Source organism: Bombus vosnesenskii, unplaced genomic scaffold (genome assembly GCF_011952255.1).
Source record: "Bombus vosnesenskii isolate JDL3184/JDL3185 unplaced genomic scaffold, Bvos_JDL3184-5_v1.1 scf7180000013265, whole genome shotgun sequence".
Taxonomy (NCBI): domain Eukaryota; kingdom Metazoa; phylum Arthropoda; class Insecta; order Hymenoptera; family Apidae; genus Bombus; species Bombus vosnesenskii.
The window spans coordinates 564,552-636,640 of record NW_022882925.1 but is presented as its reverse complement, the minus strand read 5'-3'; the positions used below and the strand labels follow the sequence as shown (position 1 = coordinate 636,640).

The 72,089-nt window shown below is 37.0% G+C and overlaps 9 protein-coding genes across 9 annotated transcripts; all 9 read left to right on the top strand.

Moving 5' to 3' along the window:
- Window positions 1-4,695: 4,695 nt before the first annotated feature.
- Window positions 4,696-7,328, top strand: LOC117243142 (facilitated trehalose transporter Tret1-like). The gene is made up of 2 exons (XM_033510381.1): window positions 4,696-4,718; window positions 6,412-7,328. Exons 1-2 carry the CDS (start codon window positions 4,696-4,698, stop codon window positions 6,890-6,892), a joined length of 504 nt encoding a protein of 167 aa, XP_033366272.1. The 3' UTR covers window positions 6,893-7,328.
- Window positions 7,329-13,692: 6,364 nt separating this feature from the next.
- On the top strand, window positions 13,693-15,740 carry LOC117243138 (sugar transporter ERD6-like 5). Its single transcript, XM_033510376.1, has 2 exons — window positions 13,693-14,473; window positions 14,636-15,740. The coding sequence occupies exons 1-2, from the start codon at window positions 13,704-13,706 to the stop codon at window positions 15,666-15,668; spliced, it is 1,803 nt and encodes a 600-aa protein (XP_033366267.1). The 5' UTR covers window positions 13,693-13,703; the 3' UTR covers window positions 15,669-15,740.
- A 3,556-nt stretch (window positions 15,741-19,296) lies between these two features.
- Window positions 19,297-23,218, top strand: LOC117243137. The gene is made up of 4 exons (XM_033510375.1): window positions 19,297-19,314; window positions 20,285-20,399; window positions 21,026-22,025; window positions 22,284-23,218. Exons 1-4 carry the CDS (start codon window positions 19,297-19,299, stop codon window positions 23,083-23,085), a joined length of 1,935 nt encoding a protein of 644 aa, XP_033366266.1. The 3' UTR covers window positions 23,086-23,218.
- Window positions 23,219-30,585: 7,367 nt separating this feature from the next.
- LOC117243141 (facilitated trehalose transporter Tret1-like) lies at window positions 30,586-31,233 on the top strand. The gene has a single exon (XM_033510380.1). The coding sequence runs from the start codon at window positions 30,586-30,588 to the stop codon at window positions 31,192-31,194; it is 609 nt and encodes a 202-aa protein (XP_033366271.1). The 3' UTR covers window positions 31,195-31,233.
- Window positions 31,234-35,341: 4,108 nt separating this feature from the next.
- LOC117242158 lies at window positions 35,342-43,391 on the top strand. Its single transcript, XM_033508608.1, has 4 exons — window positions 35,342-35,359; window positions 36,271-36,397; window positions 41,724-42,903; window positions 43,049-43,391. The coding sequence occupies exons 1-4, from the start codon at window positions 35,342-35,344 to the stop codon at window positions 43,290-43,292; spliced, it is 1,569 nt and encodes a 522-aa protein (XP_033364499.1). The 3' UTR covers window positions 43,293-43,391.
- Window positions 43,392-46,710: 3,319 nt separating this feature from the next.
- On the top strand, window positions 46,711-51,435 carry LOC117242117. The gene is made up of 3 exons (XM_033508532.1): window positions 46,711-46,728; window positions 47,631-47,757; window positions 48,370-51,435. Exons 1-3 carry the CDS (start codon window positions 46,711-46,713, stop codon window positions 50,955-50,957), a joined length of 2,733 nt encoding a protein of 910 aa, XP_033364423.1. The 3' UTR covers window positions 50,958-51,435.
- A 2,218-nt stretch (window positions 51,436-53,653) lies between these two features.
- Window positions 53,654-58,718, top strand: LOC117242109. Its single transcript, XM_033508519.1, has 3 exons — window positions 53,654-53,671; window positions 54,559-54,685; window positions 55,550-58,718. Exons 1-3 carry the CDS (start codon window positions 53,654-53,656, stop codon window positions 57,847-57,849), a joined length of 2,445 nt encoding a protein of 814 aa, XP_033364410.1. The 3' UTR covers window positions 57,850-58,718.
- Window positions 58,719-60,557: 1,839 nt separating this feature from the next.
- Window positions 60,558-64,243, top strand: LOC117242102. The gene is made up of 2 exons (XM_033508506.1): window positions 60,558-60,575; window positions 62,185-64,243. Exons 1-2 carry the CDS (start codon window positions 60,558-60,560, stop codon window positions 64,216-64,218), a joined length of 2,052 nt encoding a protein of 683 aa, XP_033364397.1. The 3' UTR covers window positions 64,219-64,243.
- A 2,640-nt stretch (window positions 64,244-66,883) lies between these two features.
- On the top strand, window positions 66,884-71,168 carry LOC117242098. Its single transcript, XM_033508493.1, has 4 exons — window positions 66,884-66,901; window positions 67,794-67,920; window positions 68,533-69,187; window positions 69,284-71,168. The coding sequence occupies exons 1-4, from the start codon at window positions 66,884-66,886 to the stop codon at window positions 71,166-71,168; spliced, it is 2,685 nt and encodes an 894-aa protein (XP_033364384.1).
- The last annotated feature ends 921 nt before the right edge of the window (window positions 71,169-72,089 follow it).

Genomic DNA, 72,089 nt, shown 5'->3' with positions numbered 1-72,089 from the left:
ATTGCTAGATCGGTAACGTTGAGAACGATTTTAACATGATAAGAAAACCTCCGAGTTCACTGGGTAAAGTACTCTGAATAGCAACTTTCTCTTCTACGGTAACATTACCCCTTCTTTTTCCCAAAATATTAATCATTTTGTATAAAAGAATTCGGAGAAATTCTTTATTCTCATTCATTTGAAAAATACTAGCTCTTCGATCGTTATGGAAAACAAATAACAAAAACATCTTTAAAAACGACAGAAGCGGAAATTTAAACCTGAAAGTAAAGATTTAGTTAAACCAAAAACTAAATTTCATTTATATTATAATTCCCTGTGAGATGCTAATTCGTATATGTATTCGTATATGATATTTCGCACATTCACTATTACAAATAATTGGTCTAGACGTGATATTATATGAGACTCTGTGTCGCGTGTTATAAAATACCGATGTAGAAAAATATCAGTGTTTTTCACGCTCTTTACAATTCATAACGTTGCGTCGCGACGATTGTAATTATCTGACAAGGGTACTCGCTACACTTCCGTTATGCGATCGTTTGAATATGCTCCGTTTTATATACTTGGAATTAAGCTATGAAAATTTACAAATGGTTGTATAATATTCTGATGCATAGCAAAATTTAAAAATCTAAAAAATTAAAATAATAAATTAATTATTCTGATAATTATTCTAAAACAATACCATCAATTCCTAACTTTTAAATCAATGATTTAAATATCTGATCACATGGCAGGGTTGCTCGCGCCTATTCCAGGTGCATGCAGGTCAACGTACGCGACATAGCTCTTTCAATTTGTAAGTCACCCCAAAGACTCCTCTGTTCTGGTGACTGCTCGATGTTTGCGCGGGATCGCGGGAGTTGTCGTCGCGCCGGTGATGCTTTCGAATCTGTTGGGGATTCAATCGTGGATATGCAGTACTGTTCGGATAGGGACCTGCAATTTCACATTCGCCGTAATTCTGTTCGACTGGCGCGGAAGTGGACGTTACTCGTTCGGTTGGGGCAGTGCATTCATAATTCTGTTCGGTGGTCCCGGCCCGGCAGGCCCATGGTTAAGTAGAGTTAGAACTCGACACTCTTGTCAATATGTTGAATGTCGAGATCGAGGTGCAGTGATAAAGAACTCATGGGTGGGTCTCGTGCGTAGTCACCTCCTCGTGGTGAGATCTGGTAATTGGTACCGTTTTTCAAAAATTTATCGGGGGATTAATCTTTGGAAATGTTGCCAAGCCAAGAACTACGCTATATACAGTCCAGTTTGGATAATCAAAAGTCACGAAGAGAATTTTGGATGATCTAGACTGGACTGCAACGTAGACCACCGTGGCTCACCGTGGCTCACCGTGGTAAACCGTGGGATACCATGGAAAATCGTGGGATACAATAGCAAACCCTGCGGTACCGTGGGGCACCATGGAAATTCCTGGGTCACCATCGGAAACCTTTGGACACCGTGGGACACTGTCTGTTCGTTATCAATAAATTATCGATACGGTTTCAACGACGTATTGTATTACGAGTTTGTGATAGTAAATCAGATTACCTAAACTTGATAATGTATAATTAATAATTCATTTGAGAATACAAGGATGGAAATAGGAAAGATTTAAAAATTCACATTTTTGTTTCAGATATATGAAATTGCAATTTCATATAGAACTGATTAAACGACTCATTTAATTCTTATTACAGTACTTTATAGTACAGTAATTTATTATTTTGATAGTGTGTGATGTTTACTGAAATATTGTAGCAAGATAGAATTATTTTTCGCTGCGAGTATTGGATATCCTGTTTTATATTTTATTTATAATTTCGTACAAGATTGTAGTCTTAATTCAAACAAGTATTAAACTGAAATATTAACTTCGCATGCGACACGAAAATGGTATGGAGAGGTCATCCGACCCGCAAAATGTGAGAGTCGGACAAGCATTGAATGTCACGTCGATTCCTCTTCCTCGTCTGTGGTAAAATTATTTTAAAAATAGGAAAGACGCGCCTCATAAAGAATTATACTGCTTATCTACTTACACTACATTATCTACTTAAACATTACTGTTAATTACGCATTTATAAATTAATTAAATATTGAAGTACTTATTAGGAACGGATTAATGCTTCTAGGAAGCATTGGTTTTTAGCAGTAAAGCTACTCTACATAACCACGCACCTGAATCACGAACGTTTCATCTAGATCCTGTCCCATCAAATTTGGAAAACTCTACCTGATAGAACATCTAATTTAATTTCAATACTATAATTAGAAACCTAAAGGTGTTTTCTAAGCCCTGCCTAATACATACAAATCCGAACATAGCAAAAGCACAGAGTGGCTTCATAATTCTTACCGATCAAGAATATAAAGAGTACCCTTCAACCTAGCTATAAAAAATGTAAAGGTTTCCTTAAAAAACCAAATGCTATAATATTATAGTATTATAATGTTATAAATTCAAATGCTGCATTGTGATCGCAACGTAGCCGATGTTGTAACATAGAACAAAAATAACTAATAGACGAAGGTGTGCAATTATTTTTGCTCATTTTAACTTTTATATTATAGGAAATATGTATCATATAATAGTTGGCATTCGACTGTTACAACATTACAATTAGGATATTTCCTAGATATAATAAGTACAAAAATATTATTGTTCCTATGTCGGAATATTTAAAATTAATTCGTTACATTTAAACACATAACAAGGAGAATTAGAAGTGTTTATGTGTTGAAATAATGTCGACTGTATGTAAAGGGGAATTAGCCCCAGAAGTACCCAGTATAGCTGTGGCAGTCGTGTAAATCGAACAAGTCAATACGAAATCCGCAAATTGTGAGATTCAGTGTAAAGATTTCTTACAGTTGTTCTTTTTTTGCGATAGATAACTACCCCAGGACATTCGTGCATTTTTAAATAATTATGAGTGAACTGAATCCTACAAATTGAATTATTGAAAATCTATCGCGATTATATAATTGCGTGAAAGTACTTATTTTTGGCAACATGTCCGAGAGTACAACGGTAAGCATTTAGTATGATTATATGATAAATATTTTTGAAATAAACGGCTAGAAATTTAATATCGCAGAGTAACAAATCCTAAATTCTAATTCAACGAGAATATAAAAAAAGCGTCTGTTTGATATACCTATTTTCAGCGAATTTAACTATTATTCTTTTATTTCCAAATAACAGAGACGACCCACCAACACATAAAGTTCACAGCTTAAAACCGTTACGTCCTATAAATATCGAATCACATTCGAAGGTTCAAACTGTTCTTCGGTATTATCTGTACGACATGTTAATATATTTCATTATTTAGAAAAGATATTTAAGATTCATATAAAAACATTACAAATTATCATTGATTTGGAGGACACTCAAAGGAAAAGATTGTAGAAGAAAGTTTTCAAAAGCACAAATAACCATTAGCAAACGTCAGTGAAAAACTCAAGTACGTCTTCTATCTAGAATAACATCAAATAACATCAAGAATATTTTAATGCTGTTGATAGAAATATCATAAATTGTACTTCCATTAGGATAGGGGAAAGAAAATTTTTTTAATTACCTTGAAATAATGTTAATATTTAAATACTTCTTGATATCTTTTCCGTGGTTTGGAATTCGCTCAAAAGATTGATTACACTATCTAATTAGAAAAGAATTATGATTTCTATTCTTAACAAAGGTATCTGTTTTCCAGGTTTCCAAGGACTCTCCTGGGCACTTGCCTGAGGGCGGAAGTTCAGATCTTGTTGGTTTATTTTCGCTATGGAAATGGCGTAGTCTCTGGAACGCACAATGCCGGCAATGGCTGGCATGCTTTTCCGGTTAGTTTTCACTCTTGATATTACGTCAGGTACTTATCTGTAATTTTAATACGCAGAATGCAATTCCCTTTCCCCCCTCGAATTGATGTTTCATAGTGATGTTCTTAAATTATTTCTTACTTGTATCGACTTGCGTACCATCGTTTAAGGTTGCACTTCTATTCCATCCTACATTACGATAAATTTGACATTTCGATTGAGATATTCATCGCACTGATGCTTTATTATATCATAAACCGAATGCGGACTTTTATATATTTATGAGAAATCTGAAAGCGAAATAATGTTCATTATTACACATTAATACACCTAGGCTTATCGCAAGTCTTATACAAGTTTTACTTCGTGTGGTGTTATACTTCATGCAGTAGTACTTTACTCAATGCACAAATAATGCGAATGGATTAACAGATTAATAATACAATAATTAGGAAATAAAACTAGTGAAAAGCATTTGAGTTAACATCGCGAGGAGTGCAATTACTTATAGCCTGCGGCATGTATTAATTGTAAATATATTAAGAGTATATATTAAAAATATAAATTTGCGTAAATATACGCAGTGTTCATATAATACAATCGCACTACAAATAACATATGCTATATATAGCATTACTTGTTTCTCATTGCAGCAAACCTAACCATGGCCATGGTCGGTACAGTCTACGGATGGACAACGACTTCTCTTGTCCATCTAACAACCGGGACCGCTGACGTGCCGCTAAGGTTACGACGCGTGGGATATTCATGGGTGATTTCTATCACAATAATTGGTTCAATCTTCGGTTCATTTCTGGCTGCCCAGTTGGCCGATCGCAGTGGTCGTAGATACTGCCTCCTTCTATGCAGCACGATATTCACCGTAGGTTGGTTCATCATCTATAGAGCAATTTACGTGCAATCGCTATACTTTGGTCGGCTGTTTCTCGGTATAGGCGTTGGTTTTGCCCGCACGATAACTCCCATGTACGTGTCAGAAATCGCCGACATCAACATCAGAGGACCCCTAGGTACTCTAATCGCAGTGGACGTATATATCGGAACACTGGTAACCTGCGCCCTAGGAACCTGGCTGACGTACAAGTCACTCCTGCTGGCTCTTGTAATACTATCCTTTATATCCTTCTTCCCGAACCTCTGTTTCCCCGAAACACCGTATTTCTTGGTAGCAAAAAGAAAAATGAGGGAAGCATGCAAGTCGATAGCATATTACAAAAATATCGCAGATCCTCAGAGAGTGGAAATCGAACTACGTGCTCTACGCACAGAAACCAGATACGAATTACACCCACAATCCAGATGTGAATTAAACCAACAATCCAGAAGCGATTTACACTCACAATCCACAAATGATATACACCGGCCATCCACACGCGAAATGCACCAACCATCCACAAGCGAAATACACTCAGATCCCACAAGCGAAATACACGTATCATCCGCAAGCGAAATATACCGACCATCCACAAGCGAAATACGTCCACCATCCACAAGCGAAATACACCGACCATCTACAAGCGAAATACACCGACCATCCACAAGCGAAATACACCGAACATCCACAAGCGAAATACGCCGACCACCCACAAGCGAATTACACCGACCATCCACAAGCGAAATACACCGAACATCCACAAGCGAAATACGCCGACCATCCACAAGCGAATTACACCGACCATCCACAAGCGAAATATACCGACCATCCACAAGCGAAATACATCGACTACCCACAAGCGATATACACCGACCATCCACAAGCGAAATATACCGACCATCCACAAGCGAAATACATCGACTACCCACAAGCGATATACACCGACCATCCACAAGAAAAATACACCGACCATCTACAAGCGAATTACACCGACCATCCACAAGCGAAATACACCGACCATCCACGAGCGAAATATACCGACCATCCACAAGCGAAATACATCGACTACCCACAAGCGAAATACACCGACCATCCACAAGAAAAATACACCGACCATCCACAAGCGGAAAACACTCACAATCCACAAGCGAATTACACCGACCATCCACGAGCGAAATACACCGACCATCCACAAGCGAAATATACCGACCATCCACAAGCGAAATACACCGACCATCCACAAGCGAAATACACCGACCATCCACAAGCGAAATATACCGACCATCCACAAGCGAAATACATCGACTACCCACGAGCGAAATACACCCAGGAACGAGAAGCGAATTACAATCGCGATCCAGATGCGATGTACGCACACAATTCAATGTGGATTCAGAAGGGTCGACAGACTCAGATGAGACATACATGGATGGAACTGAATATACCTGCATGACCAAGCTGCAAGTAATACTACATCGAAACTACAGGAAAGCTCTGTATATTATGCTTGGCTTGATCACGGCACAACAACTTAGCGGAAACTTCATCACTACGCAGTGTCTGGAAGTGTTGTTTAGGAAAATAACGATCGTTATCGATCCACACGAAGCGACGATTTTGGTCCTGTTTGTCAGCTTTGTATCTGGCAGTTTAACCTTCTTCGCAGTACAATTCGTAGGAAGAAGAACACTTTTGCTTCTCTCTACGGGTGGGACGTGTATTACATTGACTATTTTAGCAATTTATCTAGTGTTATTTGGAAATCTGCTTCAGGCTTCCAACGTCTCTATTATTCCAGTTATCGACTTAATTATATATCAAGTAGTGTTTGAAATTGGTTTAGGTACGTTACCCAATGTCCTCCTATGCGAGTTATTTCCTACGGAACTAAAAGGCTTTGTTGGTGTCATCAATGTCACTTTCGATGGTACTATTGGTCTTACCGTGTCGGTACTGTATAAAGTATTTGTAGATAATTTAGGGTCGTATACGATTTACTTTATCTTCGCGACATCATGCTTCTTGGCATTCCTGATGGTGTTCATATGGGTACCGGAAACAAAAGGAAAAACATATAACGAGATTGAAGCGCTTCTAATTGGTAAAAATTTGAATTCTTTGAATGAAGAAGTTAGCACCGATGAAATGGATAGTCGTGAAATATGACAGGAGAAATTGCACTGTACATCCGTGGGACGGTATCTACTTACTCGGCATATTTTATTTCCCATTTTTATTAGTATAACGATAAAGATCTACAATTTTATCTCGATATGCAATTTCTGTAGTAACGGAGTTTTATACGTTTCTAAGTGTAATTTTAGAAATGTGTCTAACAAAGCTGATGGTCATTTAGAAACATATGCATCGTTTAAATTGACTTGCATTGAACTTAGAGGAACATATGTTCTCAAACTAAACTTTTTATCCATTTCATAACACGAACAATGTAACAATATCATTTAACTCGAGATAACTGAACAACAGCTTGCAAAAGTTAGAAAAGTAATATATTAAAGAATGACAGGATGACATAATACTGACAGGAATAAATATTCTATATCTCAGCTGTTATCTATGCTGTTATTTTTTGTTTGCAATATATAACATATGTATATCACATATATGTATATCACATATATGTATATCACATATACATATGTTAATATTGTTATAATAAACAGCAAGTATGCTCAAAATGTCAGTATTTATGCTAAAAATAATGTAATATAATTAACATAACACATTGCTAATAAGTACTTATATTACAATGTGTTCTGTCGCTGATAAGCATATGTGTGTACATATACAATTATAGATGTGTAAGACATGGTCTTCTCGGCGTTATATTATAGTTATTACTGAAAAATATTTGAATATGCTTCATCGAATATTATAGTAATTACTGTATCATAACACAGTGATAAATACCTAGCCTCGTCTAGCAGCAATTTTATCGAACTGTCGAACGTTATTTTCGGTAAATTATGGCTATAATAATAGTGTTTAGTTTAGAAATTTATATTTCCTACTTTTAATATACGGTAATTATTAAGTTCCGAAAAATTAAATATCGATAATTTTATAAATTTTTGTCTATCAACAATTATGTATTTATTGTATATCTTTTAAACAAATATCTTCCTTATTAAAAAGATACAAGAAACATGGAGTTCCTATCTATATATAAAATCACAAACAAGATTTTGAATGTTCTATTTTATTTCAGTTTTATTATAGACGAATTTATTACAGACACCCCTAGTGGAAATTAATTAAAGGAGTCCGAATGAAGACGAGTCAACTGTAATACCAAATACAGCTAAGATCCTAAACATACGTATTGCTAGATCGGTAACGTTGAGAACGATTTTAACATGATAAGAAAACCTCCGAGTTCACTGGGTAAAGTACTCTGAATAGCAACTTTCTCTTCTACGGTAACATTACCCCTTCTTTTTCCCAAAATATTAATCATTTTGTATAAAAGAATTCGGAGAAATTCTTTATTCTCATTCATTTGAAAAATATTAGCTCTTCGATCGTTATGGAAAACAAATAACAAAAACATCTTTAAAAACGACAGAAGCGGAAATTTAAACCTGAAAGTAAAGATTTAGTTAAACCAAAAACTAAATTTCATTTATATTATACTTCCCTGTGAGATGCAAATTCGTATATGTATTCGTATATGATATTTCGCACATTCACTATTACAAATAATTGGTCTAGACGTGATATTATATGAGACTCTGTGTCGCGTGTTATAAAATACCGATGTAGAAAAATATCAGTGTTTTTCACGCTCTTTACAATTCATAACGTTGCGTCGCGACGATTGTAATTATCTGACAAGGGTACTCGCTACACTTCCGTTATGCGATCGTTTGAATATGCTCCGTTTTATATACTTGGAATTAAGCTATGAAAATTTACAAATGGTTGTATAATATTCTGATGCATAGCAAAATTTAAAAATCTAAAAAATTAAAATAATAAATTAATTATTCTGATAATTATTCTAAAACAATACCATCAATTCCTAACTTTTAAATCAATGATTTAAATATCTGATCACATGGCAGGGTTGCTCGCGCCTATTCCAGGTGCATGCAGGTCAACGTACGCGACATAGCTCTTTCAATTTGTAAGTCACCCCAAAGACTCCTCTGTTCTGGTGACTGCTCGATGTTTGCGCGGGATCGCGGGAGTTGTCGTCGCGCCGGTGATGCTTTCGAATCTGTTGGGGATTCAATCGTGGATATGCAGTACTGTTCGGATAGGGACCTGCAATTTCACATTCGCCGTAATTCTGTTCGACTGGCGCGGAAGTGGACGTTACTCGTTCGGTTGGGGCAGTGCATTCATAATTCTGTTCGGTGGTCCCGGCCCGGCAGGCCCATGGTTAAGTAGAGTTAGAACTCGACACTCTTGTCAATATGTTGAATGTCGAGATCGAGGTGCAGTGATAAAGAACTCATGGGTGGGTCTCGTGCGTAGTCACCTCCTCGTGGTGAGATCTGGTAATTGGTACCGTTTTTCAAAAATTTATCGGGGGATTAATCTTTGGAAATGTTGCCAAGCCAAGAACTACGCTATATACAGTCCAGTTTGGATAATCAAAAGTCACGAAGAGAATTTTGGATGATCTAGACTGGACTGCAACGTAGACCACCGTGGCTCACCGTGGCTCACCGTGGTAAACCGTGGGATACCATGGAAAATCGTGGGATACAATAGCAAACCCTGCGGTACCGTGGGGCACCATGGAAATTCCTGGGTCACCATCGGAAACCTTTGGACACCGTGGGACACTGTCTGTTCGTTATCGATAAATTATCGATACGGTTTCAACGACGTATTGTATTACGAGTTTGTGATAGTAAATCAGATTACCTAAACTTGATAATGTATAATTAATAATTCATTTGAGAATACAAGGATGGAAATAGAAAAGATTTAAAAATTCACATTTTTGTTTCAGATATATGAAATTGCAATTTCATATAGAACTGATTAAACGACTCATTTAATTCTTATTACAGTACTTTACTATACAGTAATTTATTATTTTGATAGTGTGTTATGTTTACTGAAGTATTGTAGCATGATACAATTATATTTCGTTGCTAGTATTGGATATCCTGTTTTATATTTTATTTATAATTTCGTACAAGATTATAGTTTTAATTCAAACCAGTATTTAACTGAAATAGTAACTTCGCATGCGACACGAAAATGGAATGGAGAGGTCATGCGACCCACAAAATGTGAACAAGCACTGAATATCACGTCTATTCCTGTTCCTCGTCTGTGGTAATATTGTTTTAAAAAAGAGAATGATGCGTTTCATAAGGAATTATACTATTTATCTACTTACACTACCTTATCTACTTAAACAGTACTGTTAATTATGCATGTATAATTAAATGCATGTATAAATTAATTAAATATTAAAGTACTTATTAGGGACGGATTAATGCTTCTAGGAAGCATTGCTTTTTAGCAGTAAAGCTACTCTACATAACCACTCACAAGACTCACAAACGTTCCATCTAGATCCTGTCCCATCAAATTTGAAAAACTCTACCTGATAGAACATCTAATTTAATTTCAATACTTTAATCAGGAACCTAAAGGCGTTTTCGTAAGCCCTGCATAATACATACATATCCGAAAATAATAAAGGCACAGAGTGGCTTTATAAATGTTACCGATCAAGAATATAAAGATTCCCTTAAACCTAACTATAAAAAATCTAAAGGCTTCCTTATAAACCCTACCTATTAGTAATCAAGATGTTTCACTGTGTAACCCCGAAAAGAAGAATAAATCAGTAGCCATTACGGCCAGCAAAATACGGCCATTATCCACTCGATATAATGCCGAGCAATAAATCGTGAGTGGACTACCTTTTCTTTTTTGCAATATTAATTAACTAAATTCATGTATAGAATAGAAAATTCTTAAGATAAATACACGAACAGTGCTTCATGCAATAGTTGTAATACAAATTAATTCACTAATGAAAATAAAAAAATAAAGATAAATACGAAACTTCCACAAGTAAAAGTTGGATATTTTAATAATAAATAGTAATATATGCACTCATATTTGAGTATTCGCAACACTAATATCGAGACGTCCTATGCAGCCATTTGGGTGGCTGCTAGTATAATTGCGTCAGATGATCTAGGAGCAGGAACGTGCTTCCAGAATCCAGTGGAATACGATTCGGCATTGAGCATAATATAAGCTCAACAGTACTATAAAAAACGCGATCATTCATTATCTCAACGCTAAATGGAAAAATACTTCGAAATCGTGATGGAATAATAACGCAACACTAACTCTCAAACTGAATGCAATGAAAATTACTATTTACCGCTCTGATTTCCGAGAAAAGCAAGAGGCAAACGAACGACTGTTATCGCAGCAGGATAATATTGCTCGCAATCACTTAGTTGCCAACCCAATAGTTCTAGCCCACGTACATGATAGTAAGATGATTCTTTGCGTCGTGAGCCTGAACGCAATCGTAGTCGATATAATTGGGACAAGTGCACACATGTAAGTGTACTCAGTGTACGAAGATGCAGATGCGAGGACGGAATGATTTCTGCGGAGCGTTTCCCTACTGAGGAAATTTCAAACGAAAAAGTGTTTCGACGCGTGAGAGATCGTAGAAAATACGACAGTTTCAGTAGGAAACGTCGAAATAGAGGAACAGCAAAGAGAAAAAGAATTGCCGCGATAAAGGAAGCTATGCCCCAAGAAATTAAAGATGATTCAAATGCTGGATTATGATCGCGACGTAGCCTATGTAGCAACATGGAACAATAATAACTAACAGTAGAAGCTCTGCAATTCTTTTTGCTCGCTTTAATCTTTATATTTAAGAAATATATATCATATACTAATTGGCATTCGACTGTTCTAACACTATAATTAGGATATTTCCTAGATATAATAAGTACAAAAATATTATTGTTCCTATGTCGGAATATTTAAAATTAATTCGTTACATTTAAACAAATAACAAGGAGAATTAGAAGTGTTTATGTACAGAAATAATGTCGACTGTATGTAAAGGGGAAGTAGCCCCAGAAGTACCCAGTATGGTTGTGACAGTCGTGTAAATCGAACAAATCAATACGAAATCTGTAAATCACGAGATTCAGTGTAAAGATTTCTTACAGTTCTTCTTTTTTTGCGATAGATAACTACCAAAGATCATTCGTGCATTTTTTAAGTAATTATGAGTGAATTAGGACTCTACGAATTGAATTATTGAAAATCTATCGTGATTATATAATTGCGTAAAAGTACTTATTTTTGGCAACATGTCCCAGCGTAGGACGGTAAGCAGTTAATGTGATTATACAATATATATTTTTGAAATAAACAGTTAGAAATTAAATATCGCAGAGTAACAAATTCTGATTGAATGAGAATATAAAAAAAGCGTCCGTTTGAGATACCTATTTTCAGCGAATTTAACTATTATTCTTTTATTTCCAAATAGAGATACGAATCCATAGCAATTAAAGTTTTAATTCCTACGACTCGATTAAAAGTTTTGGCAAATAACCAAATGTATTAACATATCGTGTCGATATTTAAAAGTCACAATAATCTTAAATCTTTGACCTTGTGTCTTGATCGACCGTGACCATTTAAAATTTTGAATCTTTCAGCCTGATTTAAACTGTCACGACCCACCAAAATATAAAGTTCAAAGCTTAAAACTGTTACCTCTTATAAATATCGAATCATATTCCAAGGTTCAAACGGTTCTTCGGTATTATCTATACGACATGTTAATATATTTCATTATTTAGAAAAGATATTTACGTAACATATAAAAACCTCTGAAATTATCATTGATTTGGAGGATACTCAAAGGAAAAGATTGTAGAAGAAAGTTTTCAAAAGCACAAATAACCATTAGCAAACGCCACTGAAAAACTCAAGTACGTCTTCTATCTATAATAATATCAAATAACATCAAGCATATTTTAATGCTGTTGATAGAAATATCATAAATTGTATTTCTATTAAGATGGAAGATAGAAAATAATTCCCTTAATTCTCTTGAAAAAATTTTAATATTTAAATACTTCTCAATATCTATTCCGTGGTTTGGAATTCGCTCATAAGTTTGATTACACTATCTAATTAGAATAGAATTATGATTTCTATTCTTAACAAAGGTATCTGTTTTCCAGATTTCCAGGGACTCTCCTGGGCACTTGCCTGAGGGCGGAAGTTCAGATCTTGTCGGTTTATTTTCGCTATGGAAATGGCATGGTCTCTGGAACGCACAATGCCGGCAATGGCTGGCATGCTTTTCCGGTTAGTTTTCACTCTTGATATTACGTCAGGTACTTATCTGTAATTTTAATACGCAGAATGCAATTCCCTTTCCCCCCTCGAATTGATGTTTCATAGTGATGTTCTTAAATTATTTCTTACTTGTATCGACTTGCGTATCATCGTTTAAAGTTGCACTTCTATTCCATCCTACATTACGATAAATTTGACATTTCGATTCAGATATTCATCGCACTGATTCCTTATTATATCAAAAATCGAGTGCGGACCTTTATATGTTTATGAGAAACCTGAAAGCGCAACATGTTCATTATTACACATTAATACACCTAGACTTATCGCAAGTATCTAGCAAATTTTACTTCGCGTAGTATTTTACTTAATGCACATATAATGCGAATGGATTAACAGAATAATAATGAAATAGTTAAGAAATGAAACTAGTGGAAAGCATTCGGGCTAACATCGCGAAGAGTCCAATTGCTTATAGCCTGCGGTATGTATTGATTATAAATATATTAATAGTATATATTAAAAATATAAATTTTCGTAAATATACGCAGTGTTTTCATAAAAAAACCGCACTACAATTAACATATGCTATATATAGCATCGCTTGTTTCTTATTCCAGCAACGCTAACTATGGTCATAGTCGGTACAGTCTATGGATGGACAACGATTTCTCTTCCTTATCTAATATCCGGAACCGGCGACGTGCCGATAACGATAACGCTCGATGAATCTTCGTGGATGGTTTCTTTGACGATACTAGGTTCAATGATCGGTTCACTTGTGGCTGCCCAGTTGGCCGATCGCGGCGGTCGTAAAGACTGCCTCCTTCTAAGCAGCACAATATGCACCATTGGCTGGTTCACCATGTACGAATCAACGTCCGTGCCAATGCTATACATTGCTCGAGTGTTTCTCGGTATAGGCGTTGGTATTGCCCGCACGATAAATCCCATGTTCGTGTCAGAAGTCGCCGACATAAACATCAGAGCAACCCTAGGTACTATAATCGCAGTAAACGTGTATGCCGGGGCACTGGTAACCTGCGCCCTAGGAATCTGGCTAACGTACAAGTACCTCCTGCTGTTTCTTATATTAATATCGTTTGCATCCATCTTGTCGAACATGGGCTCCCCCGAAACTCCGTATTTCTTGGTCGCAAAAGGTCAAAACAAGCAAGCATGCAAGTCGATTGCCTATTACAAAGGCATTGTAGATCCTGAAAGAGTGAAAATCGAACTACGTGATCTACGCGCACAAACCAGATACGAATTACACCCAAAATCCAGATACGAAGTACACCAACAATCCAGTAGCGTTTTACCTTCACAACCCGGAAGCAATTTACCCTCACAATCAAGACGCGATTTAACCCCACAGTCCAGTAGCGATTTACCTTCACAACCCAGAAGCGACTTACCCTCACAATCAAGACGCGACTTAACCCCACAGTCCAGTAGCGATTTACCTTCACAACCCAGAAGCGACTTACCCTCACAATCAAAACGCGAAGCACACTCAGGCTCTTTTTGGGAAGTAGTAGACACAGAACCCATGTCCTCACCATCCAGTACCGATTCACCCTCACAGCCTACATGCGTAATACACACAGAAGTTATATGCGACGTACACCAGCAACCCACGGGCGAATTACACCGACCATCCGCAAGCGAAATACACCGGCCATCCACAAGCAAAATAAACCAACCATCCACAAACGAAATAAACCCAGACCAAATATGCGAAATACAATCGGGATCCAGAAGCGATTTACGCATCCAATCCAATGAGGATACATCCAGCGATTTACAATCCAGTGTGGATTCACGAGAATCGACGGACATAGATGAGATATACATGGATGGAACTAAATATACCTGTATAACCAAGCTGCAAGCAATACTACTTCAAAGCAACAGGAAAGCTCTTTTTATCATGCTTGGAATGATCATGGCACAACAACTTAGCGGGAACTTCATCACTACGCAGTATCTGGAAGTGTTGTTGAACAAAACAACGATCGATATCGATCCACAGGAAGCGTCGGTTTTGGTCCAGTTTTTTAGCCTTGCATCTGGCAGTTTAACCATCTTAACAGTGGAATTCGTTGGAAGAAGAACTTTTTTGCTTATATCCACGGCTGGATCATGTTTAACATTGAATATTTTAGCAACTTATCTTTTGTTAGTTGAACATAAGTATAACATTTCCAACTTCTCTATTGTTCCAGTTATCGACTTAATTATATATCAAGTAGTGTTTCAACTTGGTTTAGGTACGTTATCCAATGTTCTCCTATGCGACTTATTTCCTACGGAACTAAAAGGTTTTGTTGGTGCCATCATTATAATTTTCGATGGTATAATTGGTTTTACCGTGTCGAAACTGTATCAAGTGATTACCGATAATGTAGGATCGTATGCGATTTACTTTATCTTCACTGCATCATGCTTCTTGGCATATATTGTGGTGTTCCTATGGATACCGGAAACAAAAGGAAAAACGTATCACGAGATTAAAGCGCTTCTAGTTGGTGAAAATTTGAATTCACCGAATGAAGAAGTTAACACCGCTGAAATGGATAGTCGTGAAATATGACAGGAGAAAATGCACTGACAATCCATAGCACGGTGTCTCCATACTCGGAATATTTTATTTCTCATTTTTATTAGTATAACGATAAAGATCTACAATTTTATCACGATATGCAATTTTTGTAGGAACGTAGGTTTATTTGTTTGTACGTGTAATTTTAGAAATGTGTTTAACAAAGCTCATGGTCATTTACAAACATATGCATCGTATAAATTGACTTGAATTGAACTTAGAGGAATACATGTTCTCAAACTAAACTTTTTATCCATTTCATAATACGAACAATGTAACAATATCAATTAACTCGAGATAACTGAACAAGAGTTTGCAAAAGTAAGAAAAGTAATATATTGAAAAATGACAAGGTGACATAATACTGACAAGAACAATTCTCTATATTTCAGCTGTTATCTATGCTGTTATTTTTTGTTTGCAATATATAACATATGTATATCACATGCACATATGCTAATATTGCCACAATAAACAACAGGTATACTGAAAAAGTCAGTATTTATGCTAAAAATAATGTAATATAATTAACATAACAAATTGCTAATAAGTACTTATATTACATTGTGTTTGTCGCTGATAAGCATATGTATATACATATACAATTATATATGTGTAAGACATGGTCTTTTCGGCGTTGTATTATAGTTATTACTGAAAAATTTTTGAATATGCTTTTTCGAATATTATAGTAATTACTGTATCATAACACAACGATAAACATCTAGCCTTGTCCAGCAGAAATTCTATCGGACTGATGAATGTTATCTTCGGTAAATTATGGCTATAATAATAGTGTTCAGTTTAGAAATTTATAATATTTCCTACTTTTAATATACGATAATTTACGCGAAAAATTAAATATCGATAATTTTATAAATTTTTTTCTATCAACAATTATATATTTATTGTATACCTTTAAACAATTATCTTATTAAAAAGCTACAAGAAACATGGAATTACCATTTATATATAAAATCACAAACAAGATTTTAAATGATCTATTTTATTTAAGTTTTATTGTAGATGAATTTCTTACAGACACACCTAGTGGAAATTAATTAGAGTCCGAATGAAAACTGTCCGAAAACCGGAGTCAACTGTAATATCAAATACTGCTAAGGTCTTTAACCTACGTCATGCTAAATCGGTAACGTCGAGAACGATATTAAAATGGTAAGAAAACCACCGAGTTCAGTGGGTAAAGTACTCCGAATAGGGACCTTCTCTTCCACGGTTCCGTCGCCCACCTCTTTCACAAAATATTACAAATTTTGTATAAAAGAATTCGGACAAATTCTTTATTCCCATTCATTTAAAAAATATTAGCTCTTCGATCATTTTGGAAAACAACAACGAAAAGAGTTTTAAAAACGACAGAAGCTGAAATTTAAACCTGAAAGTAAAGATTTAGTCAAACCAAAAACTAAATTTCATTTACATTATAATTCTCTGTGAGATGCTAATTCGTATATGTATCGGTATTTCACACATTCACTATTGCAAAAACGGGAATAGACGTGATATTATATAGGACTCTGTGTCGAGTGTTCTGTAATATCGATATCGAAAAATATCAGTGTTTTCCACGCTCTTTACAATTCATAACGTTGCGCCGCGACGATTGTAATTATCTGAAAAGTATTCTCGCCACATTTCCAGTACGTGATCGTTTGAATGTGATCCGTTTTGTATACTTGGAGTTAAGTTTTGAAACTTTATAAATGGTTATATAATAATCTGATGGATTCTAAAATTTAAAAATCTAAAAAGTTAAAATAATAAATCTACTCTCCTGATAATTAATCTAAAACAATAACATCAATTCCTAACTTTTAAATCAATGATTTAAATATATAATTGCATGGCATACTCGCTCGCGCGTATACTGGGTGCATGCAGGTCAACGTGCACTGGACAGCTCTTTCAATTTGTAAGTCGCCGCAAGGACACCTCTGCTTTGGTGACTGCTTGATAACTGCTCGACGTTTGCATCGAATCACGGGAGTTGCCGTCGCGCCGGTGATGCTTGCGAATCTGCTGAGGGTTCAGTCGTGGATCTGCAGTCTTGTCCGATTGATACTAGGTCAGAGATCTGCAATTTCACGACCTCCGTAATCCTGTTCGTCTCCGAGAGGGTGGACCCCACTATTCAGCCTTGCATTCGTAATCCTGTTCAGCGGTCCCTCCACGGATTCCACTTGTTCAGTTGGAGTGTGTTATGTTGCCGGCCCGTGTGCTGGATCCACGGCTGCATCTCCAGTGAATCACTGGCATCAGTGGTCGGTACCATAAACCACGACTCATGTAAGTTTCGAACGGCGAAACAGGAATCGAGTGAAGGGTATTCCGCTGATCCTGAGGGTTGTCCGGTACACGGGGGTACGCCGCGTAAGTTTGTTAGTTCTTTCGAGAGATCGCGATCTCGTTCGTTCTGGGCGCACCGTGATTTTTCTTTTATCGTTTGATTCTTCGGATTTCTTCGTGTTTTTCCATTTTTCAGGGAAGCTTATTGGGGTCATGTTAGAGTTTCTTTCTAATACGTTCAAGAGTTTAGAGTCGCGAAAATAACATGTTAAACAGTTTAGTGTAACGACTCGTACGTCCCCCTTGCAAGACACAAAATTGTAATACACAGTGTCAAGTAGAGTCAGAACTCGACATTCTGCCAATAGGTCGAATGTCGAGATCGATGTGTAGTGTTAAATAACCTATGGGCGGTTCTCGTGCGTTGTCACCTCCTCGTGGTGAGATTTGGTAATTGGCATCGTTTTTCAAAAATTAATCAGTTGATTAATCTATTACCAACCCAAGGACTACGCTACAGTCCGGTTTGGATCATCAAAAGCCACTAAGAGGATTTTGGATGTTCTCGACTGGACTGCACAGAGGGATACCGTGGAACATCATTAGACATCGTAGGACATTGTTCGACATCATTGGACACCATTGGACATCATTGGACATCGCGGCAGTTTCAGTAGGAAACGTCGAAATAGAGGGAAAGCAAGGAGAAAAAGTATTGCCGCGATAAAGGAAGCTATGCTTCAAGAAATTAAAGAAATTCAAATGCTGGATTATGATCGCAACGTAGCTAATGTAGCAACATGGAACAAATGTAACCAATAGTCGAAGCTGTGCAATTATTTTTGTTCATTTTAATTTGTATATTAGAGGAAATATATATCATATAATAGTTGCCATTCGACTGTTCTAACATTATAATTAGGATATTTCCTAGATATAATATGTACAAAAATATTATTGTTCCTATGGCAAAATATTTAAAAATAATTCGTTACATTTAAACATGTAGCAAGAAGTGTTAGAAGTGTTTATGTATTGAAATAATGTCGACTGAATGTAAAGGGAAAGCATCCTCAGAAGTACCCAGTATGGTTGTGGCAGTTGTGTAAATGGTACAAGTCAATACGAAATCCGTTAATTACGAGAATCAGTGTAAAGATTTCTTACAGTTGTTCTTACCTTGCGATAGATAATTACCAATGATCTTTCGTACAGTTTTTAAATAATTATGTGTGAACTGGATTCTACAACTTGATTTATTGAAAATCAATCGTGATTATATAATTGCGTGAAAGTACTCATTTCTGGCAGCATGACCCAGCGTAGGACGGTAAGCATTTAATATGATAATATGATAAATATTTTTGAAATTAATGGCTAGAAATTAAATATCGCAGAGTAACAAATCCTAAATTCTAATTCAACGAGAATATAAAAAAAGCGTCTGTTTGATATACCTATTTTCAGCGAATTAGCTTTTATTTATTTTCAAATAGAGATACGAATCCATAGCAATTAGTTTTAATTTCGAATCTACAATTGTATCGAAGGTTCTTCAAGACTTATAGAACTTGCAAGTATTACCAAAATTTCGAAGTTTTGATTCCTACGTCTCGATTTAAATTTTTGGCACATAATGAAATGTATTAACATATCGTATCAATAATACCAAAGAACCGTCTGAACCTTCGAATATGATTCAATATTTAAAAGTCACAATAATCTTAAATCTTTGACCTTGTGTCTTGATCGATCGCGATCATTTAAAATTTTGAATCTTTCAGCCTGATTTAAACTATCACGATCCACCAAAACATAAAATTCAAAGCTTAAAACTGTTACATCTTATAAATATCGAATCATATTCGACGGTTCAAACTGTTTTTCGGTATTATCCATACATTTCATTATTTAGAAATGACATTTAAGAAACATATAAAATCTTTCAAATTATCATTGATTTGGAGGACACTCAAAGCAAATGATTTTAGAAGAAAGTTGTCAAAAGCATAAATAACCTTTAGCAAACGTCAGTGAAAAGCTCAAGTTCGTCTTCTATCTATAATAACATCAAATAACATCAAGCATATTTTAATTATATTCTGTTGATAAACAGAAGAAGACAGAATAGACAGAATAGAAGAACATTTTTTAATTCCCTTGAAACAATATTAATATTTAAATACTTCTTAATATCTTTTCCGTGGTTTGGAGTTTATATTCGCTCAAATGTTTGATTGGTCTACCAAATTAGAAAAGAATTATGATTTCTATTCTTAACAAAGGTAACTGTTTTCCAGGTTCCAAGGAGAGTGCCTGAGGGCGGTGGTTCCGATCCTGTTGATTCATCACCGAAAAGGAAAGTTCGTAGGCTCTTCAAAAATCGAATGTGGCTATGTCAGCCATCTGCTTCCGGTTAGTTATCACTCTTGATATTACGTCAGGTATTTATCAGTAATTTTAATACGCACAATGCAACTTCCTTTGCCTCCTCGAATTGATGTTTTATAGTGATGTTCGTGAATTATATTTCAATTCTAATGACTTATGTACCATCGTTTAAAGTTGCATTTCTATTGCATCCTACATTATAATAAATTTAACATTTCGATTCTTATATTCATTGCACTGATTCCTTATTATATCATAAATCGAGCGCGGACTTTTATGTTTATGAGAAACCTGTAAGCGCAACATGTTCATTATTACACATCAATACACCTAGACTTATCGCAAGTATCTAGCAAATTTTACTTCATGTAGTATCTTACTTCATGTAGTACTTTAATTAACACACAAATAATGCGAATGGATTAACAGATTAATAATAAAATAGTTAAGAAATAAAACTAGTGGAAATCATTCGAGCTAACATCGCGAGGGGTGCAATTACTTATAGCCTGCGGTATGTATTAATTATAAATATATTAAGAGTATATATTAAAAATATAAATTTGTCTAAATATACGCACTGTTCTTATAAAACAATCGCACTACAATTAACATATGCTATATATAGCATTACACATTTCTCATTTCAGCAGCGCTAACCATGCTCATACTCGGTTCAGTCAACGGATGGACAACGATTTCTCTTGCTTATCTAATATCCGGGACTGGCGGCGTGCCGCTAACGTTAACACACAGCGAATCTTCATGGATCGTTTCTTCTACAGTACTTGGTTCAATGATCGGTTCACTTGTGGCTGTACAGTTGGCCGGCAGCAGCTGTCGTAAAAACTGCCTCGTTTTATGTAACACAATGTTCACATTAGGCTGGTTCACCATCTACGCCGCAACTTCTGTGCCAATGCTATACCTTGCTCGGGGGATTCTCGGTATAGGCATTGGTATTGCGCGCACGGTAAATCCAGGAGTCGCCGACATCAACATTGGAAGCACCCTAAGTTCTCTAAGCGTCGTGAACGTATCTATCGGCACACTGGTAACCAGCGCCCTAGGACTTTGGCTGATGTACGAGTCACTGCTGCAGATCCTTGCAATAATATCCTTTATATCCTTCTTGTCGAACACGTATTTTCCCGAAACTCTGTTTTGCTCGGTGGCAACAGGTCAAACGAAGCAAGGATGCAAGTCGATAGCATATTACCAAAGCTTGATAAATACGCACAAACTGAAAATGGAACTACATGCTCTACGCACACAAACCACGTACGAATTACACCGATCATCCTCAAGCGAAATACACCAACCATCCACAAGCCAAACGCATCAATCATCCTCAAGCGAAATATACCAACCATCCACAAGCAAAATAAGCCCAGACCACACATGCGAAATACGCCAACCATCCACAAGTCAAATACACCGACCAACCATTAGCGAAATACACCAACCATCCACAAGCCAAACGCATCAATCATCCTCAAGCGAAATACACCAACCACCCACAAGTCAAATGCACCGATCATCCTCAAGCGAAATAAACACAGACCTCACATGCGAAATACGCCAACCATCCACAAGTCAAATACACCGACCACCCACAAGCGAAATACACCAACCATCCACAAGCCAATCGCATCAATCATCCTCAAGCGAAATACACCAACCATCCACAAGCCAAATGCACCGATCATCCTCAAGCGAAATAAACCCAGACCCCACATGCGAAATACACCAACCATCCACAAGCCAAACGCATCAATCATCCTCAAGCGAAATACACCAACCATCCACAGGCCAAATGCACCGATCATGCTCAAGCGAAATAAACCCAGACCCCACATGCGAAATACTCCCAGACCCCACATGCGAAATACTATCACGATTTAGAAGCGATTTATGCACACAATCCAATGAGGATTTACGCGAATGGGCTGACACAGATGAGACACACATAGATTTAACTAAATATAATTGGTCAACCAAACTGCAAGCAATACTACAACGAAGCAACAGGAAAGCGTTGTTTATCATGCTTGGCTTAATCATGGCACAACACCTTAGCGGAAACTACATCACTACGCAGTATCTGTTAGTGCTGTTTGGCAAAACAACGATCAGTATCAGAGCAAGCGCAATGACGATTTTGGTGATGACTGTCGGCCTTATATGTGGCACTTTATGCACCTTAACAGTGACTTCTCTTGAAAGAAGAACACTTTTGATTCTGTCTACGCTTGGGTCGTGTTTTACATTGATTATTCTAGCAACTTATCTTTTGTTAGTTCAATATAAGTCTGATGTATCCATCCTCTCACCTCTTCCAGTTATCAACCTAATTATATATCAAGTAATGTTTCACATTGGTTTAGGTACGTTACCCAATGTTCTCCAATGCGAGTTATTTCCTACAGAACTAAAAGGCTTTGTTGGTGCCATCATTGTAATTTTCGATGGTATAATTGGTTTTACCGTGCCGAAACTGTATCAAATGATTACCGATAATGTAGGATCGTATGCGATTTACTTTATCTTCGCGACATCATGCTGGGTGGCATTTGTGATGGTGTTCATATGGGTACCGGAAACAAAAGGAAAAACATATCACGAGGTTGAAGCGCTTCTAGTTGGTAAAAATTTGAATTCACCGAATGAAGAAGTTCGAACCGCTGAAATGGATATTCGTAGAATATGAAAGGAAAAATTGCACCGTACGTCTGTGGCACGGTGTCTACTTACTCGGAATATTTTATTTCTCATTTTTATTAGTATAACGATAAAGATTTACAATTTTATCACGATAAGCAATTTTTGTAGTAACATAGTTCTATTCGTTTGTACGTGTAGTTTTAGTAATGTGTCGAACGAAGGTGATGGTCATTTACAAACATGTATATCGCATAAATTGACTTGCATTGAACTTAGAGGAATACATGTTCTCAAACTAAACTTTTTATCCATTTCATAACACGAACAATGTAACAATATCATTTAACTCGAGATAACTGAACAACAGCTTGCAAAAGTTACAGAAGTAACATATTAAAGACTGACACGATGACATAACACTGTCAAGAACAATTCTTTATATATCAGCTGTTATCTATGCTGTTATTTTTTGCTTTTTGCAATATATAACATATGTATATCGCAAATACATATGTTAATATTGTTACAATTAACGGCAAGTATGCTGAAAAAGTCAGTATTTATGCTAAAAATAATGTAATATAATTAACATAACGCATTGCTAATAAGTACTTATATTACATTGTGTTTTGTCGCTGATAAGCATATGTATATACATATACAATTATATATGTGTAAGACATGGTCTTTTCGGCGTTATATTATAGTTATTACTGAAAAATATTTGAATACGTTTGTTCCAATATTACAGTAATTACTGTATTATAACACAGTGATAAATATCTAGCCTAGTCTAGCAGGAATTACTACAGGAGTTCACTTCAGAAATTTATAATATTTCCTACCTTTAATATCCGACAATTTACGTGAAAAATTAAATATCGATAATTTTATAAATTTTTGTCTATCAACAATTATGTATTTATTGTATATCTTTTAAACAAATATCTTCCTTATTAAAAAGATACAAGAAACATGGAGTTCCTATCTATATATAAAATCACAAACAAGATTTTGAATGTTCTATTTTATTTCAGTTTTATTATAGACGAATTTATTACAGACACCCCTAGTGGAAATTAATTAAAGGAGTCCGAATGAAGACGAGTCAACTGTAATACCAAATACAGCTAAGATCCTAAACATACGTATTGCTAGATCGGTAACGTTGAGAACGATTTTAACATGATAAGAAAACCTCCGAGTTCACTGGGTAAAGTACTCTGAATAGCAACTTTCTCTTCTACGGTAACATTACCCCTTCTTTTTCCCAAAATATTAATCATTTTGTATAAAAGAATTCGGAGAAATTCTTTATTCTCATTCATTTGAAAAATATTAGCTCTTCGATCGTTATGGAAAACAAATAACAAAAACATCTTTAAAAACGACAGAAGCGGAAATTTAAACCTGAAAGTAAAGATTTAGTTAAACCAAAAACTAAATTTCATTTATATTATACTTCCCTGTGAGATGCTAATTCGTATATGTATTCGTATATGATATTTCGCACATTCACTATTACAAATAATTGGTCTAGACGTGATATTATATGAGACTCTGTGTCGCGTGTTATAAAATACCGATGTAGAAAAATATCAGTGTTTTTCACGCTCTTTACAATTCATAACGTTGCGTCGCGACGATTGTAATTATCTGACAAGGGTACTCGCTACACTTCCGTTATGCGATCGTTTGAATATGCTCCGTTTTATATACTTGGAATTAAGCTATGAAAATTTACAAATGGTTGTATAATATTCTGATGCATAGCAAAATTTAAAAATCTAAAAAATTAAAATAATAAATTAATTATTCTGATAATTATTCTAAAACAATACCATCAATTCCTAACTTTTAAATCAATGATTTAAATATCTGATCACATGGCAGGGTTGCTCGCGCCTATTCCAGGTGCATGCAGGTCAACGTACGCGACATAGCTCTTTCAATTTGTAAGTCACCCCAAAGACTCCTCTGTTCTGGTGACTGCTCGATGTTTGCGCGGGATCGCGGGAGTTGTCGTCGCGCCGGTGATGCTTTCGAATCTGTTGGGGATTCAATCGTGGATATGCAGTACTGTTCGGATAGGGACCTGCAATTTCACATTCGCCGTAATTCTGTTCGACTGGCGCGGAAGTGGACGTTACTCGTTCGGTTGGGGCAGTGCATTCATAATTCTGTTCGGTGGTCCCGGCCCGGCAGGCCCATGGTTAAGTAGAGTTAGAACTCGACACTCTTGTCAATATGTTGAATGTCGAGATCGAGGTGCAGTGATAAAGAACTCATGGGTGGGTCTCGTGCGTAGTCACCTCCTCGTGGTGAGATCTGGTAATTGGTACCGTTTTTCAAAAATTTATCGGGGGATTAATCTTTGGAAATGTTGCCAAGCCAAGAACTACGCTATATACAGTCCAGTTTGGATAACCAAAAGTCACGAAGAGAATTTTGGATGATCTAGACTGGACTGCAACGTAGACCACCGTGGCTCACCGTGGCTCACCGTGGTAAACCGTGGGATACCATGGAAAATCGTGGGATACAATAGCAAACCCTGCGGTACCGTGGGGCACCATGGAAATTCCTGGGTCACCATCGGAAACCTTTGGACACCGTGGGACACTGTCTGTTCATTATCGATAAATTATCGATACGGTTTCAACGACGTATTGTATTACGAGTTTGTGATAGTAAATCAGATTACCTAAACTTGATAATGTATAATTAATAATTGATTTGAGAATACAAGGATGGAAATAGGAAAGATTTAAAAATTCACATTTTTGTTTCAGATATATGAAATTGCAATTTCATTTAGAACTGATTAAACGATTCACTTAATTCTTATTACAGTACTTTACTATACAGTAATTTATTATTTTGATAGTGTGTTATGCTTACTGAAGTATTGTAGCATGATACAATTATATTTCGTTGCTAGTATTGGATATCCTGTTTTATATTTTATTTATAATTTCGTACAAGATTATAGTTTTAATTCAAACCAGTATTTAACTGAAATAGTAACTTCGCATGCGACACGAAAATGGAATGGAGAGGTCATGCGACCCACAAAATGTGAACAAGCACTGAATATCACGTCTATTCCTGTTCCTCGTCTGTGGTAATATTGTTTTAAAAAAGAGAATGATGCGTTTCATAAAGAATTATACTATTTATCTACTTACACTACCTTATCTACTTAAACAGTACTGTTAATTATGCATGTATAATTAAATGCATGTATAAATTAATTAAATATTAAAGTACTTATTAGGGACGGATTAATGCTTCTAGGAAGCATTGCTTTTTAGCAGTAAAGCTACTCTACATAACCACTCACAAGACTCACAAACGTTCCATCTAGATCCTGTCCCATCAAATTTGAAAAACTCTACCTGATAGAACATCTAATTTAATTTCAATACTATAATTAGAAACCTAAAGGTGTTTTCGCAAGCCCTGCATAATACGTACAAATCCGAACATAATAAAGGCACAGAGTGGCTTCATAATTCTTACCGATCAAGAATATAAAGATTCCCTTAAACCTAGCTATAAAAAATGTAAAGGTTTCCTTATAAACCCAAATGCTATAATATTATAATATTATAATGTTATAAATTCAAATGCTGCATTGTGATCGCAACGTAGCCGATGTTGTAACATAGAACAAAAATAACTAATAGACGAAGGTGTGCAATTATTTTTGCTCATTTTAATTTTTATATTATAGGAAATATGTATCATATAATAGTTGGCATTTGACTGTCCTAACACTGTAATTAGGATATTTCCTAGATATAATATGTACAAAAACATTATTGTTCCTATCTCGGAATATTTAAAATTAATTCGTTACATTTAAACATATAACAAGGAGAAGTAGAAGTGTTTATGTGTTGAAATAATGTCGACTGTATGTAAAGGGGAAGTAGCCCCAGAAGTACCCAGTATGGTTGTGGCAGTCGTGTAAATCGAACAAGTCAATACGAAATCCGCAAATCGCGAGATTCAGTGTAAAGATTTCTTACAGTTGTTCTTTTTTTGCGATAGATAATTACCCATGATCATTCGTGCATTTTTTAAAAAATTATGAGTGAACTGAATCCTACCAATTGAATTATTGAAAATCTATCGTGATTATATAATTGCGTGAAAGTACTTGTTTTTGGCAGCATGTCCGAGAGTACAACGGTAAGCATTTAATATGATTATATGTTAAATATTTTTGAAATAAACGGCTAGAAATTAAATATCGCCGAATAACAAATCCTAAATTCTAATTCAACGAGAATATAAAAAATAGCGTCTGTTTGAGGTACCTATTTTCAGCAAATTTAACTATTATTCTTTTATTTCCAAATAGAGATTGGAATCCATAGCAATTAAAGTTTTGATTCCTACGTCTCTATTTAAAGTTTTGGCACATAATGAAATGTATTAACATATCGTGTCGATAATACCAAAGAACCGTCTGAACCTTCGAGTATGATTCGATATTTAAAGTCACAATAATCTCACATCTTTGACCCTGTGTCTTAATCGATCGCGATCATTTAAAATTCTGAATCTTTCACCCTGATTTAAACCGTCACGACCCACCAACACATAAAGTTCACAGCTTAAAACCGTTACGTCCTATAAATATCCAATCACATTCGAAGGATCAAACTGTTCTTCGGTATTATCTGTACGACATGTTAATATATTTCATTATTTAGAAAAGATATTTAAGATACATATAAAAACATTACAAATTATCATTGATTTGGAGGACACTCAAAGGAAAAGATTGTAGAAGAAAGTTTTCAAAAGCACAAATAACCATTAGCAAACGTCAGTGAAAAACGCAAGTACGTCTTCTATCTAGAATAACATCAAATAACATCAAGAATATTTTAATGCTGTTGATAGAAATATCATAAATTGAACTTCCATTAGGATAGGGAGAAGAAAATTTTTTTAATTACCTTGAAATAATGTTAATATTTAAATACTTCTTGATATCTTTTCCGTGGTTTGGAATTCGCTCAAAAGATTGATTACACTATCTAATTAGAAAAGAATTATGATTTCTATTCTTAACAAAGGTATCTGTTTTCCAGGTTCCTAGGAACCCTCCTGGGTACTCGCCTGAGGGCGGAGGTTTAGATCCTGATCGATCATCTCCGCAAGGGAAATGTCCTAGTCCCTGCATCTTACAAAGCCGGCAATTTCTAGCATGTATTTCCGGTTAGTTTTCACTCTTGATATTACGTCAGGTACTTATCTGTAATTTTAATACGCAGAATGCAATTCCCTTTCCCCCCTCGAATTGATGTTTCATAGTGATGTTCTTAAATTATTTCTTACTTGTATCGACTTGCGTATCATCGTTTAAAGTTGCACTTCTATTCCATCCTACATTACGATAAATTTGACATTTCGACTCAGATATTCATCGCACTGATGCTTTATTATATCATAAACCGAATGCGGACTTTTATATATTTATGAGAAATCTGAAAGCGAAATAATGTTCATTATTACACATTAATACACCTAGGCTTATCGCAAGTCTTATACAAATTTTACTTCGTGTGGTGTTATACTTCATGCAGTAGTACTTTACTCATGCACAAATAATGCGAATGGATTAACAGATTAATAATACAATAGTTAGGAAATAAAACTAGTGGAAAGCATTTGAGTTAACATCGTCGGTACAGTCTACGGATGGACAACGACTTCTCTTGTCCATCTAACAACCGGAACCGCTGACGTGCCGCTAAGGTTACGACGCGTGGAATATTCATGGGTGATTTCTATCACAGTAATTGCTTCAATCTTCGGTTCACTTCTGGCTGCCCAGTTGGCCGATCGCAGGGGTCGTGCATACTGCCTCCTTGTATGCAGCATAATATTCACCGTAGGTTGGTACATCATCTATGAAGCAACTTCCGTGCTATGGCTATCCTTTGGTCGGCTGTTTCTCGGTATAGGCGTTGGTTTTGCCCGCACGATAACTCCCATGTACGTGTCAGAAATCGCCGACATCAACATCAGAGGATCCCTAGGTACTCTAATCGCAGTGGCCGTATATATCGGAACACTGGTAACCTGCGCCCTAGGAACCTGGCTGACGTACAACTCACTCCTGCTGGCTCTTGTAATACTATCCTTTATATCCTTCTTCCCGAACCTCTGTTTCCCCGAATCACCGTATTTCTTGGTAGCAAAAGGAATAAAGGAGGAAGCATCCAAGTCGATAGCATATTACAAAAATATCGCAGATCCTCAGAGAGTGGAAATCGAACTACGTGCTCTACGCACAGAAGCCAGATACGAATTACACCCACAATCCAGATGTGAATTAAACCAACAATCCAGAAGCGATTTACACTCACAATCCACAAACGATATACACCAGCCATCCACACGCGAAATGCACCAACCATCCACAAGCGAAATACACTCAGAACCCACAAGCGAAATACACCAGCCATCAACAAGCGAAATACACGTATCATCCGCAAGCGAAATATACCAACCATCCACAAGCGAAATACTCCCACCATCCACAAGCGAAATACGCCCACCATCCACAAGCGAAATACACCCACCATCCACAGGCGAAATACGCCGACCATCCACAAGCGAATTACACCGACCATCCACAAGCCAAATACACCGAACATCCACAAGCGAAATACGCCGACCATCCACAAGCGAATTACACCGACCATCCACAAGCGAAATACACCGAACATCCACAAGCGAAATACGCCGACCATCCACAAGCGAATTACACCGACCATCCACAAGCGAAATACACCGAACATTCACAAGCGAAATACGCCGACCATCCACAAGCGAATTACACCGACCATCCACAAGCGAAATACACCGACCATCCACGAGCGAAATACACCGACCATCCACAAGCGAAATACATCGACTACCCACAAGCGAAATACACCGACCATCCACAAGAAAAATACACCGACCATCCACAAGCGGAAAACACTCACAATCCACAAGTGAATTACACCGACCATCCACGAGCGAAATAAACCGACCATCCACAAGCCAAATACACCGACCATCCACATGCGAATTATACTCACAATCCACAAGCGAATTACACCGATCATCCACAAGCGAAATATACCGACCATCCACAAGCCAGATACGCCGACAATCCACAAGCCACATACACCGTCCACCCACAAGTCAAATACACCGAACATCCACAAGTCAAATACTCCGACCATCCACAAGTCAATTACACGCAGAAACCACAAGCGAAATACACCAATCATCCACAAGCGAAATACACCGACGATCCACAAGCGAAATACACCCAGGACCCACAAGCGAAATACACCCAGGAACGAGAAGCGAATTACAATCGCGATCCAGAAGCGATTTACGCACACAATTTAATGTGGATTCACAAGGGTCGACAGACTCAGATGAGACATACATGCATGGAACTGAATATACCTGTATAACCAAGCTGCAAGTAATACTACATCGAAACTACAGGAAAGCTCTGTATATCATGTTTGGCTTGACCATGGCACAACAACTTAGCGGAAACTTCATCACTACGCAGTATCTGGAAGTGTTATTTAGGAAAATAACGATCGTTATCGATCCACACGAAGCGACGATTTTGGTCCTGTTTGTCAGCTTTGTATCTGGCAGTTTAACCTTCTTCGCAGTGCAATTCGTAGGAAGAAGAACACTTTTGCTTCTCTCTACGGGTGGGACGTGTATTACATTGACTATTTTAGCAATTTATCTAGTGTTATTTGGAAATCTGCTTCAGGCTTCCAACGTCTCTATTATTCCAGTTATCGACTTAATTATATATCAAGTAGTGTTTGAAATTGGTTTAGGTACGTTACCCAATGTCCTCCTATGCGAGTTATTTCCTACGGAACTAAAAGGCTTTGCTGGTGTCATCAATGTCACTTTCGATGGTACAATTGGTCTTATCGTGTGGGCACTGTATAAACTATTTGAAGATAATTTAGGGTCGTATACGATTTACTTTATCTTCGCGACATCATGCTTCTTGGCATTCCTGATGGTGTTCATATGGGTACCGGAAACAAAAGGAAAAACATATAACGAGATTGAAGCGCTTCTAGCTGGTGAAATTTGAATTCTTAGAATGAAGAAGTTCGAACCGATGAAATGGATATTCGTAAAATATGACAGGAAAAATTGCACCGTACGTCCGTGGCACGGTGTCTACATACTCGGAATATTTTATTTCTCATTTTTATTAGTATAACGATAAAGATCTACAATTTTATCACGATATGCAATTTCTGTAGTAACGGAGTTTTATACGTTTCTAAGTGTAATCTTAGAAATGTGTCTAACAAAGCTGGTGGTCATTTACAAACATATGCATCGTATAAATTGACTTGCATTGAACTTAGAGGAACACATGTTCTCAAACTAAAGTTTTTATCCATTTCATAACACGAACAATGTAACAATACCAATTAACTCGAGATAATTGAGCAAAAGTTAGCAAATGTAAGAAAAGTAATATATTAAAAAATGACAAGGTGACATAATACTGACAAGAACAATTTTCTATATCTCAGCTGTTACCTATGCTGTTATTTGTGTTGCAATATATAACATATGTATATCACATATACATATGCTAATATTGTCACAATAAACAGCAGGTATGCTGAAAAAGTCAGTATTTATGGCGAAATTAATATAATATAATTAACATAATACATTGATAATAAGTAATAATATTACATTGTGGTTGTCGCTGATAAGCATATGTATATACATGTACAATTATATATGTTTAAGACATGGACTCTTCGGTGTTATATTATAGTTATTACTGAAAAATATCTGAATATGTCAGTTCGAATATTACAGTAATTACTGTATCATAACATAGTGATAAATACCTAACCTTGTCCAATAGAAATTCCATCGAACTGTTGAATGTTATCTTCGGTAAATTATGGCTATAATAATAGTGTTCAGTTTAGAAATTTATAATATTTCCTACTTTTAATATACGATAATTTACGCGAAATATTAAATATCGATAATTTTATAAATTTTTTTCTATCAACAATTATGTATTTATTGTATACCTTTAAACAATTATCTTATTAAAAAGCTACAAGCAACATGGAATTACCATTTATATATAAAATCACAAACAAGATTTTAAATGATCTATTTTATTTAAGTTTTATTGTAGAACCTACGTCATGCTAAATCGGTAACGTCGAGAACGATATTAAAATGGTAAGAAAACCACCGAGTTCAGTGGGTAAAGTACTCCGAATAGGGACCTACTCTACGATGGTTCCGTCGCCCACCTCTTTCACAAAATATTACAAATTTTGTATAAAAGAATTCGGACAAATTCTTTATTCCCATTCATTTGAAAAATATTAGCTCTTCCATCATTTTGGAAAACAACAACAAAAAGAGTTTTAAAAACGACAGAAGCAGAAATTTAAACCTGAAAGTAAAGATCGAGTTAAACCTAAAACTAAATAACAGTTATATTATAATTCTCTGTCAGATGGTAATTTGTATATGTATCGATATTTCACACAGTCGCTACTATAAAAACGCGGCTAGACCTGACATTATATGGGACTCTGTGTTGCGTGTTCTGAAATACCGATATCGAAATATATCAATGTTTTTCACGCTCTCTGCAATTCATAACGCTGCGTCGGGATTGTAATTATCTCAAGAGATACTCGCTAAATTTCCATTATGTGATCGTTTGAATGTGCTCCATTTTATATACTTGGAATTAAGTTACGGAACTTCGTAACCGGTTATATAATATTCTGATGGATTGTAAAATTTAAAAATTTTAAAAATTACAATAATAAATTAATTCTCCTGATAATTAATGTAAAACAATAACATCAATTCCTAACTTTTAAATCAATGATTTAAATATATAATTGCATGGCATACTCGCTCGCGCGTATACTGGGTGCATGCAGGTAAACGTGCACTGGACAGCTCTTTCAATTTGTAATTTCACCTCTGCCTTGGTGACTGCTCGATGACTGCTCGACGTTTACATCGAATCACGGGAGTTGTCGTCGCGCCGTTGATGGTTGCGAATCTGTTGGGAATTCAGTCGTGGATATGCAGTCCTGTCCGATTGGTACTTCGGTACTGGGTCAGGGACCAGCAATTTCCGTCCTCCGTAATTTTGTTCGGGGGGCGCGGAGGTGAACGTCGCTCGTTCACTTGGGGCCGTGCATTCATAATTCTGTTCGATAGTCCCAGCCTGGCAGGCCCATGCTTAAGCATAGTCAGAACTCGGCATTCTTGCCAATAGGTTGAAGATCAAGATCGATGTGTAATGTTAAATAACTCATGGGCGGGTCTCGTGCGTAGTTACCTCCTCGTGATAAGACCTGGTAATTGGCATTGTTTGCCAAAAATTAATCAGTTGATTAATCTATGGAAAACTATACCAAGCCGATACCTACGCTGATACAATACAGTTTGAATCACCAAAAGTCACGAAGTATTTTGGATGATCTAGACTGGACGTGGGCCACCGTGGGATATCATGGGAAGCCGTGGGGCAGCATGGAATACCGTGGGACACCATGGGAAACCGTTGTACCCCGTGAGACTCCGTGGGATAAAAGCCACGAAGAGAATTTACCGTGGGGCAGAGTGGGATATCCTAAGAATATCGTGGGATGTCCTGGGACGTCGAGGTACACTGTGGGACATCGAGGTACATCGTCTGTTCGTTATCGATAAATTATCGAACCGGTTTCATGAGTTGCTGATGGTGAATAAGATTACCTATACTTGGCAATACATAATTTATTATTGGTTTGAGAATACAAGGATGGAAATAGGAAAGATTTAAAAATTCACATTTTTGTTTCAGATATATGAAATTGCAATTTCATATAGAACCGATTAAACGATTCACTTAATTCTTATTACAGTACTTTACTATACAGTAATTTATTATTTTGATAGTGTGTGATGTTTACTGAAATATTGTAGCAAGATAGAATTATATTTCGCTGCGAGTATTGAATATCCAGTTTTATATTTTATTTATAATTTCGTACAAGATTGTAGTCTTAATTCAAACAAGTATTAAACTGAAATATTAACTTCGCATGCGACACGAAAATGGTATGGAGAGGTCATCCGACCCGCAAAATGTGAGAGTCGGACAAGCATTGAATGTCACGTCGATTCCTCTTCCTCGTCTGTGGTAAAATTATTTTAAAAATAGGAAAGACGCGCCTCATAAAGAATTATACTGCTTATCTACTTACACTACATTATCTACTTAAACATTACTGTTAATTACGCATTTATAAATTAATTAAATATTGAAGTACTTATTAGGAACGGATTAATGCTTCTAGGAAGCATTGATTTCTAGCAGTAAAGATACTTTACATAACCACGCACCTGAATCACGAACGTTTCATCTAGATCCTGTCCCATCAAATTTGAAAAACTCTACCTGATAGAACATCTAATTTAATTTCAATACTATAATTAGAAACCTAAAGGTGTTTTCTAAGCCCTGCCTAATACATACAAATCCGAACATAGCAAAAGCACAGAGTGGCTTCATAATTCTTAGCGATCAAGAATATAAAAAATACCCTTCAACCTAGCTATAAAAAATGTAAAGGTTTCCTTATAAAACCAAATGCTATAATATTATAGTATTATAATGTTATAAATTCAAATGCTGCATTGTGATCGCAACGTAGCCGATGTTGTAACATAGAACAAAAATAACTAATAGACGAAGATGTGCAATTATTTTTGCTCATTTTAATTTTTATATTATAGGAAATATGTATCATATAATAGTTGGCGTTCGACTGTTCTAACATTATAATTAGGATATTTCCTAGATATAATATGTACAAAAACATTATTGTTCCTATCTCGGAATATTTAAAATTAATTCGTTACATTTAAACATATAACAAGGAGAATTAGAAGTGTTTATGTGTTGAAATAATGTCGACTGTATGTAAAGGGGAAGTAGCCCCAGAAGCACCCAGTATGGTTGTGGCAGTCGTGTAAATCGAACAAATCAATACGAAATACGTAAATCACGAGACTCGGTGTAAAGATTTCTTACAGTTGTTCTTTTTTTGCGATAGATAATTACCCATGATCATTCGTGCATTTTTTAAATAATTATGAGTGAACTGAATCCTACAAATTGAATTATTGAAAATCTATCGTGATTATATAATTGTGTGAAAGTACTTATTTTTGGCAGCATGTCCGAGAGTACAACGGTAAGCATTTAATATGATTATATGATAAATATTTTTGAAATAAACGGCTAGAAATTAAATATCGCCGAATAACAAATCCTAAATTCTAATTCAACGAGAATATAAAAAATAGCGTCTGTTTGAGGTACCTATTTTCAGCAAATTTAACTATTATTCTTTTATTTCCAAATAGAGATTGGAATCCATAGCAATTAAAGTTTTGATTCCTACGTCTCTATTTAAAGTTTTGGCACATAATGAAATGTATTAACATATCGTGTCGATAATACCAAAGAACCGTCTGAACCTTCGAGTATGATTCGATATTTAAAGTCACAATAATCTCACATCTTTGACCCTGTGTCTTAATCGATCGCGATCATTTAAAATTTTGAATCTTTCACCCTGATTTAAACCGTCACGACCCACCAACACATAAAGTTCACAGCTTAAAACCGTTACGTCCTATAAATATCCAATCACATTCGAAGGATCAAACTGTTCTTCGGTATTATCTGTACGACATGTTAATATATTTCATTATTTAGAAAAGATATTTAAGATACATATAAAAACATTACAAATTATCATTGATTTGGAGGACACTCAAAGGAAAAGATTGTAGAAGAAAGTTTTCAAAAGCACAAATAACCATTAGCAAACGTCAGTGTAAAACTCAAGTACGTCTTCTATCTATAATAACATCAAATAACGTCAAGAATATTTTAATGCTGTTGATAGAAATATCATAAATTGAACTTCCATTAGGATAGGGGAAAGAAAATTTTTTTAATTACCTTGAAATAATGTTAATATTTAAATACTTCTTGATATCTTTTCCGTGGTTTGGAATTCGCTCAAAAGATTGATTACACTATCTAATTAGAAAAGAATTGTGATTTCTATTCTTAACAAAGGTATCTGTTTTCCAGGTTCCTAGGAACCCTCCTGGGTACTCGCCTGAGGGCGGAGGTTTAGATCCTGATCGATCATCTCCGCAAGGGAAATGTCCTAGTCTCTGCATCTTACAAAGCCGGCAAATTCCAGCATGTATTTCCGGTTAGTTTTCACTCTTGATATTACGTCAGGTACTTATCTGTAATTTTAATACGCAGAATGCAATTCCCTTTCCCCCCTCGAATTGATGTTTCATAGTGATGTTCTTAAATTATTTCTTACTTGTATCGACTTGCGTACCATCGTTTAAAGTTGCACTTTTATTCCATCCTACATTACGATAAATTTGACATTTCGATTCAGATATTCATCGCACTGATGCTTTGTTATATCATAAACCGAGTGTGGACTTTTATATATTTATGTAGTAACTTGTGGATTCTTAGAGTAAGGACAAGTGATTGCTGGTAGAGTTTAAAGTTTAAGGTATTTTAATGAGTGATATTCAATAACAAAGGACAGACTACGATATCTTCGCACGCCGACTCACACTCCGTGTCCGCTCAACTCGCACTCTGCTTCTCTTTTTTTTTTTTTTTTTTTATTTATTTGTTGAAATTACAATCAATTCTCGCGTTGAGAATTTTCAGTAATTTTTCTGGCGTGGCGCAGTGACATGGCTGTTTATTTACAATAAGTTAATATATTATAGATAGGTATAATTTATAAGTATTATAAGTAAGTGCATATGCTTAATTTGGATAATTAAATGAATCTGACGTTTAGGTCTAGCGGGTAGTGCCTCTTCAGCCTGCGAGTCTGGTCCGTCGTATCGAGTAGTCCAGTGATTAGGGGGTTTCGGTGTTTGTTGATTCTTTTGCTGTATCTGTTGCTATATTTTGCTATTTCCTCTTTGACGGTGGGTATCTTGAGGTCGCGGTGTATTGTTTCATTGGTTACATACCAAGGTGCGTCAATTAGGGATCTTAGCGTTTTCGATTGAAAGCGTTGGAGTATTTCAATGTTGGAGTTACTTGCTGTTCCCCATAGTTGGATTCCGTAGGTCCAGACAGGTTTTATTACGGTCTTGTAGAGGGTAATTTTATTCTGTATATTTAGTTTGGAGCGTCGGCCCGTGAGCCAATAGAGTTTTTTAGTTTGTCCTTTAGTTGCTTCCTTTTATCTGAGATGTGTGTCTTCCACGTTAGTCTCCTGTCCAGGGTCATGCCCAGGTATCGGACTGTGTCCCTGCTAGGAACTGTTGCATTGTTGATGGTGACCTGGGGGCAGGTTTGTTTTCGGAGCGTGAAGGTTACATGTGTGGATTTCTTTTCGTTGACTTTGAAGCCCCATTTGTGAAACCACTTTTCCATGGAGTCGAGACTTCGCTGGAGAGTGGATGAGGCTATTACCGGGTCAGCGTGGGAAGCTAATAGCGCTGTGTCGTCTGCAAATGTCGCTATTGTTATATCATTTGATATAGGTAGGTCGGCAGTGTAGATGGAGTACAGTAGGGGTCCGAGGACACTACCTTGGGGTATGCCGGCTTCTATTGGGAATGTTGCGGAAGTGGCGTCTAGGTATTTAACCATGAATTGCCTATTGGTTAGGTAAGATTTTAGGATGGAGTAGTAGGGGTGGGGTAGGATCTTTTTAAGTTTGTATAGTAGCCCTTCATGCCATACTTTATCGAATGCCTGTTGGATGTCTAGGAAGACCGCTGAGCAATATTTTTTCTTTTCGAGTGTTTGGCTGATCGTATGAGTTAGGCGGTGGATTTGCTCTACTGTAGAATGATGTTTTCGGAAGCCGAATTGGTGATCTGGGAGTGTTTTCAAGTTCTCTAGGATTGGAAGGAGTCGGTTCGTGAGCATCTTCTCGAATAGTTTGGACAGGGTAGGTAAAAGACTGATTGGGCGATAGGAGCAGGTTTCGTATATCGGTTTACCGGGTTTAGGGATGAGGGTAATCAATGAGATTTTCCAAGCCTTAGGATAGTGTTCCAGGCGAAGGATAGCATTAAAAATCGATGTGATGAGTGCTATCCCTTTTGTGGGAAGTTCCTTGATTGCTCTATTGCCTATTAGGTCGTGTCCTGCTGCTTTCTTGGGGTTTAGGCGACTGATTGTTTCTATAGTCTCAGCAGAGGAGAAGGGTTCGATAGGAGGGGACATTTGGAAGGGGGTGTGCAGGTATTCAGTAACGTCCGCGGCGGTTTGGGGGGAATGGGGTTTGAATACTTTTGACAAGTGTTTTGCAAACAGGTCGGCTTTTTCTATGGGGCTTCGCGCCCATCCACCTTGCGGACGGCGGATAGGTGGGATTATTTGTGGGGGGCGTGTGAGTTTCCTGGAGGCCTTCCATAGTGAGTAGTTGGCGTCGGCTGTGGGGGATAAGCTGGCGAGGTATTTATGGAAACAGTCGTTTTTATAGTTTCTTAGGGTTCTGGATAGCTTTCTAGTTGCGTTGTTAAGTTTGCGTTTGTCCTCCGGTGTTCTATGGGTCTGCCATACTCTTCTTAGTCTTCGTTTTTCTGCTATTTTTTTTAGTATGTAATGGGGATATTCTTGTTTGCTGTTAGATGGCTTTGTCGGTGTGGAGAGGCGGATTGCGTTTATTATGCTCGTGTTTAAGTATTCCGTGGCTGCTTCGATATCTTCCTTTGTTTTTAGTGGGGTGAAGGCTGAGGTTGAGTGTGTAAAGACTTCTCTGAAGAGCTGCCAGTTGGTGTGTTGGTTGTGAATGGAGCCATTAGGTGTATTCTCGATGATTGTTGAACTGACTGTTGCTATCACGGGAGAATGATCAGAGGAGAGATCAGCCGAGGAGTTGATCTGGACGTGTCTTGATGGGATATTTTTAGTTATGAAGAAGTCGAGAAGGTCGGGTATTTTGTTGGTGTCAGTGGACCAGTATGTGGGTTCGTATGTGGTGAGGTAGTTGAGGTTGTTGTTTGTTATGCTGTTTAAGAGGTTTTTGCCTCTTGCTGTAACCAGTCTGCTGCCCCATTGGATGTGCTTGGCGTTATAGTCTCCTCCAACTATGAATCTGTTGCCCAGGGTGTCCAGGAAGTTATCAAAGTCTTCTTTGGCGATGGAGTGTCTGGGAGGGCAGTATACTGCTGAGGTGGTGATTGAGCCATGACAGTCTTCTATTGCTACGTTTGTTGCTTGGAGGTAGTCTTTCTGGAATGATGGGAGTTCGTAGTGCTTAATACTTGCTTTGATTATTATTCCGGTGCCACCGTGGGCCTTTCCGCTGGGGTGTTGGGTATGGTAGAATTTGTAACCATTTATTTTCAGGTAGCTCTTGTCGGTGAAGTGGGTTTCCGACACGAGCATTACGTCGATTTGCTGGTGTTTTAAGAAGAGTTCTAGTTCAAGTTTGTGTTGCGCTAGACCGTTGGCGTTCCAGAGTGCTATGCGCCTTGGTTTTATTTTGAGTCGGGGCGTGCTAATTTTTCCACGATGAGTGTTAGTAGCGATAGCAAGTGATTTATTTGCTCCGATTGTTTCTCTATTAGCTTTTCAAGCCTTGAGGAGTTGTCTGTGTTTGGTGGGTTGGGGTCACTGTTTTGGGGAAGGTTCCTTTGGCTGTTCGGGTTATTTTGGATGCCTTGTACTGCTTGGGCAAAGGAGGTTGAGGTGGAGATGAATTTGGTAGGACTGTGCGTTTGGTTGGTTGAGGGGGTTGGGGTAGTCGTGAATTTCGGCGGGCTGGGTGTTTGGTTGGATACCTCTTTTGCTCTGGGCTTAGGGTACCTGTTCGTGTATAGTGTTTTATATGCTGGGCAGCCTTTGTAGTTGGCAGGGTGGTCCCCTTGGCAGTGGATGCATTTCGCTGGGGTTTCCGGTGATTTGGCGCACTGGTCAGTGGAGTGAGAGCCTGCGCATTTAACGCAGCGGAAAGTATGGTTGCAGTATTTCTGCGTATGACCGTACCTTTGGCACCTTTTGCACTGCACTATTTCTTTTTTCACGAGCGGTGGTTCGATCTTTACTATCGCGTTCATTAGGCGACTGATGTTATATATTTCCTTATTGTTCGGTTTTTGTTTAATGTCTAGGAAGAATAAGGATAACGGGTCTTTCGAGACTCTATGCCTTATATTACTTACGTTGACGACTTCGTGGCCGAGTTTTGAGAGTTCGTATTTTAGTTCGTCTATATCTGCTGAGTGGTGTATGTTTCGTAGGACCACCCGGAAAGGCCTTTCCTGTTTAAGTTGGTAGGTGTGGAAGTTGGCGTTCAGGGTCCTGAGTGTCTTGGTGAGTTTTCTGTAAGCTTCTGGGTTCGTCGGTAGTATTTTCACCTTGTTGTTGCTTATCTTAAGGTTATATTCCTCCTTGCTGGTATCTCTCTCTAGGGACTTGGTCATTGTCTGTATGTCAATGACGTCGTCCACAAAAATTGGTGGGGGAGGGGGGATTCTCTGTGAGTGTTGGTTTGATGGCGGTTCTACGATTTCCATGGCGTCGTTTGAGGATTCCAATACGGCGAACCTGTTGTGTGTGTTTATTTGCGTTGCTGGTTCTATTTTCCTCTTCTTTGTAGTGTTAGCGTCGTTAGTGCGGAGAGTTCTGCTACACTTCTGCCACGGGGGGGGGGGGTAGCTCGGGGTAGCTGCGAGTCTGCTCCGGAGAGCCTGGTCGCGGTTGCTGGGCCATCATCGAGCTAGTTAATTCGGAATGAACAACTAGTCGTGAGGCTGTGAGGCTTGTATTCGTGTTGGGGTTAGGTGCGTGGGATTTTCTTCTCCCTAGGGGGTAAGGGGCACTTAGCTGTGTTCTCTTCCGACGTTTGGGCGACACGTGTTGTTTTCGAACTACGCTGGGCACTAGAGACACGTCTGCACGCTTCGGCACTCCACAGCGAACTGCACTCTGCTTCTCGACTCACACTCTGTTTGTCGACTCACACTCTGGCCGTTGTCGCATTCTATTGCCTTTTTCCTAGGCCCACCGCACACGTGTTCTGCAGACGCTCGTAGCCAGAGTCACGTAGGACTTTTCCACGAAACTATGCACTTGAAAGGACCGATGACAGATTGATGGGCCCGACGGCGCCTCGGCTCTCGCGACATTGTTCATAGTTCGCCCGATATTTCTTAGGCCTTTCGTCCACGATACTACATCTATGAGAAATCTGAAAGCAAAGAAATGTTCATTATTACACAATAGTATTCCTAGATCTATTGCAATTCTTTAACAAATTTTACTTCACGTAGTATTTTACTTAATGCACATATAATGCGAATTGATTAACAGATAAATATTAAAATAGCTAAGAAATAAAACTAGCGGAAAGCATTCGTGCTAACATCGCGCGGAGTTCATTTACTTATAGCCTCCGGTATGTATTGATTATAAATATATTAACAGTATATGTTAAAAGTACAAATTTCCAAACATATATGCAGTGTAATTATGAAACGACCGCACTACAATTAACATATGCTATATATAGCATTAACTGTTTCTCAATCCAGGAACGATAACCATGTGCTTGGTGGGTACAGTCTACGGATGGACAAACTCTTCATTTCTCCCTCTAACAACTGGAATCGGCGACGTGCCGCTAAGGTTAACACACGACGAATATTCATGGAGCGTTTCTTTGACAGTACTTAGTTCAATGATCGGTTCACTTCTGGCTGTGCAGTTGGCCGATCGCATCGGTCGTAAATACTGCCTTGTTGCATGCAGCATAATGTTCACCATAGGCTGGCTCGACATGTACTTCGCAACTTCTGTGCGAACGCTATACTTTGCCCGGGGGATTCTCGGTATAGGCGTCGGTATTGCCCGCACGATAAATCCCATGTTCGTGTCAGAAGTCGCCGACATCAAACAAAGAGGACACTTGAGTACTCTAATCGCAGCGAACGTATATTTCGGGTCACTACTAACCTACGTTACTGGACCCTCGCTGACGTACACGTCAAACCTTCTGGCTCTTGCAGGAATATCCGCTATATCCATCTTGCCGCTCTTGTGCTTACGCGAAACTCCGTATTTCTTGGTGGCAAAAGGTAAAAAGGAGCAAGCATGCAAGTCGATAGCATATTACAAAGGCATCGAAGATCCTGACCAAGTGAAAGTCGTACTACGTGCCCTACGCGCAGAAGCCAGATACGGATTACACCTACGATCCAGGAGAGATTTACCCCCTCCGTACAGTACCCTTTTCCCCCAACTATCAATTAGAGATTTACCCCCACCGCACAGAAGCAATTTACCCTCGCAATCTATACGCGAAACACACTCAGACCCCACACGGGAAGTAGTAGGCACAGAAGCCACGTCCGATTTAAACTTACCATCCAGTAGCGAGTCACACTCACAATTCAAATGCGAAGTACGTACACAAGCCACGGGCGAATTACGCGTAGAATACACGCGCGTCTCGCACGGACTACCACTCCAAACCACGCGCGAATTACACTCACAATCCGCAAGCGACCTGCACCGGCCATCCACTAGCCAAATACACCGGCCCCCGACAAGCCAAATACACCAAGCATCCACAAGCGAAAAGCATCCAGGAGCAACATGCGAAATACACCCAGAAACCACAAGCGAAATACTCCCAGAAACCACAAACGATATACATCGACCATCCACAAGCAAAATAAACCGACCATCCACAAGCGAAATAGCTCCAGAAATCACAAGAGAAATACACCCAGAAGCAACAAGCGGAATACATCAAGAAGCAACAAGCGAAGTACACCCAGAAGCAATAAGCGAAATACACGCAGAAGCAACAAGCGAAACACACCCAGAAACCACAAGCGAAATACACCCAGAAACCACAAGCGAAATACTCCCAGAAACCACAAGAGAAATACACCCAGAAACCACAAACGAAATACACCGACCATCCACAAGCCAAATACACCGACCATCCACAAGCCAAATACACCGACCATCCACAAGCGAAATACTCCCAGAAACGAGAAGCGAATTACACTCACGAGCCAGAAGTGATTTACGCACACAATTCAGTGTGGATTCACGAGCATCGACGGACATATCTGAGCCATACATGGATTTAACTAACTATACCTGTTTAGAAAAGCTGCGAGCAATACTACAACGAAGCAACAAGAGAGCTCTGTTTATCATGCTTGGCTTGATCACGACACAACATCTTAGCGGTAACGTCACCGCTACGCAGCACCTGCGAGATTTCATTAGCAGAAAAGCGACCTCTATGGGTCTAAACGACATATTGATTTGTGTCGAGCTTATCCGCCTTTTATCTAGCTATTTAACCGCGTTTATAGTGGATTGTTGTGGAAGAAGAAGACATGTGATTCTGACTACGGCTGGGACGGTGTATATATCGATTATGTTATCAATGAATTTTCTCGCACCTGAACATATATCTGACAAATCCTTCGTGTCTTTTCTTCCCCTTATCCTTTTAATTCCGCATCTAGTAGTGTTTCACATTGGTTTAGGTACGTTACTCAATGTTTTCCTATGTGACTTATTTCCTACGAAACTGATAGGCTTTGTTGGTGCCATCGTTGTGATTTTCGATGGTATAATTGGTTTTACCGCGTCGAAACTGACTCAAGTGATTACCGATAATATAAAAGTGTTTGCGAATTACGCGTTGTTCGCGATATCATGCTGTGTGGCATTTCTGATGACGATATTATGGTTACCGGAAACAAGAGGAAAAACATATAACGAGATTGAAGCGCTTCTAGCTGGTGAAATTTGAATTCTTTGAATGAAGAAGTTCGAACCGATGAAATGGGTATTCGTAAAATATGACAGGAAAAATAGCACCGTACGTCCGTGGAACGGTGTCTACATACTCGAAATATTTTATTTCTCATCTTTATTACTATAACGATAAAGATCAAATTTTATCACGATATGCAATTTCTGTAGTAACGGAGTTCTATTCGTTTGTACGTGTAATTTTAGAATTGTGTCTAACAAAGGTAGTGGTCATTTACAAACATATGTATTGTATAAATTGACTTGCATTGAACTTAGAGGAACACATGTTCTCAAACTAAAGTTTTTATCCATTTCATAACACGAACAATGTAACAATACCAATTAACTCGAGATAATTGAACAAGAGTTTGCAAAAGTAAGAAAAGTAATATATTAAAAAATGACAAGGTGACATAATACTGACAAGAACAATTCTCTATATTTCAGCTGTTATCTATGCTGTTATTTTTTGTGTTGCAATATATAACATATGTATATCACATATACATATGCTAATATTGTCACAATAAACAGCAGGTATGCTGAAAAAGTCAGTATTTATGGCGAAATCAATATAATATAATTAACATAATACATAGATAATAAGTGCTAGTATTACATTGAGCTTGTCTCTGATAAGCATATGTATATACATGTACAATTATATATGTTTAAGACCCGGACTCTTCGGCGTTATATTATAGTTATTACTGAAAAATATTTGAATATGTCAGATCGAATATTATAGTAATTACTGTATCATAACACAGCGATGAACATCTAGCCTTGTCCAGTAGAAATTCTATCGAACTGATGAATGTTATCTTCGGTAAATTATGGCTATAATAATAGTGTTCAGTTTAGAAATTTATAATATTTCCTACTTTTAATATACGATAATTTACGCGAAAAATTAAATATCGATAATTTTATAAATTTTTGTCTATCAACAATTATGTATTTATTGTATATCTTTTAAACAAATATCTTCCTTATTAAAAAGCTACAAGAAACATGGAAACATTGCTATCTATATATAAAATCACAAACAAGATATTGAATGTTCTATTTTATTTGAGTTATATTATAGACGAATTTATTACAGACACCCCTAGTGGAAATTAATTACAGGAGTCCGAATGAAGACGATTCAACTGTAATACCAAATACCGCTAAGGTCCTAAACCTGCGTCATGCTAGATCGGTTATGTCGAGAACGATATTAACATGGTATCAAAACCACCGAGTTCACTGGGTAAATTACTCGGAATACCAACTTTCTCTTCTACGGTTACATCACCCCCTCTTTTTCCCCCAAAAATTACTGATTTTGCATAAAAGAATTCGGATAAATCCTTCTTTGCCATTCATTTGCAAAATATTAGTTCTTTGATCGTTATGGAAAACAAACAACAAAAACATCTTTAAGAACGATCGAAGCGGAAATTTAAAACTGAAAGTAAAGATCCAGTTAAACCTAAAACTAAATTACAGTTATATCATAATTCTCTGTGAGATGGTAATTTGTATATGTATCGATATTTCACACATTCCCTATTATAAAAACGCGACTAGACGTGACAATACATGGGACTTTGTGTCCCGTGAAATACCGACATCGAAAAATATCAGTGTTTTTCATGCTCCCTACGATTCATAACGCTGCACCGCAACGATTCTAATGATCTGAAAAGGGTACTCGATATTGAAAATGAAGAGGAAACTTCTGCAAGTAAAGGTTGGATATTTTAATAATAAAAAATAATCTATGCACTCAAAACCACCGAATGACAAAATCCGCAATCATTTAGTTTCATAAACGATAGCTCAAAGCCAATGTATACAAGAGTCCGATGATTCTTTGAGTCGTGAGCCTGAACGCAATATTATTCGATATAATTGGGACGAGTGCACAAGGAATCGAGCAATACTGTATACATTCGCAAAAATTATAGATACGATGCAAGTGTACCGTGTGCACGGAGATGCAGTTGCATGGAAGGAAAATGATTTGGGCGAAGCGTTTTTCTACTGAGGAAATTTCAAACGAAGAAGTGTTTCGACGCGTGAGAGATCGTAGAAAATACGACAGTTGCAGTGGGAAACATCGAAATAGAGCGAAAGTAAAGAGAACAATACTTGCCGCGATAAAGAAAGCTATGCTCCAAGAAATTCAAGATAATTCAAATACTGGATTATGATCGCAACGTACCTGATGTAGCAACATAGAACAAAAATGACTAATAGTCGAAGCTGTGCAATTATTTTCGCTCATTTCAATTTTTATATTATAGGAAATACGTACCATATAATAGTTGGCATTCGACTGTTATAACATTACAATTAGGATATTTCCTAGATATAATAAGTACAAAAATATTATTGTTCCTATGCCGGAATATTTAAAATTAATTCGTTACATTTAAACACATAACAAGGAGAATTAGAAGTGTTTATGTGTTGAAATAATGTCGACTGTATGTAAAGGGGAATTAGCCCCAGAAGTACCCAGTATAGCTGTGGCAGTCGTGTAAATCGAACAAGTCAATACGAAATCCGCAAATTGCGAGATTCAGTGTAAAGATTTCTTACAGTTGTTCTTTTTTTGCGATAGATAACTACCCCAGGACATTCGTGCATTTTTAAATAATTATGAGTGAACTGAATCCTACAAATTGAATTATTGAAAATCTATCGCGATTATATAATTGCGTGAAAGTACTTATTTTTGGCAGCATGTCCGAGAGTACAACGGTAAGCATTTAGTATGATTATATGATAAATATTTTTGAAATAAACGGCTAGAAATTAAATATCGCCGAAAAACAAATCCTAAATTCTAATTCAACGAGGATATAAAAAATAGCGTCTGATTGAGGTACCTATTTTCAGCGAATTTAACTATTATTCTTTTATTTCCAAATAGAGATTGGAATCCATAGCAATTAAAATTTTGATTCCTACGTCTCTATTTAAAGTTTTGGCACATAATGAAATGTATTAACATATCGTGTCGATAATACCAAAGAACCGTCTGAACCTTCGAGTATGATTCGATATTTAAAAGTCACAATAATCTCACATCTTTGACCCTGTGTCTTAATCGATCGCGATCATTTAAAATTTTGAATCATTCACCCTGATATAAACTGTCACGACCCACCAACACATAAAGTTCACAGCTTAAAACCGTTACGTCCTATAAATATCCAATCACATTCAAAGGTTCAAACTGTTTTTCGGTATTATCTATACGACATGTTAATATATTTGATTATTTAAAAAAGATATTTAAGAAACATATAAAAACATTACAAATTATCATTGATTTGGAGGACACTCAATGGAAAAGATTGTAGAAGAATGTTTTCAAAAGCACAAATAACCATTAGCAAACGTCAGTGAAAAACTCAAGTACGTCTTCTATCTAGAATAACATCAAATAACATCAAGAATATTTTAATGCTGTTGATAGAAATATCGTAAATTGTACTTCCATTAGGATAGGGGAAAGAATAAATGTTGAAATAAGGTTAATATTTAAATACTTCTCGATATCTTTTCCGTGGTTTGGAATTCGCTCAAAAGATTGATTACACTATCTAATTAGAAAAAAATTATGATTTCTATTCATAACAAAGGTATCTGTTTTCCAGGTTCCTAGAAACTCTCCTGGGTACTCGCCTGAGGGCGGAGGTTTAGATCCTGATCGATCATCTCCGCAAGGGGAATGTCCTAGTCCCTGCATCTTACAAAGCCGGCAATTTCTAGCATGTATTTCCGGTTAGTTTTCACTCTTGAAAATACGTCAAGTACTTATCTGTAATTTTAATATGCAGAATGCAATTTCCTTTCCACCCTCGAATTGAAGTTTCATAGTGATGTTCCTAAATTATTTCTTACTTGTATCGACTTGCGTACCATCGTTTAAAGTTGCACTTCTATTCCATCCTACATTACGATAAATTTAACATTTCGATTCAGATATTCATCGCACTGATGCTTTGTTATATCATGAACCAAGTGCGGACTTTTATATATTTATGAGAAATCTGAAAGCAAAAAAATGTACATTATTACACATTAATACACCTATACTTATCGCAAGTCTGTAATAAATTTTACTTCACGTAGTATTTTACTTAATGCACATATAATGCGAATTGATTAACAGATAAATATTAAAATAGCTAAGAAATAAAACTAGCGGAAAGCATTCGTGCTAACATCGCGCAGAGTTCATTTACTTATAGCCTCCGGTATGTGTTGATTATAAATATATTAACAGTATATGTTAAAAGTTCAAATTTCCAAACATATATGCAGTGTAATTATGAGACGACCGCACTACCATTAACATATGCTATATATAGCATTAACTGTTTCTCATTCCAGGAACGATAACCATGTGCTTGGTGGGTACAGTCTACGGATGGACAAACTCTTCATTTCTCCCTCTAACAACTCGAACCCGCGACGTGCCGCTAAGGTTAACACACGACGAATATTCATGGAGCATTTCTTTAACAGTACTTAGTTCAATGATCGGTTCACTTCTGGCTGTGCAGTTGGCCGATCGCATCGGTCGTAAATACTGCCTTGTTGCATGCAGCATAATGTTCACCGTAGGCTGGCTCGACATGTACTTCGCAACTTCTGTGCGAACGCTATACTTTGCCCGGGGGATTCTCGGTATAGGCGTCGGTATTGCCCGCACGATAAATCCCATGTTCGTGTCAGAAATCGCCGACATCAAACGCAGAGGACACTTGAGTACTCTAATCGCAGCGAACGTATATTTCGGGTCACTAGTAGCCTACAGTCAAGGACTCGCGCTGACGTACACGTCACACCTGCTGGCTCTTGCAGGAGTATCCGCTATATCCATCTTGCCGCTCATGTGCTTACGCGAAACTCCGTATTTCTTGGTGGCAAAAGGTAAAAAGGAGCAGGCATGCAAGTCGATAGCATATTACAAAGGCATCGAAGATCCTGACCAAGTGAAAGTCGTACTACGTGCCCTACGCGCAGAAGCCAGATACGGATTACACCTACGATCCAGGAGAGATTTACCCCCACCGTACAGTACCCTTTTCCCCTCACTATCAACTAGAGATTTACCCCCACCGCACAGAAGCAATTTACCCTCGCAATCTATACGCGAAACACACTCAGACCCCACACGGGAAGTAGTAGGCACAGAAGCCACGTCCGATTTAAACTTACCATCCAGTAGCGAGTCACACTCACAATTCAAATGCGAAGTACGTACACAAGCCACGGGCGAATTACGCGTAGAATACACGCGCGTCTCGCACGGACTACCACTCCAAACCACGCGCGAATTACACTCACAATCCGCAAGCGACTTGCACCGGCCATCCACTAGCCAAATACACCGGCCCCCGACAAGCCAAATACACAAAGCATCCACAAGCGAAAAACATCCAGAAGCAACAAGCGAAAAGCATCCAGAAGCAACAAGCGAAACACACCCAGAAACCACAAGCGAAATACTCCAAGAAACCACAAACGATATACATCGACCATCCACAAGCCAAATAAACCGACCATCCACAAGCGAAATACCTCTAGAAACCACAAGCGAAATACACCCAGAAACCACAAGCGAAATACTCCCAGAAACCACAAGAGAAATACACACAGAAACCACAAACGAAATACACCGACCATCCACAAGCCAAATACACCGACCATCCACAAGCGAAATACCTCCAGAAATCACAAGAGAAATACACCCAGAAACCATAAGCGGAATACACCAAGAAGCAACAAGCGAAGTACACCCAGAAGCAACAAGCGAAACACACCCAGAAGCAACAAGCGAAACAAACCCAGAAACCACAAGAGAAGTACACCCAGAAACCACAAACGAAATACACCGACCATCCACAAGCCAAACACACCGACCATCCACAAGCGAAATACCTCCAGAAATCACAAGAGAAATACACCCAGAAGCCACAGGCGAAATACACCCAGAAACCATAAGCGGAATACACCAAGAAGCAACAAGCGAAACACACCCAGAAACCACAAGAGAAATACACCCAGAAACCACAATCGAAATACACCGACCATCCACAAGCCAAATACACCGACCATCCATCAGCCAAATACTCCCAGAAACGAGAAGCGAATTACACTCACGAGCCAGAAGCGATTTACGCACACAATTCAGAGTGGATTCACCAGCATCCACGGACATATCTGAGCCATACATGGATTTAACTAACGATACCTGTTTAGAAAAGCTGCGAGCAATACTACAACGAAGCAACAGGAAAGCTCTGTTTATCATGCTTGTCTTGATCACGACACAACATCTTAGCGGTAACGTCACCGCTACGCAGCACCTGCGAGATTTCATTAGCAGAAAAGCGACCTCTGTGGGTCTAAACGACATATTGATTTGTGTCGAGCTTGTCCGCCTTTTATCTAGCTATTTAACCGCGTTTATAGTGGATTGTTGTGGAAGAAGGAGACATGTGATTCTGACTACGGCTGGGACGTGGTGTTTATCGATTAATTTAACAATGATTCTTGACGTACCTAAAGATATATCTGACAAATCCTTCATGTCTTTTCTTGCCCTTATCCATTTAATTCTGCATCTAGTAGTGTTTCACATTGGCTTAGGTACGTTACTCAATGTTTTCCTATGCGACTTATTTCCTACGAAACTGATAGGCTTTGTTGCTGCCATCGTTGTGATTATCGATGGTATAATTGGCTTTACCGTGTCGAAACTGACTCAAGTGATTGCCGATAATATAGGAGCGTTTGCGACGTACGCGTTCTTCGCGGCATCATGCTTTGTGGCATTAGTGATGATAGTCGCATGCGTACCAGATACAAGAGGAAAAACATATCGCGAGATTGAAGCGCTTCTAGCTGGTGAAAATTTGAATTCTTTGAATGAAGAAGTTAGCAGCGATGAAATGGATAATCGTGAAATATGACAGGAGAAAATGCACTGACAATCCATAGCACGGTGTCTCCATACTCGGAATATTTTATTTCTCATTTTTATTAGTATAACGATAAAGATCTACAATTTTATCACGATATGCAATTTCTGTAGTAACGGAGTTCTATTCGTTTGTACGTGTAATTTTAGAATTGTGTCTAACAAAGTTAGTGGTCATTTACAAACATAAGTATTGCATAAATTGACTTGCATTGAACTCAGAGGCATACATGTTCTCGAACTAAAGTTTTTATCCATTTCATAACACGAACAATGTAACAATACCAATTAACTCGAAATAATTGAACAAATGTTAGCAAAAGTAAGAAAAGTAATATATTAAAAATGACAAGGTGACATAATACTGACAAGAACAATTTTCTATATCTCAGCTGTTACCTATGCTGTTATTTTTTGTGTTGCAATATATAACATATGTATATCACATATACATATGCTAATATTGTCACAATAAACAGCAGGTATGCTGAAAAAGTCAGTATTTATGGCGAAATTAATATAATATAATTAACATAATACATAGATAATAAGTACTAATATTACATTGAGCTTGTCTCTGATAAGCATATGTATATACATGTACAATTATGTATGTGTAAGACACGGACTCTTCGGCGTTATATTATACTTATTACTGAAAAATATTTGAATATGTCAGTTCGAATATTACAGTAAATACTGTATCATAACATAGTGATAAATACCTAGACCTGTCTAATAGGAATTCTATCGAACTGTTGAATATTATCGTCAGTAAATAATGGCTGTAATCATAGTGTTTACTTCAGAAATTTATAATATTTCTTACTTTTAATATACGATAATTTGCGCGAAAAATGTAGTATCGACAATTTTATAAAGTTTTGTCTATGAACAATTATGTATTTATTGTATATCTTTTAAACAAATATCTTCCTTATTAAAAAGCTACAAGAAACATGGAAACATTACTATCTATATATAAAATCACAAACAAGATAGTGAATGTTCTATTTTATTTAAGTTTTATAGACAAATTTATTACAGACACCCGTAGTGGAAATTAATTAAAGGAGTCCGAATGAAAATGAGTCAACTGTAATACCAAATACTGCTAAGATCCTAGCCCAACACCATGGTAAATCGGTTACGTCGAGAACGATATTAAAATGGTAAGAAAACCACCGAGATCACTGGGTAAAGTACTCTGAATAGGGACAATCTCCTCCACGGTACCATAACCCCTTCTCTTTCCCAAAATATTACTGGTTTTGCATAAAAGAATTCGAACAAATCCTTTTTTGCCATTCATTTGCAAAATATTAGTTCTTTGATCGTTATGGAAAACAAACAACAAAAACATCTATAAGAACGATCGAAGCGGAAATTTAAAACTGAAGGTAAAGATCGAGTTAAACCTAAAACTAAATTACAGTTATATTATAATTCTCTGTGAGATGGTAATTTGTATATGTATCGATATTTCACACATTCCCTATTATAAAAACGCGACTAGACGTGACAATACATGGGACTCTGTGTCGCGTGTTCTGAAATACCGACATCGAAAAATATCAGTGTTTTTCATACTCCCTACGATTCATAACGCTGCGTCGCGACGATTGTAATTATCTGAAAAGGGTACTCGCTATTGAAAATGAAGACGAAACTTCTGCAAGTAAAGGTTGGATATTTTAATAATAAAAAATAATCTATGCTCTCAAGACCACCGAATGACAAAATCCGCAATCATTTAGTTTCATACTCAATAGCTCAAAGCCAATGTATACAAGAGTCCGATGATTCTTTGAGTCGTGAGTCTGAACGCAATCTTATTCGATATAATTGGGACGAGTGCACCAGGAATCGAGCAATACTGTACACATTCATAGAAATTATAGATACGATGCAAGTGTACCGTGTGCACGGAGATGCAGATGCATGGAGGGAAAATGATTTGGGCGAAGCGTTTCTCTACTGAGGAAATTTCAAACGAAGAAGTGTTTCGACGCGTGAGAGATCGTAGAAAATACGACAGTTTCAGTAGGAAACGTCGAAATAGAGCGAAAGAAAAGACAACAAGAATTGCCGCTATGAAGGCACCTATGCTCCAAGAAATTAAAGATAATTCAAATGCTGGATTATGATCGCAACGTAACCAATGTAGCAACATAGAACAAAAATGACTAATAGTCGAAGCTGTGCAATTATTTTTGCTCATTTCAATTTTTATATTATAGGAAAAAGGTATCATATACTAGTTGGCATTCGACTGTTCTAACATTACAATTAGGATACTTCCTAGATATAATAAGTACAAAAATATTATTGTTCCTATGTCGGAATATTTAAAATCAATTCGTTACATTTAAAGATATAACAAGGAGAATTAGAAGTGTTTATGTGTTGAAATAATGTCTGTAAATAATGTATGTAAAGGGGAAGTAGCCCCAGAAGTACCCAGTATGGTTGTGGCAGTCTTGTAAATCGAACAAATCAATACGAAATCCGCAAATCGCGAGATTCAGTGTAAAGATTTCTTACAGTTGTTCTTTTTTTGCAATAGATAACTACCCATGATCATTCGTGCATTTTTAAATAATTATGAGTGAACTGGATTCTACAAATTAAATTATTGAAAATCTATCGTGATTATATAATTGCGTAAAAGTACTTATTTTTGGCAACATGTCCCTGCGTAGGACGGTAAGCAGTTAATATGATTATACAATATATATTTTTAAAATAAACCGTTAGAAATTAAATATCGCAGAGTAACAAATTCTAATTGAATGAGAATATAAAAAAAGCGTCCGTTTGTGATACCTATTTTCAGCGAATTTAACTATAATTCTGTTATTTCCAAATAACAGAGACGAATCCATAGCAATTAAAGTTTTGATTCCTACCACTTGATTAAAAGTTTTGGCACATAATGAAATGTATTAGCATATCTTGTCGATAATACCAAAGAACCGTCTGAGTATGATTCGATATTTAAAAGTCACAATAATCTTAAATCTTCAACACTGAATCTTGATCGAACGTGATCATTTAAAATTTTGAATCTTTCAGCCTGAATCAAACTGTCACGACCCACCAAAACATAAAGTTCAAAGCTTAAAACTGTTACGTCTTATAAATATCGAATCATACTCGAAGGTTCAAACGGGTTTTCGGTATTATCTATACGACGTATTAATATATTTCATTATTTAGAAAAGATATTTAAGAAACATATAAAAACCTCTGAAATTATCATTGATTTGGAGGATACTCAAAGGAAAAGATTCTAGAAGAAAGTCTTCAAAAGCACAAATAACCATTAGCAAACGTCAGTGAAAAACTCAAGTACGTCTTTTATCTTTAATAACATCAAAGAACATCAAGAATATTTCAATGCTGTTGACAGAAACATCATAAATTGTATTTCAATTAAGATAGGAGAAAGAATAAATGTTGAAATAAGGTTAATATTTAAATACTTCTTGACATCTTTTCCGTGGTTTGGTATTCGCTCAAAAGTTTGATTACACTATCTAATTAGAATAGAATTATGATTTCTATTCTTAACAAAGGTATCTGTTTTCCAGATTCCCACGATCTCTCTTGAGCACTCGCCTGAGGGCGGAGGTTCAGATCTTGACGGTTTATTTCTTCCATGGGAATGTCCTAGTTTCTGCGGCGAACAACGCCGGCGATTGCTGGCATGTATTTCCGGTTAGTTTTCACTCTTGATAATACGTCAAGTACTTATCTGTAATTGTAATGCGCAGAATGCAATTTCCTTTCCACCCTCGAATTGATATTTCATAGCGATGTTCTTAAATTATTTCTTACTTGTATCGACTTGCGTACCATCGTTTAAAGTTGCACTTCTATTTCATCCTACATTACGATAAATTTGACATTTCGATTCAGATATTCATCGCACTGATGCTTTATTATATCATAAACCGAATGCAGACTTTTATATATTTATGAGAAATCTGAAAGCAAAAAAATGTTCATTATTACACATTAATATACATAGACCTAACGCAAGTCTCTAACAAATTTTACTTCACGTAGTATTTTACTTAATGCACATATAATGCGAATGGATTAACAGATTAATAATAAAATAGCTAAGAAATAATGCTAGTGGAAAGCATTCGTGCTAACATCGCGAAGAATCCATTTACCTATAGCCTGCGGTATGTATTAATTATAAGTATATTAGTGTTAAGGTATAGAGAGGATTCGGGAAAATAAATAATTTACTTTATTGACACACAACAGCTATACATATATATTACACTCTGAAGACCTCGATTATCTTCTTACACGCACGCTTGTTGTCAACATACTACTCTAGATTCTTCTAACTGTTACCAATTGTCTTTTGTCTTAAGTGAGACCTGAACTTCCTCTGACGCTTACACACATTAACATGTACAGTATAATGTATCATCTGCCTAACAATTAGTAGTATATATTAAAAATAGAAATTTGCGTAAATATTCGCAGTGTAATTATAAAACGACTGCACTACAATTAACATATGCTATATGTTATATATGCATTAACTGTTTCTCATTCCAGGAACGATAACCATGTGCTTGGTCGGTACAGTCTACGGATGGACAAACTCTACATTTCTCCCTCTAACAACTGGAATCGGCGACATGCCGCTAAGGTTAACAAACGACGAATATACATGGAGCGTTTCTTTGACAGTACTTAGTTCAATGATCGGTTCACTTCTGACTGCGCACTTGGCCGATCGCATCGGTCGTAAATACTGCCTTATTGCATGCAGCATAATGTTCACCTTAGGCTGGCTCCACATGTACTTCGCAACTTCTGTGCGAATGCTATACTTTGCCAGAGGGATTCTCGGTATAGGCGTTGGTATTGCCCGCACGATAAATCCCATGTTCCTGTCAGAAGTTGCCGACATCAAACACAGAGGACGCCTGGGTACTCTAATCGCAACGAACGTATATTTCGGGTCACTAGTAGCCTACATTCAAGGACTCGCGCTGACGTACACGTCACACCTGCTGGCTCTTGCAGGAATATCCGCTATATCCATCTTGCCGCTCATGTGCTTACGCGAAACTCCGTATTTCTTGGTGGCAAAAGGTAAAAAGGAGCAAGCATGCAAGTCGATAGCATATTACAACGCCATCGAATATCCTGATCAAGTGAGAGTAGAACTACGTGCTCTACGCGCTGAAGCCAGATACGGATTACACCAACAATCCAGGAGAGATTTACCCCCACCGTTCAGTATTAATTTGCCCTCGTCATCAAGTGGCGATTTACCCCCATCGTACAGTACCCTTTTCCCCCCACCGTCATGTAGAGATTTACCCCCACCGTACAGAAGCAATTTACCCTCACAATCTATACGCGAAACACACTCAAACCCCACACGGGAAGTAGTAGGCACAGAAGCCACGTCCGATTTAAACTTACCATCCAGTAGCGACTCACACTCACAATCCATAACCTCAGTACACTCAAAATTCAAATGCGAAGTACGTACACAAGCCACGGGCGAATTACGCGTAGAATACTCGCGCGTCTCGCACGGACTACCACTCCAAACCACGCGCGAATTACACTCACAATCCGCAAGCGACTTGCATCGACCATCCACTAGCCAAATACACCGGCCCCCGAGAAGCCAAATACACCCAGACCCCACATGCGAAAAACACCAAGCATCCACAAGCGAAAAGTTTCCAGAAGCAACAAGCGAAATACACCCAGAAACCACAAGCGAAATACTCCCAGAAACCACAAACGAAATACACCGACCATCCACCAGCGAAATAACTCCAGAAATCACAAGAGAAATACACCCAGAAACCATAAGCGGAATACACCAAGAAGCAACAAGCGAAATACACCCAGAAGCAACTAGCGAAACACACCCAGAAACCACAAGCGAAATACACCCAGAAACCACAAGCGAAATGCACCCTGAAACCACAAACGAAATATACCGACCATCCACAAGCCAAATACACCGACCACCCATCAGCCAAATACTCCCAGAAACGAGAAGCGAATTACACTCACGAGCCAGAAGCGATTTGCGCACCCAATCCAGAGTGGATTCTCGAGCATCAACGGACATATCTGAGCCATACATGGATTTAACTAAATATACCTGTTTAGAAAAGCTGCGAGCTATACTACAACGACGCAACAGGAAAGCTCTGTTTATCATGCTTGGCTTGATAATGGCTCAACATCTTAGCGGAAACTTCACGGCTACGCAGTACGTGCAAGATATCATTAGCAGAAATGCGACCTCTATACTTGGATATAGCGTGATGATTTGTATGGAGCTTATCCGCCTTTTATCTGGCTATTTAATCGCATTAGGAGTGGATTCGTGTGGAAGAAGAAAACTTTTAATTCTGTCTGCGACTGGGACGATTTATATATCGTTTCTTTTAACATTCTATTTTTACTCACCTAAACGTAGGTCTATCGATTCCGCCATGTCTTTTCTTCCCATTTCCCATTTTATTTTGTATCAAGTAGTATTTCACATTGGTTTAGGTGTATTACCCAACGTTTTCCTATGCGACTTATTTCCTACGAAACTAAAAGGCATTGTTGGTGCCATCGTTGTGATTTTCGATGGTATAATTGGTTTTACCGCGTCGAAACTGACTCAAGTGATTACCGATAATATAGGAGTGTTTGAGAATTATGCGTTCTTCTGGATATCATGCTTAATTGCATTAGTGATGATGTTTGTATGGGTACCGGAAACGGGAGGAAAAACATATCGCGAGATTGAAGAGCTTCTACTTGGTGAAAATTTTAATTCTTTGAATGAAGAAATTAGCACCAATGAAAGGGATACTCGTAGAATATGACAGGAAGAAATGCACTGTACATCCATGACGCGGTGTCTACTTTCTCGGAATATTTTACTTCTTAATTTAGTAGTATAACGATAAAGATCTTCAATTTTATCACGATATGCAGTTTCTGTAGTAACGGAGTTTTATACGTTTCTAAGTGTAATTGTAGAAATGTGTCTAACAAAGCTGATGGTCATTTACAAACATAGGCATCCTATAAATTGACTTGCATTGAACATAGAGGAACACATGTTCTCAAACTATACTTTTTATCCATTTGATAACACGAACAATGTAACAATACCGATTAACTCGAAATAATTGAACAACAGTTTGCAAAAGTAAGAAAAGTAATATATTAAAGAATGACAAGGTGACATAATACTGATAAGAACAATTTTTAATATCACAGCTGTTACCTATGCTGTTATTTTTTGTGTTGCAATATATAACATATGTATAAAACATATACATATGCTAATATTGTCACAATAAACAGCAGGTATGTTGAAGAAGGCAGTATCTATAGAGAAAATAATAGAATATAATTAACATAACACATTGATAATAACTACTTATATTACATTGTGGTTGTCGCTGATAAGCATATGTATATGCATATGCAATTATATATATATGTAAGACATGATCTCTTCGGCGTTATAATATAGTTATTACTGAAAAATATTTGCATATGTCAGTTCGATTACAGTAATTACTGTATTATAACATAGTGATAAATACCTAACCTTGTCCAATAGAAATTCCATCGAACCGTTGAATGTTATCTTCAGTAAATAATGGCTATAATAATAGTGCTCACTTCAGAAATTTATAATATTTCCTACCTTTAATATACGATACTTGACGTGAAAAAATAAATATCGACAATTTTATAATGTTTTGTCTATCAACAATTATGTATTTATTGTATATCTTTTGAACAATTATCTTCCTTATTAAAAAGCTACAAGAAACATGGAAACATTGCTATCTATGTATAAAATCACAAACAAGATATTGAATGTTCTATTTTATTTAAGTCATATTATAGACGAATTTATTACAGACACCCCTAGTGGAAATTAATTAAAGGAGTCGGAATGAAGACGACTCAACTGTAATACCAAATACCGCTAAGGTCCTGAACCTGCGTCATGCTAGATCGGTTACGTCGAGAACGATTTTAACATGGTAAGAAAACCTTGGAGTTCACTGGGTAAAGTACACTGAATAGCAACTTTCATCTTTCACGGTAACATGGCCCCTCCTGTTTCAAAAATATTACTCATTTTGTATAAAAGAATTCGGACAAATTCTTTCTTGCCATTTATTTGCAAAATATTAGTTCTTTGATCGTTATGAAAAACAAACAACAAAAACATCTTTAAGAACGATCGAAGCGGAAATTTAAAACTGAATGTAAAGATCGAGTTAAACCTAAAACTAAATAACAGTTATATTATAATTCTCTGTCAGATGGTAATTTGTATATGTATCGATATTTCACACATTCCCTATTATAAAAGCGCGACTAGAAGTAACAATACATGGGATTCTGTGTCGCGTGTTCTGAAATACCGACATGGAAAAATAACAGTGTTTTTCATGCTCCCTAAAATTCTTAACGCTGCGTCGCGACGATTGTAATTATCTGAAAAGGCTACTCGCTAATGAAAACAAAAAAAATGATAATAAAGAGGAAACTTCTGCAAGTAAAGGTTGGATATTTTAATAATAAAAAATAATCTATGCACTCAAAACCACCGAATGACAAAATCCGCAATCATTTAGTTTCATACTCAATAGCTCAAAGCCAATGTATACAAGAGTCCGATGATTCTTTGAGTCGTGAGTCTGAACGCAATCTTATTCGATATAATTGGGACGAGTGCATAAGGAATCGAGCAATACTGTACACATTCACAGAAATTATAGATACGATGCAAGAGTACCGTGTGCACGGAGATGCAGATGCATGGAGGGAAAATGATTTGGGCGAAGCGATTCTCTACTGAGGAAATTTCAAACGAAGAAGTGTTTCGATGCCTGAGAGATCGTAGAAAATACGACAGTTGAAGTGGGAAACGTCGAAATACAGCGAAAGTAAAGAGAACAAGACTTGCCGCGATAAAGAAAGCTATGCTCCAAGAAATTCAAGATAATTCAAATACTGGATTATGATCGCAACGTAGCTGATGTAGCAACATAGAACAAAAATGACTAATAGTCGAAGCTGTGCAATTATTTTCGCTCATTTCAATTTTTATATTATAGGAAATACGTACCATATAATAGTTGGCATTCGACTGTTATAACATTACAATTAGGATATTTCCTAGATACAATAAGTACAAAAATATTATTGTTCCTATGTCGGAATATTTAAAATTAATTCGTTACATTTAAACATATAACAAGGAGAATTAGAAGTGTTTATGTGTTGAAATAATGTCGACTGTATGTAAAGGGGAAGTAGCCCCAGAAGTACCCAGTATGGTTGTGACAGTCGTGTAAATCGAACAAATCAATACGAAATCTGTAAATCACGAGATTCAGTATAAGGGTTTCTTACAGTTGTTCTTTTTTTGCGATAGATAACTACCCAAGACCATTCGTGCATTTTTTAAATAATTATAAGTGAATTGGAATCTACGAATTGAATTATTGAAAATCTATCGTGATTATATAATTGCGTAAAAGTACTTATTTTTGGCAACATGTCCCAGCGTAGGACGGTAAGCAGTTAATATGATTATACAATATATATTTTTGAAATAAACCATTAGAAATTAAATATCGCAGAGTAACAAATTCTAATTGAATAAGAATATAAAAAAAGCGTCCGTTTGAGATACCTATTTTCAGGGAATTTAACTATTATTCTTTTATTTCCAAATAACAGAGACGAATCCATAGCAATTAAAATTTTGATTCCTACGTCTCTATTTAAAGTTTTGGCACATAATGAAATGTATTAACATATCGTGTCGATAATACCAAAGAACCGTCTGAACCTTCGAGTATGATTCGATATTTAAAAGTCACAATAATCTTAAATCTTTGACCTTGCGTCTTGATCGATCGTGATCATTTAAAATTTTGAATCTTTCAGCCTGAATCAAACTGTCACGACCCACCAAAACATAAAGTTCAAAGCTTAAAGCTGTTACGTCTTATAAATATCGAATCATATTCGAAGGTTCAAACGGTTCTTCGGTATTATCTATACATGTTAATATATTTCATTATTTAGAAAAGATATTTAAGAAACATATAAAAACCTCTGAAATTATCATTGATTTGGAGGATACTCAAAGGAAAAGATTGTAGAAGAAAGTTTTCAAATGCACAAATAACCATTAGCAAACGTCAGTGAAAAACTCAAGTACGTCTTTTATCTTTAATAACATCAAAGAACATCAAGAATATTTCAATGCTGTTGACAGAAATATCATAAATTGTATTTCAATTAAGATAGGAGAAAGAATAAATGTTGAAATAAGGTTAATATTTAAATACTTCTTGATATCTTTTCCGTGGTGTGGTATTCGCTCATAAGTTTAATTACACTATCTAATTAGAATAGAATTATGATTTCTATTCTTAACAAAGGTATCTGTTTTCCAGGGTCCCAGGATCTCTCCTGTGCACTCGCCTGAGGGCGGAGGTTCAAATCGTGTCGGTTTATTTTCGCTATGGAAATGTCCTAGTATCTGCGACGCACCAGGCCGGCGATTTCTGGCATGTATTTCCGGTTAGTTTTCACTCTTGAAAATACGTCAAGTACTTATCTGTAATTTTAATACGCAGAATGCAATTTCCTTTCCACCCTCGAATTGATGTTTCATAGTGATGTTCCTAAATTATTTCTTATTGATATTGACTTGCGTACCATCGTTTAAAGTTGCATTTCTATTCCATCCTACATTATGATAAATTTAACATTACGATTCAGATATTCATCGCACTGATGCTTTGTTATATCATAAACGGAGTGTGGACTTTTATATATTTATGAGAAATCTGAAAGCAAAGAAATGTTCATTATTACACATTAGTATACCTAGACCTATCGCAATTCTTTAACAAATTTTACTTCACGTAGTATATTACTTAATGCACATATAAAGCGAATTAATTAACAGAGAAATAATAAAATAGCTAGGAAATAAAACTAGCGAAAATCATTCGTGCTAACATCGCGCAGAGTTCATTTACTTATAGCCTGTGGTATGTATTGATTATAAATATATTAACAGTATAAGTTAAAAGTACAAATTTCCATAAATATATGCAGTGTAATTTTAAAACGACCGCACTACAATTAACATGTGCTATATATAGCATTACTTGTTTCTCATTTCAGCAACCCTAACCATGGCCATGGTCGGTACAGTCTACGGATGGACAAACACTTCATTTGTCCCTCTAACAAGTGGAATCGGCGACGTGCCGCTAAGGTTAACACACGACGAATATTCATGGAGCGTTTCTTTGACAGTACTTAGTTCAATGATCGGTTCACTTCTGGCTGTGCAGTTGGCCGATCGCATCGGTCGTAAATACTGCCTGATTGTATGCAGCTTAGTGTTCGCCATTGGCTGGCTCTACATGTACACCGCAAATTCTGTGCCAGAGCTATACATTGCCAGAGGGATACTCGGTATAGGCGTCGGTATTGCCCGCACGATAAATCCCATGTTCGTGTCAGAAGTCGCCGACATCAAACAAAGAGGACACTTGAGTACTCTAATCGCAGCGAACGTATATTTCGGGTCACTTCTAACCTACGTTACTGGACCCTCGCTGACGTACACGTCACACCTGCTGGCTCTTGCAGGAATATCCGCTATATCCATCTTGCCGCTCATGTGCTTACGCGAAACTCCGTATTTCTTGGTGGCAAAAGGTAAAAAGGAGCGAGCCTGCAGGTCGATAGCATATTACAAAGGCATCGAAGATCCTGACCAAGTAAAAGTCGAACTACGTGCTCTGCGCGCACAAGCCAGATACGGAATACACCAAGAATCCAGGAGAGATTTAACCCCACCGTACAGTATCAATTTGCCCTCACCATCAACTAGAGATTTACCCCCACCGTACAGTATCCTTTTCCCCCCACCATCATATAGAGATTTATCCCCACCGTACAGAAGCAATTTACCCTCACAATCTATACGCGAAACACACTCAGAACCCACACGGGAAGTAGTAGGGACAGAAGCCACGTCCGATTTAAACTTACCATCCAGTAGCGACTCACACTCACAATCCATACCCTCAGTACACTCAAAATTCAAATGCGAAATACGTACACAAGCCACGGGCGAATTACGCGTAGAATACTCGCGCGTCTCGCCCGGATTACCATTCCAAACCACGCGCGAATTACACTCACAGTCCGCAAGCGACTTGCACCGACCATCCACTAGCCAAATACACCGGCCCCCGACAAGCCAAATACACCCAGACCCCACATGCGAAATACACCAAGCATCCACAAGCCAAATACACCGACCATCCACCAGCCAAATACTCCCGGAAAGGAGAAGCGAATTACACTCACAAGCCAGAAGCGATTTACACACACAAACCAGAGTGCATACACGAGCATCAACGGACATATCTGAGCCATACATGGATTTAACTAAATATACCTGTTTAGAAAAGCTGCGAGCAATACTACGACGACCCAACAGGAAAGCTCTGTTTATCGTGCTTTGCTTGATCATGACACAACATCTTAGCGCAAAATTGACCGCTACGCAGTACCTGCAAAATTTCATTAACAGAAAAAGGGCCTCCATCGGTGGATACAACGCGTTGATTTGTGTCGATGTTATCTGCCTTGTATCTAGCTATTTAACCGCGTTCACAGTGAATTGCTGTGGAGCAAGAAAACTTCTGATTCTGTCTACGTTTTCGATGTCTTATGTATCGTTTGTTTTATCATTTTATGTTTTCAAACCTGAACAAAAGTCTGGCGATTTCGACAACCCTACATATGCCCTTATCCATTTAATTTTGTATCAAGTAGTGTTTCAAATTGGATTAGGTACGTTACCCAATGTTTTCCTATGCGATTTATTTCCTACGAAACTGATAGGCTTTGTTGCTGCCATCGTTGTGATTTTCGATGGTATAATTGGCTTTACCGTGTCGAAACTGACTCAAGTGATTGCCGATAATATAGGATCGTCTATAAATTACAAGATCTACACGACATTATGCTTTGTGGCATTTCTGATGACGAACATATGGGTACCAGATACAAGAGGAAAAACATATCGCGAGATTGAAGCGCTTCTAGTTGATGAAAATGTGAATTCATCGAGTGAAGAAGATAGCACCGATGAAATGGATGGTCGTAGAATATGACAAGAAAAAACTGAACCGTACGTCCGTGGCACGGTGTCTACTTACTCGGAATATTATATTTCTCATTTTTATTAGTATAACGATAAAGATCTACAATTTTATCACGATATGCAATTTCTGTAGTAACGGAGTTCTATTCGTTTGTACGTGTAATTTTAGAATTGTGTCTAACAAAGGTAGTGGTCATTTACAAACATATGTATTGTATAAATTGACTTGCATTGAACTTAGAGGAACACATGTTCTCAAACTAAAGTTTTTATCCATTTCATAACACGAACAATGTAACAATACCAATTAACTGGAGATAATTGAACAACAGTTTGCAAAAGTAAGAAAAGTAATATTTTAGAAAAGGACAAGGTGACATAATACTGATAAGAACAATTTTTTATATCTCAGCTGTTATCTATGTTGTTATTTTTTGTATGCAATATATAATTTGCAGCATACAATTGTATGCTGAAAAATCAGTATTTATGCCAAAAATAATGTAATATAATTAAAATAACGAATTCCTAATAAGTACTTATATTACATTGTGTTTGTCGCTGATAAGGATATGTATATACATGTACAATTATATATGTTTAAGACATGGACTCTTCGGCGTTATATTATAGTTATTACTGAAAAATATTTGAATATGTCAGTTCGAATATTACAGTAATTACTCTATCATAACATAGTGATAAATACCTAACCTTGTCCAATAGAAATTCCATCGAACTGTTGAATGTTTTCTTCAGTAAATAATGGCTATAATAATAGTGCTCACTTCAGAAATTTATAATATTTCCTACCTTTAATATACGATACTTGACGCGAAAAAATAAATATCGACAATTTTATAATGTTTTGTCTATCAACAATTATGTATTTATTGTATATCTTTTGAACAATTATCTTCCTTATTAAAAAGCTACAAGAAACATGGAAACATTGCTATCTATGTATAAAATCACAAACAAGATATTGAATGTTCTATTTTATTTAAGTCATATTATAGACGAATTTATTACAGACACCCCTAGTGGAAATTAATTAAAGGAGTCGGAATGAAGACGACTCAACTGTAATACCAAATACCGCTAAGGTCCTAAACCTGCGTCATGCTAGATCGGTTAAGTCGAGAACGATATTAAAATGGTAAGAAAACAACCGAGATCACTGGGTAAAGTACTCTGAATAGGGACAATCTCCTCCACGGTACCATAACCCCTTCTCTTTCCCAAAATATTACTGGTTTTGCATAAAAGAATTCGGACAAATCCTTTTTTGCCATTCATTTGCAAAATATTAGTTCTTTGATCGTTATGAAAAACAAACAACAAAAACATCTATAAGAACGATCGAAGCGGAAATTTAAAACTGAAAGTAAAGATCGAGTTAAACCTAAAACTAAATAACAGTTATATTATAATTCTCTGTCAGATGATAATTTGTATATGTATCGAGATTTCACACATTCCCTATTATAAAAACGCGACTAGACGTGACAATACATGGGACTCTGTGTCGCGTGTTCTGAAATACCGACATCGAAAAATATCAGTGTTTTTCATGCTCCCTACGATTCATAACGCTGCGTCGCGACGATTGTAATTATCTGAAAAGGGTACTCGATATTGAAAATGAAGAGGAAACTTCTGCAAGTAAAGGTTGGATATTTTAATAATAAAAAATAATCTATGCACTCAAAACCACCGAATGACAAAATCCGCAATCATTTAGTTTCATACTCAATAGCTCAAAGCCAATGTATACAAGAGTCCCATGATTCTTTGAGTCGTGAGTCTGAACGCAATCTTATTCGATATAATTGGGACGAGTGCATAAGGAATCGAGCAATACTGTACACATTCACAGAAATTATAGATACGATGCAAGAGTACCGTGTGCACGGAGATGCAGATGCATGGAGGGAAAATGATTTGGGCGAAGCGTTTCTCTACTGAGGAAATTTCAAACGAAGAAGTGTTTCGACGCGTGAGAGATCGTAGAAAATACGACAGTTGCAGTGGGAAACATCGAAATAGAGCGAAAGTAACGAGAAAAAGAGTTGCCGCGAAAGAGGAACCTATGCTTCAAGAAATTACAGATAATTCAAATGCTGCATTATGATCGCAACGTAGCCGATGTAGCAAATGAAACAAAAATATATAATAGTCAAAGCTGTGCAATTATTTTTGCTGATTTTAATTTTTACATTATAGGAAATACGTATCATATACTAGTTGGCATTCGACTGTTCTAACATTATAATTAGGACGTTTCCTAGATATAATAAGTACAAAAATATTATTGTTCCTATGTCGAAATATTTAAAATTAATTCGTTACATTTAAAGATATAACAAGGAGAATTAGAAGTGTTTATGTGTTGAAATAATGTCTGTAAATAATGTATGTAAAGGGGAAGTAGCCCCAGAAGTACCCAGTATGGTTGTGACAGTCGTGTAAATCGAACAAATCAATACGAAATCTGTAAATCACGAGATTCAGTATAAGGGTTTCTTACAGTTGTTCTTTTTTTGCGATAGATAACTACCCAAGACCATTCGTGCATTTTTTAAATAATTATAAGTGAATTGGAATCTACGAATTGAATTATTGAAAATCTATCGTGATTATATAATTGCGTAAAAGTACTTATTTTTGGCAACATGTCCCAGCGTAGGACGGTAAGCAGTTAATATGATTATACAATATATATTTTTGAAATAAACCATTAGAAATTAAATATCGCAGAGTAACAAATTCTAATTGAATAAGAATATAAAAAAAGCGTCCGTTTGAGATACCTATTTTCAGGGAATTTAACTATTATTCTTTTATTTCCAAATAACAGAGACGAATCCATAGCAATTAAAATTTTGATTCCTACGTCTCTATTTAAAGTTTTGGCACATAATGAAATGTATTAACATATCGTGTCGATAATACCAAAGAACCGTCTGAACCTTCGAGTATGATTCGATATTTAAAAGTCACAATAATCTTAAATCTTTGACCTTGCGTCTTGATCGATCGTGATCATTTAAAATTTTGAATCTTTCAGCCTGAATCAAACTGTCACGACCCACCAAAACATAAAGTTCAAAGCTTAAAGCTGTTACGTCTTATAAATATCGAATCATATTCGAAGGTTCAAACGGTTCTTCGGTATTATCTATACATGTTAATATATTTCATTATTTAGAAAAGATATTTAAGAAACATATAAAAACCTCTGAAATTATCATTGATTTGGAGGATACTCAAAGGAAAAGATTGTAGAAGAAAGTTTTCAAATGCACAAATAACCATTAGCAAACGTCAGTGAAAAACTCAAGTACGTCTTTTATCTTTAATAACATCAAAGAACATCAAGAATATTTCAATGCTGTTGACAGAAATATCATAAATTGTATTTCAATTAAGATAGGAGAAAGAATAAATGTTGAAATAAGGTTAATATTTAAATACTTCTTGATATCTTTTCCGTGGTGTGGTATTCGCTCATAAGTTTAATTACACTATCTAATTAGAATAGAATTATGATTTCTATTCTTAACAAAGGTATCTGTTTTCCAGGGTCCCAGGATCTCTCCTGTGCACTCGCCTGAGGGCGGAGGTTCAAATCGTGTCGGTTTATTTTCGCTATGGAAATGTCCTAGTATCTGCGACGCACCAGGCCGGCGATTTCTGGCATGTATTTCCGGTTAGTTTTCACTCTTGAAAATACGTCAAGTACTTATCTGTAATTTTAATACGCAGAATGCAATTTCCTTTCCTCCCTCGAATTGATGTTTCATAGTGATGTTCCTAAATTATTTCTTATTGATATTGACTTGCGTACCATCGTTTAAAGTTGCACTTCTATTTCATCCTACATTACGATAAATTTGACATTTCGATTCAGATATTCATCGCACTGATGCTTTGTTATATCATGAACCAAGTGCGGACTTTTATATATTTATGAGAAATCTGAAAGCAAAAAAATGTACATTATTACACATAAATACAACTATACTTATCGCAAGTCTCTAATAAATTTTACTTCACGTAGTATTTTACTTAATGCACATATAATGCGAATTGATTAACAGATAAATATTAAAATAGCTAAGAAATAAAACTAGCGGAAAGCATTCGTGCTAACATCGCGCAGAGTTCATTTACTTATAGCCTCCGGTATGTATTGATTATAAATATATTAACAGTATATGTTAAAAGTTCAAATTTCCAAACATATATGCAGTGTAATTATGAGACGACCGCACTACCATTAACATATGCTATATATAGCATTAACTGTTTCTCATTCCAGGAACGATAACCATGTGCTTGGTGGGTACAGTCTACGGATGGACAAACTCATCATTTCTCCCTCTAACAACTGGAATCGGCGACGTGCCGCTAAGGTTAACACACGACGAATATTCATGGAGCGTTTCTTTGACAGTACTTAGTTCAATGATCGGTTCACTTCTGACTGCGCACTTGGCCGATCGCATCGGTCGTAAATACTGCCTTATTGCATGCAGCATAGTGTTCACCTTAGGCTGGCTCCACATATACTTCGCAACTTCTGTGCGAATGCTATACTTTGCCAGAGGGATTCTCGGTATAGGCGTTGGTATTGCCCGCACGATAAATCCCATGTTCCTGTCAGAAGTTGCCGACATCAAACTCAGAGGACGCCTGGGTACTCTAATCGCAACGAACGTATATTTCGGGTCACTAGTAGCCTACATTCAAGGACTCGGTCTGACGTACACGTCACACCTGTTGGCTCTTGCAGGAATATCCGCTATATCCATCTTGCCGCTCATATACATACGCGAAACTCCGTATTTCTTGGTGGCAAAAGGTAAAAAGGAGCAAGCATGCAAGTCGATAGCATATTACAAAGGCATCGAATATCCTGATCAAGTGAGAGTTGAACTACGTGCTCTACGCGCTGAAGCCAGATACGGATTACACCAACAATCCAGGAGAGATTTACCCCCACCGTTCAGTATTAATTTGCCCGCCTCATCAGGTGGCGATTTACCCCCACCGTACAGTACCCTTTTCCCCCCACCATCATATAGAGATTTATCCCCACCGTACAGAAGCAATTTACCCTCACAATCTATACGCGAAACACAATCAGAACCCACACGGGAAGTAGTAGGGACAGAAGCCACGTCCGATTTAAACTTACCATCCAGTAGCGACTCACACTCACAATCCATACCCTCAGTACACTCAAAATTCAAATGCGAAATACGTACACAAGCCACGGGCGAATTACGCGTAGAAAACTCGCGCGACTCGCACGGACTACCACTCCAAACCACGCGCGAATTGCAGTCACAATCCGCAAGCGACTTGCACCGACCATCCACTAGCCAAATACACCGGCCCCCGACAAGCCAAATACACCCAGACCCCACATGCGAAAAACACCAAGCATCCACAAGCGAAAAGCATCCAGAAGCAACAAGCGAAATACACCCAGAAACCACAAGCGAAATACTCCCAGAAACCACAAACGATATACCCCGACCATCCACAAGCCAAATAAACCGACCATCCACAAGCGAAATACCTCCAGAAATCACAAGAGAAATACACCCAGAAGCAACAAGCGGAATACACCAAGAAGCAACAAGCGAAGTACACCCAGAAGAAACAAGCGAAATACACGCAGAAGCAACAAGCGAAACACACCCAGAAACCACAAGCGGTATACACCCGGAAACCACAAGCGAAATACTCCCAGAAACCACAAGAGAAATACACACAGAAACCACAAACGAAATACACCGACCATCCACAAGCCAAATACACCGACCATCCACAAGCGAAATACCTCCAGAAATCACAAGAGAAATACACCCAGAAACCATAAGCGGAATACACCAAGAAGCAACCAGCGAAATACACCCAGAAGCAACAAGCGAAATACACCCAGAAGCAACTAGCGAAACACACCCAGAAACCACAAGCGAAATACACCCAGAAACCAGAAGTGAAATACTCTCAGAAACCACAAGAGGAATACACCCAAACCCCACATGCGAAATACACCAAGCATCCACAAGCCAAATACACCGACCATCCACCAGCCAAATACTCCCAGAAACGAGAAGCGAATTACACTCACGAGCCAGAAGCGATTTGCGCACCCAATCCAGAGTGGATTCTCGAGCATCAACGGACATATCTGAGCCATACATGGATTTAACTAAATATACCTGTTTAGAAAAGCTGCGAGCAATACTACAACGACCCAACAGGAAAGCTCTGTTTATCATGCTTGGCTTGATAATGGCTCAACATCTTAGCGGAAACTTCACCGCTACGCAGTACGTGCAAGATATCATTAGCAGAAATGCGACCTCTATACTTGGATATAGCGTGATGATTTGTATGGAGCTTATCCGCCTTTTATCTGGCTATTTAATCGCATTAAGAGTGGATTCGTGTGGAAGAAGAAAACTTTTAATTCTGTCTGCGACTGGGACGATTTATATATCGTTTCTTTTAACATTCTATTTTTACTCACCTAAACGTAGGTCTATCGATTCCGTCATGTCTTTTATTCCCATTTCCCATTTTCTTTTGTATCAAGGAGTGTTTCACATTGGTTTAGGTGTATTACCCAACGTTTTCCTATGCGACTTATTTCCTACGAAACTAAAAGGCATTGTTGGTGCCATCGTTGTGATTTTCGATGGTATAATTGGTTTTACCGCGTCGGAACTGACTCAAGTGATTACCGATAATATAGGAGTGTTTGAGAATTATGCGTTCTTCTGGATATCATGCTTAATTGCATTAGTGATGATGTTAGTATGGGTACCGGAAACGGGAGGAAAAACATATCGCGAGATTGAAGAGCTTCTACTTGGTGAAAATTTTAATTCTTTGAATGAAGAAATTAGCACCAATGAAAGGGATACTCGCAGAATATGACAGGAAGAAATGCACTGTACATCCATGACGCGGTGTCTGCTTTCTCGGAATATTTTACTTCTTAATTTAGTAGTATAACGATAAAGATCTTCAATTTTATCACGATATGCAGTTTCTGTAGTAACGGAGTTTTATACGTTTCTAAGTGTAATTGTAGAAATGTGTCTAACAAAGCTGATGGTCATTTACAAACATAGGCATCCTATAAATTGACTTGCATTGAACATAGAGGAACACATGTTCTCAAACTATGCTTTTTATCCATTTGATAACACGAACAATGTAACAATACCAATTAACTCGAAATAATTGAACAACAGTTTGCAAAAGTAAGAAAAGAAATATATTAAAGAATGACAAGGTGACATAATACTGATAAAAACAATTTTTAATATCACAGCTGTTACCTATGCTGTTATTTTTTGTGTTGCAATATATAACATATGAATATCCCATATACATATGCTAATATTGTCACAATAAACAGCAGGTATGCTGAAAAAGTCAGTATTTATGGTGAAATTAATATAATGTAATTAACATAACACATTGATAATAACTACTTATATTACATTGTGGTTGTCGCTGATAAGCATATATATATACATATGCAATTATATATATATGTAAGACATGGTCTCTTCGACGTTATAACATAGTTATTACTGAAGAATATTTGAATATGTCAGTTCGAATATTACAGTAATTACTGTATTATAACATAGTGATAAATACCTAACCTTGTCCAATAGAAATTCCATCGAATTGTTGAATGTTATCTTCAGTAAATAATGGCTATAATAATAGTGCTCACTTCAGAAATTTATAATATTTCCTACCTTTAATATACGATACTTGACGCGAAAAAAAAAATATCGACAATTTTATAATGTTTTGTCTATCAACAATTATGTATTTATT

Coding starts and splice junctions, on each gene's coding strand:
- LOC117242098 (XM_033508493.1), top strand. Junction 67,921..68,532: donor ATTTCTGGCATGTATTTCCG/GTTAGTTTTCAC, acceptor TTCTCATTCCAG/GAACGATAACCATGTGCTTG. Junction 69,188..69,283: donor GAAGCCAGATACGGATTACA/CCAACAATCCAG, acceptor TACCCTTTTCCC/CCCACCATCATATAGAGATT.
- LOC117242117 (XM_033508532.1), top strand. Junction 47,758..48,369: donor ATTTCTAGCATGTATTTCCG/GTTAGTTTTCAC, acceptor TTCTCATTCCAG/GAACGATAACCATGTGCTTG.
- LOC117243138 (XM_033510376.1), top strand. CDS start 13,704: ATGGTCATAGTCGGTACAGTCTATGGATGGACAACGATTTCTCTTCCT. Junction 14,474..14,635: donor AGTAGCGATTTACCTTCACA/ACCCAGAAGCGA, acceptor CATGTCCTCACC/ATCCAGTACCGATTCACCCT.
- LOC117242158 (XM_033508608.1), top strand. Junction 36,398..41,723: donor AATTCCAGCATGTATTTCCG/GTTAGTTTTCAC, acceptor TTCTCAATCCAG/GAACGATAACCATGTGCTTG. Junction 42,904..43,048: donor AGCGAAATAGCTCCAGAAAT/CACAAGAGAAAT, acceptor CACCCAGAAACC/ACAAGCGAAATACTCCCAGA.
- LOC117243142 (XM_033510381.1), top strand. CDS start 4,696: ATGCAGCACGATATTCACCGTAG. Junction 4,719..6,411: donor CAGCACGATATTCACCGTAG/GTTGGTTCATCA, acceptor CGTAGGAAGAAG/AACACTTTTGCTTCTCTCTA.
- LOC117243137 (XM_033510375.1), top strand. Junction 20,400..21,025: donor ATGTCAGCCATCTGCTTCCG/GTTAGTTATCAC, acceptor TTCTCATTTCAG/CAGCGCTAACCATGCTCATA. Junction 22,026..22,283: donor CAACCATCCACAAGCCAATC/GCATCAATCATC, acceptor ACGATTTAGAAG/CGATTTATGCACACAATCCA.
- LOC117243141 (XM_033510380.1), top strand. CDS start 30,586: ATGTTTGGCTTGACCATGGCACAACAACTTAGCGGAAACTTCATCACT.
- LOC117242109 (XM_033508519.1), top strand. Junction 54,686..55,549: donor ATTGCTGGCATGTATTTCCG/GTTAGTTTTCAC, acceptor TTCTCATTCCAG/GAACGATAACCATGTGCTTG.